The sequence below is a fragment of the Setaria viridis genome, chromosome 3 (assembly GCF_005286985.2).
Source record: "Setaria viridis chromosome 3, Setaria_viridis_v4.0, whole genome shotgun sequence".
Lineage (NCBI taxonomy): Eukaryota > Viridiplantae > Streptophyta > Magnoliopsida > Poales > Poaceae > Setaria > Setaria viridis.
In genome coordinates this window covers 21,558,999-21,615,493 of record NC_048265.2, presented here as the reverse complement: position 1 = coordinate 21,615,493, position 56,495 = coordinate 21,558,999, and the positions used below count along the sequence as shown (strand labels likewise).

General features: G+C 44.2%; 6 protein-coding genes and 1 non-coding gene across 7 annotated transcripts; 2 read left to right on the top strand and 5 right to left on the bottom strand.

The window, feature by feature from the left end:
* Positions 1-14,128: 14,128 nt before the first annotated feature.
* Positions 14,129-16,019, bottom strand: LOC117851026 (annexin D4). Its single transcript, XM_034732924.2, has 4 exons — positions 15,761-16,019; positions 15,254-15,657; positions 14,836-15,135; positions 14,129-14,708 (listed from the first exon to the last, which is right to left on the bottom strand). The coding sequence occupies exons 1-4, from the start codon at positions 15,798-15,800 to the stop codon at positions 14,493-14,495; spliced, it is 960 nt and encodes a 319-aa protein (XP_034588815.2). The 5' UTR covers positions 15,801-16,019; the 3' UTR covers positions 14,129-14,492.
* A 2,459-nt stretch (positions 16,020-18,478) lies between these two features.
* On the top strand, positions 18,479-18,551 carry TRNAR-CCU (transfer RNA arginine (anticodon CCU)). The gene has a single exon. It is a non-coding gene; the product is annotated as a tRNA-Arg (tRNA).
* A 500-nt stretch (positions 18,552-19,051) lies between these two features.
* On the top strand, positions 19,052-20,785 carry LOC117848415 (annexin D3). Its single transcript, XM_034729820.2, has 5 exons — positions 19,052-19,142; positions 19,387-19,532; positions 19,656-19,883; positions 19,991-20,296; positions 20,379-20,785. The coding sequence occupies exons 1-5, from the start codon at positions 19,067-19,069 to the stop codon at positions 20,577-20,579; spliced, it is 957 nt and encodes a 318-aa protein (XP_034585711.2). The 5' UTR covers positions 19,052-19,066; the 3' UTR covers positions 20,580-20,785.
* LOC117848416 (mitochondrial fission 1 protein A) lies at positions 20,711-23,844 on the bottom strand. The gene is made up of 5 exons (XM_034729821.2): positions 23,559-23,844; positions 22,311-22,440; positions 22,054-22,175; positions 21,194-21,257; positions 20,711-21,016 (listed from the first exon to the last, which is right to left on the bottom strand). The coding sequence occupies exons 1-5, from the start codon at positions 23,649-23,651 to the stop codon at positions 20,931-20,933; spliced, it is 495 nt and encodes a 164-aa protein (XP_034585712.1). The 5' UTR covers positions 23,652-23,844; the 3' UTR covers positions 20,711-20,930.
* A 140-nt stretch (positions 23,845-23,984) lies between these two features.
* LOC117848414 (AP-3 complex subunit mu) lies at positions 23,985-28,706 on the bottom strand. Its single transcript, XM_034729819.2, has 8 exons — positions 28,523-28,706; positions 28,282-28,387; positions 27,724-27,834; positions 26,869-26,958; positions 26,104-26,351; positions 25,228-25,437; positions 24,953-25,160; positions 23,985-24,753 (listed from the first exon to the last, which is right to left on the bottom strand). The coding sequence occupies exons 1-8, from the start codon at positions 28,555-28,557 to the stop codon at positions 24,508-24,510; spliced, it is 1,254 nt and encodes a 417-aa protein (XP_034585710.1). The 5' UTR covers positions 28,558-28,706; the 3' UTR covers positions 23,985-24,507.
* A 4,363-nt stretch (positions 28,707-33,069) lies between these two features.
* LOC140222374 (uncharacterized) lies at positions 33,070-34,383 on the bottom strand. Its single transcript, XM_072292796.1, has one exon. It carries the CDS (start codon positions 33,948-33,950, stop codon positions 33,342-33,344), a length of 609 nt encoding a protein of 202 aa, XP_072148897.1. The 5' UTR covers positions 33,951-34,383; the 3' UTR covers positions 33,070-33,341.
* A 3,877-nt stretch (positions 34,384-38,260) lies between these two features.
* Positions 38,261-40,943, bottom strand: LOC117847579 (ABC transporter G family member 23). The gene has a single exon (XM_034728802.2). It carries the CDS (start codon positions 40,687-40,689, stop codon positions 38,518-38,520), a length of 2,172 nt encoding a protein of 723 aa, XP_034584693.1. The 5' UTR covers positions 40,690-40,943; the 3' UTR covers positions 38,261-38,517.
* Positions 40,944-56,495: the final 15,552 nt, after the last annotated feature.

The following is a 56,495-nucleotide window of genomic DNA, read 5'->3' as shown; positions in this document are numbered from 1 at the left end:
GTGTGTGAGAGATGGAGTTTTCATTGAGACACCACCCATAGCACCCAAGAAACTCATTTGGGTGGAAAAGCCAAACCACCTCAAGAACAAACTTGACACACTTCCAAAAATTGCTCCTAAGAAACCTCCACCAAAACCCCAAGACAAGCCACAACCTAGAGTGAATCCTCAGCTAAAACAGCCTGCTAGATTCCACTATGAGTATTGCAAGAGATGGGGTCACCTTGAGGAGTTTTGCTTTCGCAAGAAGAAGGCTTTGAGGCGTGAGCGTGAGTTGGGCAATAGGGACATGTACCACCCTTCTCATGGTGTACATGCGCCTAGAGCAGCTCCTCCACCTCGTCGTGTGGATAGTGTGCGTTTTGCTCCTTCGCGTATTTTTGCCAGGCATGCTCCTCGCCATGATCAATATTGCCTAGGACAACATGGCCATGGCTTTGAGTCTCGGAGCTACAACGGACCACGTTTTCCCCCTAGCGTTGGTCGTAGACCTCCCATGAGACGAGAGATGGTTGATTTTGCTAACCCTACTCTTGAGCAAATGGTTCGACACTGGTATTCTACTTTTTTTTTCTAACCCCAGTGTTGAGTCATTTGCTCATCCTTGGTCTCCCTTTGTTTGAGCAGGTCGGAGGCCTGGAGAACACCTGGCTTATTGATTCCGGTTGCTCTCGACACATGACCGGTGATCACAGATGGTTCTCCAGCCTCACCCCGGTGATGACCAAGGAGTACATCACTTTCGGGGATAATAGCAAAGGTAAGGTGTTGTCTGAAGGTGTTATCAAGGTGAGTGAGAATTTCATGCTCAAGCGAGTTGCTCTTGTTGATTCTCTTGGTTTCAATTTGCTCTCTGTGTCGCAACTGCTTGATGATGGCTTTGAGGTCCATTTTAAGCAAGGGACCTCAAGGATTTTAGACTCTCGAGGCGATCTTGTTTGTATGATCGTCCCCGAGGGTCAAGTGTTTCGAGTTGATTTTTCCAAGTCATTTGGTCTTTCTCGATGTTTAGTGGCTGGCTCATCTTCTGAGCTTTGGAAGTGGCATAGGAGATTGGGTCATTTGAGCTTTGATTTGCTTTCCCGCTTGAGTACTTTGGATCTTATTCGTGGTTTGCCCAAATTAAAGTTTGAGAAAGATCTTGTTTGTGCTCCCTGTCGACATGGGAAAATGGTTGCCACTTCTCATCCACCTGTGAATCAGGTGATGACTGAGCATCCATGCGAGCTAATACATATGGACACTGTTGGTCCGGCTCGTGTTTGCTCAGTTGGTGGGAAGTGGTATGTGCTTGTGATCGTTGATGATTTTTCGAGGTATTCATGGGTTTTCTTCTTGGAATCTAAGGATGAGGCATTTCCTTTTGTTCGAGATTTGATCTTGAGGTTGAGAAACGGGCGACCAAAAGATGATATGAGAGCTATCCGCAGTGACAATGGCACAGAATTTAAGAATGCTCGTTTTAAAGCCTTTTGCAATGATCTTGGTCTTGAACACCAATTTTCATCGCCTTATGTCCCTCCTCAGAATGGTGTTGTTGAACGAAAGAATCGGACCCTTTGTGAAATGGCTAGGACGATGCTTGATGAGCATAGGACTCCTAGAAAATATTGGGACGAAGCTGTCAACACTGCTTGCTATGTTTCCAATCGAATCTTCTTGCGAGCTTTCCTAAAGAAAACTTCTTATGAGCTGATGCATCGATGTTCCCCCAAAGTGAGTCACCTGAGGGTGTTTGGCTGCAAGTGTTTCATTCTGAAGCAAGGGAATTTGGACAAATTTGAGTCTCGTTCTACGGATGGGATTTTTCTTGGTTATGCTTCTCATAGTCGTGCTTATCGTGTGCTTAACCTTGAAACTAACCGGATCGTGGAAACTTGTGAGATTACATTCGATGAAACTATGCCTTGCACAACTCTTATTTTTGAAGTTGCAGGTGAACATGAAATGGGGCAAAGCATATTTGAGGAAGATGAAGAGCGTGTAGATGGTAGTGAGGAAGAGGATGATGAGATTGACCGAGCTCCAGCTGTTGCACTTGTACCTTCTACTTCGACTACGAGAGTTGATGGCCCTACCTCTACTTCCACTACTTCGAGCCATCAACCAGTACCACTACAGGATGAAGAAGAAGAAGATCAGAGTGATCCAGCTGCTGTTGAGGGGGAGGCGACTTCAGAGCGAGAGGCTCCAAGGCACATTCAGCGTCGTCATCCTCTACAACATATTATCGGTAACTTACATGAACACACCACTAGGCACAGTTCTAGGCAAATTTCACACTTTGCACATTCTGCATTTGTTGCCTCTTTCGAACCCCAAGATATTGGACATGCTTTATCTGATTCAAATTGGGTTTATGACATGCATGAGGAGTTGGAGAACTTTGAGCGAAACAGGGTTTGGGTTTTAGTTGAACCACCTCCAAATTACCATCCTATAGGAACAAAATGGGTTTTCAAAAACAAACAAGGTGAGGATGGGCTGGTTGTGAGAAACAAAGCGAGGTTGGTTGCCCAAGGTTTTAGCCAAAAAGAGGGAATTGATTATGAGGAAACCTTTGCCCCTGTTGCCCGTTTGGAAGCGATTAGAATTCTTCTAGCCTTCTCTGTGGCTAAAGGTTTTAAGCTCTTCCAAATGGATGTGAAAAGTGCCTTCCTAAATGGTTTCATAGAGGAGGAAGTGTGTGTGAAACAACTCCCTGATTTTGAGAGTCCTAAATATCCTGATCGTGTTTTTTCAAACTTCAGAAAGCTCTCTATGGTCTAAAACAAGCACCCCGAGGGTGGTATGCTAGATTGAAATCCTTTTTGCTTGGGAATGGGTTTGAAATGGGATCAGTTGATAAAACACTCTTTCTCCTCAGGCAAGGCAATGACTTATTGATTATTCAGATATACGTGGATGATATTACCTTTGGTGGTTCTTCTCATGCTTTGGTTGCCAAGTTTGCAGATGACATGAGCAGGGAGTTCGAGATGTCGATGATGGGTGAGTTGACCTTCTTCCTCGGGCTACAGATCAAGCAAAGCAAGGAAGGAACCTTCGTGCACCAAGGGAAGTACACGAAGGACGTGTTGAGGAAATTTAACATGGATGATGCTAAGCCACTCTCCACACTCATGGGGACGACGATGGCACTAGATGTGGATGAAGATGGCGAACCGGTGGACCAGAAGGAGTACAGAAGCATGATCGGCTAATTTCAATTGCGCTTATATTCATCACTGTAGGACTCCTCTTGTACCTAACGGCGACGACACCGGACATACACTTTGCCGTGTGTCTGTGCACTCATTTTTAGGCTTCACCGAGAACATCTCACCGTCAGGCAGTGAAGAGGATCATGAGGTATCTCCGCTTTACCCCTGAGTTTGGTTTGTGGTATTCTGCCTCCTTGACACTCACGCTCCGGGGATACTCCGATGCGGACTTTGCTGGGTGTCGCTTGGATCGCAAGTCTACCTCGGGTACTTGCCAGTTTCTCGGTTCGTCTTTGGTCTCTTGGTCTTCTCGCAAACAATCTAGTGTTGCTCAGTCTACCACCGAAGCTGAGTATGTTGCTGCTGCTAGCTGTTGTTCTTAGCTGCTTTGGATGATTTCCACTTTGAGAGACTTTGGTTTGGATTTTACTCGTGTACCCCTTCTTTGTGACAGCACGAGTGCAATTAGTGTAGCCAAGAACCCCGTTCTCCACTCAAAAACCAAACACATTGATGTGAGATATCATTTTCTGAGAGATCATGTTGAGAGAGGGGACATTGACCTTGGCTATGTTGCTACCCAAAACCAACTCGCGGACATTTTCACCAAACCCCTGGATCAAGCCACTTTTGCTCATTTGCGGGGGGAGTTGGGTGTTTGCTTTCCTTTCTGAGTTGGGTTTTTGGAGCTTCTCTTGTATTATACTTGTATCATTTTTGTACAAAACATAGTAGGATAGTCACTTCTTCATGATAGCTTTGAGTTCTTCATGTATATCTTATCATGCTATCTTTTGTGATATATTGTGGTGGATGATACATATGAACATCATGTCATGCTTTACCTTAGTTCACATTTGGGTATGGCATGTTGTTCATCTGTATCATTTTAGCTTAGTTTCCATGCATTTTGTATCATATTGCATTTTGTATCATGTTGCACTAGATGAGTTTCTCCTATATATCTTCTGTACTCCCTTATGCTACTTGTGAGCTAGTGCTGTGGTTGGTGATTTTGATGCAATGTGCAGTTATGCTCTTGATGATATTGTATACTTATTGAGATAACTGTTTTTCAAATTCAATGCTAAATTCTACTCTATTAACTTGCTTATCACCCATGAGTAGATGCTTGGTTATGGTTTGCCCTTGGTTGAATACTGGTTCCATATCTAGCTTATGTTTGGAATCCATGTTCTTTTCAATTGGGTCAAAGATCTAGGTATCATTGCAAATGTTTAGCCCATGATGCACCCCTTGGGGAAGCATGGCTTCTTTGTGCCGCAAAGGCACTTCAAGTATTTTGTTTTGTGTGAATATTGAAAAGAAACATGCTGAAAACTTCATAAATTTACCAAGTTTTTGTGCTTAATGTGATATTATTGCTTGCTTAGTTGTTACAAGATGTCTACCAAAAGAAGTAGACACTTGGTTTCAACAAGCTTTAAACATGACTTGTGATGCATATGTGGGTGTTTGCAATGATCTCTTGTTGAGAATGGATTTTCCTAGTATGAGCTCTTGATGAACTAGTCTATTCTTGCTTGGGTGATTCTTAACTAGGTGAATGCTCATGTGGTGATCTTTTTATACATTGCTAAAACTTGATACTTGCTTCACCTCCACTGTTGTAACTTGATATCATCTTGTTGGCGATGCTATTGTTTCTTATGATCTATCAAGCTTTATCTCCTTAGTAGCCTTTGAGAGTGCATTGTGATATATTTGAGAACTTTGTTAGGTTCTGCATTTCCATGGCATGCACTTTGTGCTTTCATGCTTTTCTTGATGGTTGCATTGTCATCAAGGGGGAGAGAAATCTACACAAACTCTTTCATCTATCAAGTGGGAGACCTTGCATGTATGCATGATTTCAGGGGGAGTGCATATGTTCAATGGGAGTATTTATGAGTTGTTGTTATACTCTTGGATGATGAGTGATTGACAACGTTGTGTTGAATTGATGTTGCTCTTGGCTTGTGATGTGCAGGTGTAGGATGCGACGTGACGGTCGACGGCGTGCGGTGAAGGTCAAGCGAAAGGTTCATACCGATGGACCAAGGGCGGTGAAGGATGAACGCGAGTAGGCTTGGACCGATGGACCCAAGGAGTCCGGGCGGAGTCACGGGCGGTCCACATGGTGCACGGCACGGCGGGAGAACATGACGAGATGGAGACGGCGTCGGTCAAGTTGAGTGGGAGGCTTGGCAGAAGCCGGACACGCGTCGACATCGTGGAGGTCGCATGGCGGCCAAGCAAAGATGGACGGTTTAGGTGGTTTGGGCCTCAAAACCACCGCGCAAGCAGGTTTCCCGATTTGGGCCTCAAAACCGGGGGCGAGCCCGGTGCGGCCGGAGCTTTGAGAAGGAGGGCACGTGGCGTCATCGCGAAGCTTGCGTCGAGGCGAAGCAAAGTTGTGAAGGCGGTGTGTCCGTCCGATGCACAGATAAAAACTTGGACCAAAATACCCCTGCGTGGGTAGTTATCTTAGTTGTAGCTGTAGGGGTAGTATAGTCTTTCATCCTGGACTATATATAGGGATGGGGGGCTGGTTATTTCAGTACCTCTTAGCTTAGAAACTCATTATCTTTTGGCTTAGAGGCTAGTCATGTGCTTAAGGTGAGAGGAGAGAGGGAGATTAGAGAGTGATTACTCTTTTCTCTTGATTTCTTCATCTTTAGTGGGTGGATGAAGGGAGGAGGCTAGTCCTCATCTTGTAAAGATGTTGTCCTCATAATTTAGTTGTGTTTTGATGTCTCAATTTGTGCTAAATCTTTGTCTCCCGAGCGTTTTTCTATTTCGCTATTTTCAGAGCTATTTTTGGGGATTTATTGTTCTTCGTGTTTGAGCTCGAATCTTGTGAGATTGGTTGAAGGGAAATGTTTCTAGGACCTTAGGAAGCTCCTTTGATATGATCCCCCTTCAAATCCCTCACGAATCCGGCTTGAATTTTGAATTTTCCTGAATCATGTTCTTGAGCTAGGGTTTCAGTTTTTCTCCAAATCTGTGATGAATACTTGAGCGTTTTGAGATCTTTTTCATGGATCTATTAGCCCTTCGGGTTGCGCATCTATGGCTCAAGTTTCATCTCGATTCGTGAAGTATTAAGAGAGGATTTTAGGGTTGATGTTTCGCTTTTGTTCTTTCGGTTCTTCCTATTCTTGTGTTCGTCTCTCTGTTCGTGTGCGCAGGTAACTGAGTAGTGCTACGCGAGCAACAGAAGCAGTCAGCGCGAGCGGCCCAAGCAACAGCCCAGCAAAAGAACTAGGCGGCCCACAAGTGCAAGCAGGAGCCAGCGGCCCAGGCCAACGTGCTGGGGCTAGCAGCCCAGTTCGCTGCCAAAGCAGCTCGCGGCCCAAGGCATGAGAGACAAGAGGCTGGCAGGCCATCTCTCCTTCCTGGCCCATCAAGCAGCACAGCACAGCCACCAGGTAGTTTAGGCCCAGGTCAATAGCACAGGACACAAGCAGGTCCAGCACTGTGAGCGTTTCTTTTTCTCTGTGTTCAATTAATCAATGCAATTGCTAGCTAATCTCTGTTAGATTGTTTAGTATTTTAATCTCTAGTGTCTCTTGCTAATCAGTGTTACTTGCGTTAGCTTTTTATCACTCTATGCTAAGTCATGCCTTGCACTTAAATTAATCTTTTTCTCTTGCATGCTTAGTTGAGTGATTAGCTAGTAGTGATCTTGATTAATCGTGTTTTGAGCAAACTTGTTAAAGTCATTTTATGTCTTGCTTCCGTTATGTCTTGAGCGTGTCAAATCGTTCCTAGGGTGAGCTTGTCACGAGTTGACTTGCGTCATCTTGACGATACAACGCGCAGTGTGCTTTGGGGTTGCGTTTGGGATATAGGCCTAGTTCTCGTTGAGAATTTTTATAGGCTCCCATTCACCCCCCCACTGGTCGCCCTTTCGGTCCTTCATAAACCGACTTTAGTGCACTAACCATCCTCTTAATGGTTAATCCAGTCAATACGCACTTAGAACGGTGTAATCTAGCAGTCTGTCGGGTCAAGCCCGATGCAACCACTGAATATCTCGATCGAAATAATACACCACAAGTATCACATGAAGGTGAGCGCAGATAGTACAAATATGGCAGAGTTTACACAAAATTAAGGATACAACACAAAGGGTGATGCGGAAGTTTACAAAAAAGAGTTCAAATACATAAATAATATGTAGATTTTAAAGGTACAACGGAAGTAAAGTTTGAAAAATAAAAGCTGATTGCCTACTTACACAAGCGCAAGCGACGCCGAGAAAAGACATCACATCGAGCCCACTGATATGACATCACGGAGAAGCGACACCTCCTGAAAAAGGGGTCACAACAACAACCCTTAGTATACTAATACTCCGCAAGACTTACCCGACTATAGTATATACTTAGCCAACTTCTAGTATGCAAGGCTTTTGGCTGAGGGGTTTATTTTGCCAAAAAGCAACTAAGAGTGGATCCTTAGTTTCAAGTTTTAGCATCCAATTTAAAGTTGAACTTAACCATTCTAAGTGAGCAAGATATTCAGAACTATTCAGAGTAGAAAAACAATGGATTAGATCACAACAACATCAACCTTCACATTTACTTTCCTTCCACTTCTTACTACGATGTAACTCAGGGATCAAGGTTCTCTTAACCGAGAGCGGCGGCGAATCGATTCGATTTTATAACCTTGCAAGGTGGACCTATACACATGACATATGCATGCCCCGTCGAGCCGCATATGGCAAACAGTTCCCTTATAAAGCGATAGCATTTGAGAAGTCCTGCGACCCTCGATGGCAAATCCCTACCGGTACCTCCCCGGACTAGACATAAGTTACTGACTAGCACACAAATAGGAAACAGGACCAACTCAATCTACTATCGCACAATATGGTACTAGGTTTTACCAGTTTCAATACCCCTACTTCTAGTATGTGGATAGTACAGTTCAAACTCGATCAACAGGACCAACAAAGGACGGACCTTATCGACACAGGCAGAGGCTTACTTTCCATCCATTTCATATCCTTAAACAAACTCATCTCCGCCTGATCTACGTTTCTCTTTCCTCAGCGATTCATGCTCAAGTAACTTTGCCATAAGTATCAAAGGTCCTATATCTCGCAAGTGACAGGAAATCACTCGACTTCTACCGAATCCTAATTAAGCATGGCAGTACTAATGACCTACACATACTAGTAGATTAACTGAGGGAACCTAGGGATCATGCATCTAAGGTTTCAATCAACGCCTAGAAACTTCATTTATAAATACACAAATAAGGACATTGTCTAGTTTTAAAAGTAAGGGTTATGCTCCAAGGCTTGCCTCCCAAGCAGTAGAGTTAGTGTCAAGTAGGCCTTGGGCCCTTCCGACCTTAGGCCAGGTCTTCGGGCTGCTGCTATTGATCCTTTCTCCTTGTTCACCCACGATCTGGTACACCACATCCTCAACTATGGAATCTACATGTATGCCATGATGCAATGCAAAAGTGAATTAGTAAACATGACAACGCAACTTCAAGTTTATGCAGCAACTCAATCGTACAACATTTAAAGATCAAAAGAAGAGCATAAAAGTATAACCTTATCTACACAAAGAAACATGGTTGGTGTTAAAAGAACTAACTAGAGTTTTCATGTGACACATACAGTTATCAAACTAAGCCAGTAATATTTCAGTAACTTTGGTTGCAGCATGGCATAAATTGAATACCAGTCCTAAACAAGTGATTAGCATGCCATGATGGCAGCAAGTTCTAGGTAAAACATGCTTATGAGTGAAACTATAGCAATAACATACTAGAGGACAAATAAATGATATATACAAGCAACCATCGAGATTCTGCTAACAAACTTTTCAGGATGAACATGTACTGATAAAGAGCGTAAAAATAATTTATTAGCTCCCAATTTCAACAGCAAGTATTTTCAATAGATTAAGCTAGTTTATAGCAAGACTAATTGTTCTAGCAGCATCCTCTATTATCTGGTCATGAACTATTTACTGGAGTTTATTTTACTTATATGCAAATAACTGTAAAAGTTTTATGATTATTGGACTACCATAGAATTTAATAAAAATCCAACATTGTAAAATTGCGGATATGAAGAATGAATTATATCTAAAGTTATATAAGCAATTTGGTTCTTAAAACTTCCCAGAATACTTTCAATATAGGAATATATTATTGTGTATTTATCAGAATTTTATGAGCACTAGAACTATTTATTCTAATTAAAGGAGATTAAACAACATGCATTTTAATCAGCAACAAAAATATATATTTCACAAGAACAAGTATTTTTCCTAGATAGAAATGAGCATAAGAAAATCAACAAAATTTAGTTTGCATTTTTAACATTAGCTAAATCTAAAACCCCGCTCAATCTATTTCCATCGAGATTCATTCTAACCTTCATCCTAACAGAGAGATGGGTGGGGCCCGAGGTCAACCTGACCTAGGCCAAGTCATGGCCGGTCTTGCCGGCCTTGACTGTTTATTTCTCGCCGGCAGCGACGGGGCCAACGAGGGGAGCGGCGCCAGCACAACCAGCACGCTGGGGCGCACCTATACCCCCACTTGACCTTGCTAGACACCAGCCAGAGCATGGCCAGCGGTGAGTGGCAGCATGGACGGATGGGCGGCATGCTGTACCAGTGGAGACAGGCGCGGGTGAGGCTCGGAAGCGACGGCTAAAAAACTAGGAGCTCACCGTGTTTTAGTTTTTGCAGTTGGTTGGACTGGACAAGGCCGGGAAGGTGGAGCTCAGCGGAGGGATGGAGCTTGGGCGGGTGGCGGCAATGGCGGGAGTGGGATTCTCAACCCCCGACGCTATGGTTCATGGTGGCAGGCAGGGAGTGGTCGAGGAGAGAGCTATGAAGGTGAGGCAGGTTCGGGCAGTGGTGATTTGGAAATGGTGGAGTAGGGGCGGTGGACTTGGCCGGCGGGTGAGAGCTCTGCTTACTCGGTTCGCTTCTATCTTTGGTCTGGGCGGAGGAGGAAGAAGAAAGGAGAATGGGAGGGAGAGGGAGATGAAGCTGGACAACCAGGGGAGGATAGGGCCGAGGCGAGCGGGTGGCTGTGCTTTGACGAGCAGTGGCAAGGACGCGCGAGGACGAGCTCGACTAGTGGTGAGGGGACGGTGGAGGACGAGCTCGAGCAATGGTGAGCACGGGTGAGGTAGCGCTGGTGTGATCATCAGCGGCATGGTGCGGTACGGAGAGGGATGTCTGCGGCATGGGCATGGTACGACGAGTCATCCCACGGGTTGACTGCGAGGGGGCCGTGTAGGTGCGGTGGTCGTCGTGTGGCAGCATCGCGGGCAGCCAAGCAGGTCATGGCAGCAAGCACGCTAAGGCTCAGTTGTGCATCAAAAATTCAGCCCCAAACTTGCTAGGTTTTGCCAAAATTCAAACTACAGCCGATCGTGAACCCTTAGAGCCCGTTCGGTTTCCTCGGAATGGCCCGGAATGAGGCCCGTTCTGGGCGGATTGGAGCGGCCCGTTTTCAAGCTAGGTCTGCATCGGAATCACTGTTCGGTTAGGCTTGGCCCGGAATGAAAACAGGCCCGGCTTGGCTTTCCCCCACCCTTCACGGCCCGGTTTGAAGCCCCATCTCCTCCCCTCTGGATCAGTTCCTAACGATGACGCAAGGAGATGGTGGCGCACGAGGTGAGTCATGGATCTACACGGGACGAGCTCCATCAGCCAAGCGAGCATGGTGCGAGCTCCGCGCGGGACGGGCGAGCTCCACCGGCCGAGGGAGCATGGCACCAATGCGACTAGCGCGCTGGGCGTACCTGTAAACCCACTTACCCCTGCTGAATGCCAGCTGGAACATGGCCGGTGGTGAGTGGTGGCTTGGGCGGACGGGCAGCGCGCCACATGGCAGCCACGGCGGTGGAGAGAGGGAGGTGACAAGCGTTGTAGCACTAGGGGCTCACCACGGCTCGATTTTTTCAGTTGGTTGTCGATGATGATGTCCGGAGAGTGGTTGTCGGCGTGCGGGTGGAGCTTGGAGCGGCAGCGGGAATGGAGGCTGTGAGATTTGAAATTCCTGGCGGAGAAGTGGCCGAAACTCGGCAAGGAGTGGTGGAGGGTGGTGTCTAGGAGGTGGTGGAGTTTCGGATGGAGGCGATTTGGTTCTGGTGGGGTGGAGCGGATGAATTTGGCCATCGCAGCTGCACAGCTTGGCACGATTTGTGCACATCTAAAGCAAAAAGAAGAAAGGAAGAGAGAGAGAGAGAGGGAGAAAGCGAGACTAGCGGACTGGGATTATAGGAGAGGATAAGGCCGAGGTGTTGGCATTCATGCAAGGCTGAGCAGTGGTCGAGGACAGCATGAGCAGTGTTGAGGACGGGCGAGCAGTGGCGATGTGATGCTAGCGGCATGGGCAGAGTGTGGGCACGGTACGACGAGACATCCTAGTGGGTTGACTGCAAGGAGGCCGTGTGGCGCGGTTGTCGGCGCAGCGATGCTCGCCGGCGGTGGATGGGCAACGCGCGACGTGCATCATGGGTGGATTGATTCCATCTGTGCCTGTTCGGTTTGAGTGGATTGGCAAGATTAAATCCTGGCCGGATTGAGTGACACAGGTGGAATCACTCGAACTGGACCTTGAAGTAATCCGGGCCGGAATCCAATCCGGCTGAAACGAACAAGGCCTTACTAAAGATTAGAGCTAGTACATCAGACTACAGGTTTCATAAATGTTGTGAGCTCAAAGGATATTTCATCTGAAAGATAAATATCTCTGAATTTTGGCAAACTTGATATATACAGTGCTAGTTTTCAGACAAAAATTGCAGCTTAAGTGCTAAAGCACTAGTAATAATCTTAACTTAAAGTTAAATTGCTTCTTATTCAAATTCTGAACTTGGCTCTATCCTAAGTTTTAAAGCACGACCAACACTATAACTTTTTATATTAAAACAAATTCATTTCAAAAACTATTTCCACGAGCTTAAAGAACCACATTTTATTATCACATGAAGAAGAATGCATTATAATCTACCATGATAAATGTGACTATGCCATGATCGAGGGTTAATGTACGGAATTAACACCTGGGGTGTTATAGGAGACCACATCATCAGCATACAGGGAAGCACGATATTTGATGGTATCGCGACCAAGATGCTGTAAGAGACCCCTATTGTCAGCCGTGTTGATCAAAGCGTGGAAACACTCCATGACCAGAACAAAGAGCATCGGTGAAAGTGGGTCCCCTTGCCTCAGACCACGACCATGGCAGATTCTTCTCCCCAGGACCCATTCAGGAGGATTTTCGTACTTGCCGTGGCAAGGACAGTCGAGATCCAGTTGGTCCATGTGTGTGGACACCCGACTGCAGATTAAGATGCCCAGGAGGAAGATCCAATTAACTGAGTCAAAAGCTTTAGCAAGGTCGATCTTAACCATTATCCTTGGAAGCTTTCTCCTGGCTAGAGCTTTCGCCATCCCAAGAACATATAAGAAGTTATCGTGAATTTGGCGACCTTTGATGAAAGCACTCTGGTTAGGTAAGATGAGCTCATGAAGACGTGTTGCAAAGCAGTTAGCTAGAGCTTTGAAGAAGATTTTCCCGAAGTTATGGATTAGGCTGATGGCTCGGTAGTCCCCCAGAGTGGAGGGGTCAATCTTGTTTGGGATCAGGGTTAGGAGCGCATCGTTTAGGTGGTGGAAGCTCCGGTAATCCATCGAGGATAGGGCATCGAAGGCCCTAATCACATCCCCTCTAATGATGGACCAACATGACCTGTAGAAACGACATGTGAACCTATCAGGGTCGGGCGCCCTATCAAGGGGTAGGTCTTTAATCACCTCCCAGATCTCAGTCTCAGTGAAGGGCCGACCCAGGTCCGAGAGGTCCAGCTGTGGGAGGCCTAGGGCCTGGAAGTCAAGGACGAATCCTCTGTTGTGGTCAGTCCCCAAAATCACGTCGAAATAGTCAAATGCCACCGCAGCCTTGTCCTCTTCCTAGACTAGAACAATCCCATCAACCTCTAACGATGTGATGTGGTTCTTGAGACGCCGATGGTTAGTGTGGAGGTGGAAGAATCTAGTGTTAGCATCGCCTTCATGAAGCCATCTCATAATAGATTTCTATCGAGCAATGGTACACTCAAGGGAGGTGAGGTCAAGAAATCTGATCTTGAGAAAGCATCTAAGAGATTGTTCTACTTGTGATACCGACCTCAAGTCTTGCGCAGCCTCCAACCGGAATATCACTTCCTTTGCAACCTGAATCTGTGTGCGGATGCTACCAACAGCTTTAGCACTCCACCTTTTAAGCCCCTTGGCAGTTTCGTGGAGTAGATGGTCAATGGTTTGTAGCAGATCCACGCCTGGGCGTGGGCCATTCCAAGCGGACTCGACTGTCTCCAAGAACCCATCAAACTTTGACCAGAAGGCCTCGAAGCGGAAGTAACGCTTTGGGTGGAAGCCATCCTCAAACTGAAGGAGAAGCGGGGCATGATCGGAGCACCGCATTGAGAGCGCGTGCAGGGAGCTTCTAGGGAAAAGGAGCTCCCAGTAAGATGATACAGACATCCTATCAATGCGCTCAGAGTGGGGTGTGTTCGTTCGTTACTCCAAGTGAAGAGGCGACCATGTAAGTGGAGCTCTAGTAGCTCAAGATCATTGAGAAATCTTCTGAAGCGACCCATCATACGTCTAGATAGGCGACCATTGTTTTTATCAGCCGTAAGTACTCAAGGGCCTGTTAGTGTTCCGCGAAGGGCGCGTAGCTCTTGAAGAAAGGCGACCTTGTCAATGTCCTCCTGCAGGCCATACACGGTGGTGAGCCACCATTGCTGCGTGGGTTGATTACAGGCAGCGACCTTAACAGTGAGGGAATTGCTCCCCAAGGCCGGACATGAGACATCCCAAACATTGGTACCACCACAAGTATGAACAGCCGGGAGCGCAACATAATCAAAATCCAGAGCTAACATAACCAGAATCAAAGTCTTGGTTGCATCTGAGCAACAGCACAGAAATGGGTTCTCGAGGGTGAGATACAACTACATCGTGATGAAGAAAATAAACGATTGCGAATCTTATTTGACCTCTTCACCATCCACACACACACAAACTCAGCAGAAAAATGTTAACAGTCCCGCTCGATCGGCAGCAGACCCCAACGTTGGCACGTACACGACACACACACAGAAACCACGACGACAGACGGACGAACACGGGCAGAGACGATCGAAGAGAAGAAAGAAACCAGCCACTCGATCGATCGATCGAGCTCGTCACCATCACCAGAAGCCAGCACTCACACGGACGTCGTTCACTGCTGGTGGTGCGCTCCCACCAGCGAGAGCAGCGCGTCCCTGTAGTGGCCGTGCGCCTTGGCCGCGATGGCGTCCTCCAGCTTGGCCCCGAACTGCTCCTGGTAGGCGGCCCTGATCTCGTCCATGTCGTGGTCCGACCTCGTCACCGCCACCCTCGTCAGCGCCTCCTTCCCGTGGTGGTCGGCCCCGTCCCTCAGCGCCCCCTCCATCACCTGCTCATATGCACGCAACGCACACATCGATTATTACTCCATGCCCAAGCTCTGATCTTCCTGCCGATCTCCGACGACCACGCGTCATCAGCTTAAGCTTTTGGGTTGTTAGTTGTGACATATATACCTGGCTGAAGTACTTGGCCGGCGCGGCGAGGCACAGCACGGTCTCCAGCAGGGTCTCCTCGTTGCCGTGGGCGAGATCCTCCTCGATGCGTCTGCCGTGCATCTCCTTGTAGTACTTGAACGTCTCCACGAGGTGGGGCTTGCTTCTGGTGGTCAGGATCCTCACCACCTCGTCGTTCTCCGCCAGCTTCCCGCCGGCGCTCTTCACTGCCGCGCCCAGCGCCTTGGCCTCCGCGCGCGCCACCTCCTCGTTCACCCGCGGCCCCTCGTACCTGTACGCGCTCACCAGCCCCACCAGCAACTGCACAAAGATTTGCGATCCATTCACATCAGTCATCAAGAACTCTGTCGCCGCCGGAGCAGAGCACGGCGGCACGGTCACTATTCACTACACGAATGGAGCGGAGACGCTCACGCACGTTGCAGTAGGGCTTGTCCCTGGCGCGGTAGGCGACGTCCTCCTCGAGGGAGTGGTGGAAGAGGGCCTGGTACGCGCGGCGGGCGCCGAGGAGCTCGTCGGCGGAGCGGGTGCAGGCGACCTCCACGACGATGGCGGACGGGTGGTGCTGGTGGAGGACGTGGTGCGCCAGCCGGGCGTCGCGCTCCCACGGGTGCATCGCCCACAGCACCATCAGGTTCTTGAACCGCGCGAACTCGGCGGCCAGGTGCAGCATGTACTCCTCCTCGCACCGGTCGATTTCGCCGTGGCTCTTGAAGAAACCCGGGAAGCCCTTCCGGAAACCCGACCGCTTCTCCGGCTGCCTGCGCCACCGCGCCAGCGCCGATACCATCGTCGGCTCGTCCACGCCGAGACCGCCAAGACCTTCATTAGTTGGCATTCATCATCAAACAGAATCCTAATTAAGCAACGACGGCGGCGGCGACACAAAGATAACTCTGCAGGATGATCGATCACAAATGCTTACCTGAGAAGGCCCTGGTGAGTTGCTGAACTTCGTCTTCCATTGCTTCGTTCGTTGTCCGACGCAAACCAAACCAGCCAAGATCAGAGGAAAGAGGAGACGATGAGTGAGGAACAGAGGATCGCTGTCTGCTCTGGCTCTTGCTTCGGGAGTTCTTGCGGATGATCTTTATACTGCAAAGTGTGTGTTTTCGAATACAATTATTAAACAAGGGCAATGCTGGCAATTCAGTATTTTCGTTTAGATATAATCTCTGCAGCTAACTATGAAAAGGTTCGCCAATAGTTTACACATGTGTACGTATGTGCGTAACCATTAATCTAGATGTGTCCCCGTTGAAACGGAAAGGGGCGATGACAGCTCAGGGAGTGATCGAAGGGCATCGTGCAACACGGGGAGACGTTAGGAAGGTGTCCGTGTGACTGGACTGCAATAATGCAGCGCCAGTATAGCTCATGTTCTTGTTTATCAGGCATTCAGGCTGCAATCGCCACCATGCTGAATTCTTTGGGTTTAGCAAGATTTTAGCCCAGAGCTGACTTCATTTTACATTGTATTGATCCCGCTTGCTACTCCACAGCTGTCTAGCAACAAGGATGATTCCGAGATTGTAAGATGTGCTACTCAATACGGATTCAGGTGCGCTGCCTCTATAAAAGTTCTTTTTAAACCAGCAAGATGTAAGAAAAATAGTTCACCTAACATTTTCAGCTAAATAATGCTAAGATGAAACTTTGATACATGATGAAGCTACATATAATGTCCAGATAAGTAATAGCAAGACCACGTGCATTAAATGGAAATTCTGTAGCAGATCTGAAGCACATGAAGGCCCCATCTTACCATGGATGAGCTGCCCAAGTATGTCTCCAAATAATGCGAAACTGTACAAACCATTGGTAAGAAAGCTGCGCCACTAGGTGCTCAATGCCATCGACATTATACGCAACTCGTTGTGTGTGTGCAATTGTTTTGCTCTTTTGTCATCATTCAATTCTAACGTTAAAAATATCTGATGCACTGAATGGCTCAACTTCCTGTCTCGTTGAAAGCAAATGGACCAGAGGGCTCTCGACCATGATTTCTTATATTAAGAAAAATAAAACTATTTTCAAAGGAATGATATATCCAAGTTGCTGATTTTACAACTACAGGCGACTTCATTTAAAGTGGACCGAGAACCCTAATATTGAGAACATATATGATTATCCCAGCATTAATGATTTTCATCAATGAATGAGGAAAAACTAATCACCAATTGGTGAAGCATCCAGTACAGACAACACATCCAGCTTGCCATCCTTATCGTCGCCACCAGCACCATCATTCATTTTCATCAAATCATGGTTGGTTCGTGTCGCGTTCACGTAGTTAAGTTATATGCTCCTGCAAATATGATCACAGGACAGGGTTGTTTTCAAGAAAGTCGAGAAGAGCTAAGGAATAGCTTCTGTTTCAAGTGACCCGGGCCTCCACTCATTTGTGCCTTCCTGCCTCTGGCACCAATTCTATGTAGTCTTAATCGTTCACATTATTGATGCGATTGAAAACAGAGACATGAAAAAGGGACACTCTTGCAAGAAACTTCTAGCATGCTCATCACAACCACAAAGGTCATTCTTCAGCCCAACGTGAGAAACATGCAGTACTGTCATGGATAAGCAGGCACCTATCATCACGTTCTTGGGGTACAACTGCCAACTGGTGCTCATGTCTTCTCCAAATTGTGGGCCAAATGAATTCATTAGTCTGCGAGGTTGGGTGGGTCACCTCCTTCAATCATGGAGGGAGGGAACAGGCGAACAGCCGCATTGGGAAGGATTATATGATCGGTGACACGCCAGCAAACAGATCTCAGCTGTTGATTTCTTTGCACAATTAAACACTGCCCATTCGCCACATAGCTGCCTTGTTCGTTTGGCTAATGGTGTGGCCATGTGTTGGCGACCAAATTATGCATCTCTGTCTGCATGCACCTTTTGAGTTGAAAACCATTAGCCAGATGCTTGTGATCCGCAAGAACATTTTTTTTTGGGATACGATGAGAAGGAAGTTCTATTGTCAACTCCAACATCGCCAACTGTACCATCTATTTATTTTGGGTTGAAGATCGTTTCTCAAACAGTTGTCTGAAAACTATTGGGGCAAACAAAAAAATTAAAGATGGACCAAGCTAATTGCTTTGCCGCTAAGGTTCTTGATTGGTGGCAGCACTCCTTGTTGCAAAAGAACTTTGAAAGTAAGAGGGAAAGAAAACTAAACAAGTGTGTGCATTTCACATGCAGAGCAAAAACTATGAAGTGCTGACAGAACAGTGGTATGGATCATGGAACGTGCAAGCCAGGCCGGACAGACGTTAGAAAGGTTCTTAAACCTTAATATTGTTTGTTTTGAAGCCCATAATATTCCTTGATATATTCCATGAGCTAAAAGAAATCAAATATCTTTTGCACCGTGACCTTTTCTCAACTTTTGTTGAAATCCCTTTTATCTTTTTGCAGAGAAATAGTCTCTTTTTTTTTATTTGATGAAGAAACCTTATAGGCTAAGTAACAATAAAGCTTTCAAACTTTTCCCCATCCCCACCGTTGTTGCTGCACATCATTTTCTGCATTTCCTATCTTGCAAACTAAGAAGGCAATATTTTGTTATTGTCATATTGTATGATTGAAGATAAAAAAAAGTATTAGATCAGTTTATATCAGAGTTTAAACAAACAAGGCGCTTGTAGCTCAGTGGATAGAGCGTCTGTTTCCTAAGCAGAAGGCCGTAGGTTCGACCCCTACCTGGCGCGTAAAATTTTTTAACTTTACTATTATTTTTTTTTGCTTGCAGATAAAAATTATGCAGAAATTTAACAGCTGGTAGTTGGTGTAGATTATTACTTATCAATTATCATATGCTTCAATAGGATTATACAAGTATGAATAACATGTCCATCACACAGCAAGCTCTATTAAAAGCTACTAAACCAAATGATTAACCAGCTGCAAATCCCAAAATGCCCCCTACAACACGCTGTGCGCGCACCACCAGCCAAGGCCGTCGAATTACAGCTTGAATCACATAAAAATCTCCTAACAATAACCTAAAATATGGATCAGAGACATGTCAGGGGGATACGCCATGAAGCTTTTGCAGAGCTCATCCCAGGTGGAGCTCTGGGGTCTCTAGGCGTGTGCCATGTGTTGCTGGTGCTCCTGCCTGGAGTGCATCCATAACATCCCTCCCCTCAACCTCCTCTTCCTCCACTTCTCCGACCCAGCTCTCCCAGGCGGAGGAGGAGGTGCAGCTTCTGGACCCGTGTCCATGGCCTCCATCTCGGTTCCCAACCCGGTCCCTTCCGCGACCGAAGACGCCGAGAACATTCGGAAAGCCGTGCAAGGTATCTTGAGCTGCAATCACTGGAATTGTACAATGTTGTGTCATCTCTTTTGTTCCTATAAACACACCATTCCTCGTCCATTGGTTGATGTTTCAAAGATATTGTTCGAGGAATTAGAATGTTCTTGCTTTGAGGCAGTGTTCAATGTCCTCTTTCCTTTGAAAATTGGGATGTCTCTGTTGATTCCCTGATCAAGAACAGAGCAGTTAATAATCTTGTGATGGTGGACTGAATCTGGGGGCAGGATGGGGCACGGACGAGAAGGCGCTGATCGAGATACTGGGCCACCGGACGGCGGCGCAGCGCGCGGAGATCGCCGTGGCGTACGAGGGCCTCTACAACGAGACGCTCCTCGACCGGCTCCACTCCGAGCTCTCCGGCGACTTCCGGGTAACAAATCTCCCACCACGTTCCAGAATTTCTTGCAACGATTCCATGGTTGGATTCCCAAACTGACGATGTGGCGTGGCGGTCCCCTCCTATCTCTTCGTCGCCGGCGGTGTCCCCTGCCAGAGCGCGATGATGTTGTGGACCATGGACCCGGCGGCGCGCGACGCCAAGCTCGCCCACAAGGCCCTGAAGAAGAAGGGCGACCGGCACGTGTGGGTGCTCATCGAGGTCGCCTGCGCCTCGTCGCCGGACCACCTCGTCGCCGTCAGGAAGGCGTACTGCGCCGCCTACTCCGCCTCCCTCGAGGAGGACGTCGCCGCCTGCCCGCTCTACAAGGACCCCCTCAAGCAGGCAAGCCCGCCGCCTGCGTCCATCTCCATCAGCATGTGCAGATCCTGACAATTTTTTTTCTCGCCATCTTGGCCGGTCGCTCACTTCGGTGTCTGTCTGTGGCGCAGTTCTTGGTGCGGCTGGTGACATCGTACCGGTACTCCGGCGAGCTCATCGACGACGAGCTGGCGAGGGCGGAGGCCGCGGCGCTGCACGACGCGGTGGTAGCCGGGAAGGAGCCGCTGCGCGGCGACGTCGTGCGCATCGTCGGCTCGAGGAGCAAGCCGCAGCTGAAGGCGACGTTCGAGCGGTTCAGGCAGGAGCACGGCAAGGCCATCGACGACGTCCTCGAGGAACGCCGCAGCGACCAGCTCGCGGCGGTGCTCAAGACCGCGGTGTGGTGCCTGGCGTCCCCCGAGAAGCATTTCGCAGAGGTAAAATCCACACGTTCATTGGCAATCTGTTGAAGAGATGTTACTCGTAGAACAGAAATTCACACCACTTCCAAAATTCCAGGTGATCCGAAGCTCCATTGTTGGGCTCGGCACAGACGAGGAGTCGCTGACGAGGGCGATCGTCTCGCGTGCCGAGGTCGACATGAGGAAGGTGAAGGAGGAATACAAGGCGAGGTACCGCAAGACGGTCACCAGTGACGTCAACGGCGACACGTCCGGCTACTACAATGGCATCTTGATCACCCTAGTGGGTCCTGAGTAAAATGGCCATGGATGGATTCATATAGGTTTGAGATATTTGTCTGTGACTTGTAGCTTTTCTTGTTTTGTATGATTGAACAAACATGAAACTGTGGTGCCCTGTGTTGTCGTGATGTGTACAGACAGAACTGCTGAGTGAAATGGTGTTATTGTGCTGATTCATTTGGTGAGAATAAAACGCCTGCGATGGGCAAGTCACGGAACAAAGGCTACAATGCCTCAATAGTATTATCATCTACTCACTTAGTCACTTTGTACAAATAAAATCTATTGCAATTCGACTCAAGTATCACCAGTTTAACACCAGAACAGTAGAAAACGTCTCCTTGTTCATTAGTGAACAGACACCATCTCACTTCTTCCTGGCAACAGCAGCTGCAATTCCACCAACCAGAAGTCCCACAGCAGTTGTCGCTATTCCTATCCCAATAAGACCATCTGCACCATAACAAGAATACGTTACCTACAAACAGGCTCATATAATTGGTCCATCATCAATACACTGCATTATCACTTCAGCTGATGTACTAATATATATGTATTGTCCCAAGGAAAACATGGAAAGGATAAAAGCATTTGGTTTGTGAAAGATGATTGCTGATGAAATTATCTCACCTTTGGCAATTTTATCTTCTATTGCCTTCTTCAGAGAAATGGCCTGCCTCCAATCAGGTTGAATCTACAGGGCAGTAACATATATGTATTGAGAACACCAAGGCAAAACTATCCTTTAACAGTTGGGCATTTTAATAAAATCTTGAATATTCAGCTGGCATGCAAAATAAACACAGATTTAAAGACAAAACAAAATGACTTGACAATCATCCTATAAAATTTTGTCCATTCTTAAATTAAAGCTTCTGGATACACAACTAATGTACAGGTAGGTCAGGAAAGTAAACCATAGTCATGACCTTCCATAATCTTGGCGTTGCTAGAATAAGATGAAAACAGGTATAAGTATGGAATTAATACAAAACATTAGGAAACCTATTAAACACAACTGTTACCATAACTGTACATAAGAAAACACAGTTTTTTTTACATATACAGCCAACTAGCCAAGTATTATCAATTGGATGGCATCTATCAGTAAACAAGAATTTGCTTGTTTAAGAATTGCAAACTGAGAAAAGATAGTTCAGATGAAAAAAAGTAGCTAAAAAGGATTATAGGAACCTATAGTGAACTTAGTTATCACTATGTTGTATGGCATAGAAATGATTCTAGTTACAGTAGTTATAACGGTTTGCCAATGCCCCCATGTGCTCAGTACTAACATACTTGTTGGATCAGCTAGTTTAGCAGTATGTAATATTTGGTTGAAAGTTACAGCCTAGAAAATGTATGTTAAAAAAATATAACCTATACAATATTCTGGACTAAATTACATTTTCGTAGCAGAGTTTGCAAGGTATCAAGGAATCATAAATTATATTTGTTATTCTAGATGCTAAATAATCTGGCATGTGTACCTCCAAACAGCGTTCCACAAGTTGCCGGCTTTTTGAGTAGTCACCATTCCTGTAGTGCCCAACAGCCAACAAGTACAGCTTTTCCCTAGTCTGCAGAGGACTGCCGGAGTTATCCAAAGAAGCTGTAGAACCAAATGGATCGATCAAAACATGGCGAGAAGAATTTATGAGTTATGACAAAATGAAATTCAATCAATAAAAGCTAATCATTTGGTTGCAAGTAAGTGCCAGTTGTGCACAAAAAACAAGATATGAACCTTCAAGCATGCTAATTCCACGGTTCACATCGTCCGTCTGCCTGGAGTGCACAAGGGCCCAAGATAGCCTCATAAGGCTATCATTCCTCTGCCCTTCAGTTGAAGCATCAGCAAGCTCTCTTTCACATCCCTGAGGATACAAAGCCACAAATCATGAGTTGAATTCCAAGTTTCCATCTAATAACGGAACATCACAAACACAATGCAGGAACAATAACATGAACCGTGACGGAGAAACACATTCAGCGGCAGCAACTAGCAACAAGGTCGAGTTTACAGTTCACATTAACAGACAACACACAAATACAAGGCTAAATTTTTTTGACCCAATTCTACGCAGCAAAGAAAATTACGCAATATTCTCCAAAACTACAGAAGTAGCTGGGCACCAACTTGGTTAATCCATTATACAGCCACTGAGTCACATGACTTAGCGGCAACAAGCCACTACTACCAAAATGATGTAAAAAACAGCCCTATGCTTGATATAATCTCAGTTCAACAACTATAGGCGAAGAATCACTTATTTTTCCTCCCCTCCAAAACCATCCCTTGTCCCCCCTCCCCCCCCCCCCCCCCCCCCCCCCCCCCCCCCCCTGTGCATACCTAACCTCTGTGTTAGCAAACAATACACAAAATACAAGGGTGAAGAGTAGTGGTAGCAACAGGATTGACTTTGAAACTTCGTGTTAGCAAACAATAAACGAAAAAACACAAGGCTAACAAAGTTCTTGACCCAACAATAGATATTGCAAAGGTCATGCATCCTATGGCTCTATACTCTCCAATACTACAGAAGTAAATGGTCATTCAACTTGGTTAATCCACGCCACATCCACAGAGTCACATGATATAGCTACAACAAACCCCTCAACATACCAACGTGATTTTACAGACAGACATGGTGCTGGATGGGTAGGCTGTGATGCTACCTAAGATAAACACAATCCTATTCCTACCAGGGCATCAGCAAGGGCACACATTGCAGGAATAATCTTTGCTCTCATGAAGGGACTACGGGGCTCACGCAGAACTGCAGAAGGCGTCCCTACGCAGCTACGCTCCATACATACAATCCCAGTTCCTCCCCTCCCCACGCATACCCAACCTCTCTAGTGTGCTTCGGCGCTAGTGCAGGGTAGGATTGAACCCCAATCCTCCACCAATCCGCCGCGGGATTCAAGCAGACATCAAAACCGTAAGGATTCGGATGGAGACAGAGAGAAATGGGATTTCCGGAGTTCTCACCGCGATGATGTCGCGGTCGCACCAGGGGATGTTGTCGCCGCCGGTGAAGAAGTTGCCCACGGACTCGAAGAAGCGCCCCATCTTCGCCTCCATCGATCCGGTTGGTCTGCGGAGTCAGTTGGGATCCGGAGGAGAAGGCGCCGGAGAGGAAGGCTCTTCTAGGCTTGTAGCCTTCGCGAGCAAGGATGGGTCGGATTGGACTTGGAGGAGCGCTAGATCGATGCGCACGGCACGCGGGGGGATCCGCGCGTGTCTTCGGCGCTAAGAAAGAAGGGAAGAGAACGACGGCTGGCCGACGACTCAATCCGTCTGACTGACGCGTGGGTCCCACTCAGGTTCGAGCCGGTTCCCACCGCCGCTTAGCGAGAATCTCGTGTCTTGCGGCAAGCACACTTGTAGTCCTATGAACACCTTTGAAGAGGTATCTTTGATTCAATCAATTTGATTGGCAAATTAGCTTATGAAACATTGCAGCCAAACCTAATCCTTGCGATTGTTTTTCCCTGATTATTACTTTACCACACACAAAAAGAAAAGATTTACAGTATAAACATCACCTCATTCCTTCTAGACAGTCAGGAACGGCGAATCCATACATAATTGCATATTGAACTGGACATGACAATACGCCACAATTCAAAACCTTGATCTCAGTCTCAGCCACTAGGCACTATTTGCATCATTTTTTGTTAGACAAGCCCTGGCAAATATTCAGTTGCTTTCCCAGCAGCCAGGAGAATCTGATTCAGGCACAGGGCATCTATTCATCTGAAGAATGGCAGGTCCCTTCAACTGCAGTGTGCCAAGAAGGCCAGAACAGGATAAGGTGACGCAAATCAAGCTGGCTCTGGATCATCAAATGATAATCATGATGCGTTGACAGCCCATGCACCAGGTCCGTATTCGTTTGCTTTAAGAGCAAAAATTAACAGATGTCCTCTGAAAGCACCTACGATCTGACCTCATACTTTCCAGCTTGACTCTGGGCTCTAAAACCTTTGTATGGAGCGCTTGGTGTGTTTTTCACGTCCAGCTTATCAATTTGAAGACCAGATAGAGCAACTCCCATAATCTTGAATTTCACCTGAAATGTTGGCAGCGTATGCAACTGAGCAAGTCCTTCCTCTAGACGTAAATTTCCAGAGAGCATTGGTGCTCTATCTTTTGGTATCTGCCCAATTGTCCAGAGACAAGTCTGCACAAAGTAAACTAGTGTTTAGACAAGCGTTTCAAGGTACAAGTAGAGCCCTCCAGGGAAAAGATGCCATATCAATGCAATGAACATTTCCGTTCCTGGCTCTTAGCCATTTCAGAAACTAGGTAACAGAGTACTACGAGGAAAAAATAGACATGGATGGAGTTACTATGGAATTCATGGTAGCCAGTACACTGACCTTGTTGGCAAGGATGTCAACTGTGCCATAGTTTGCAGTCAAATCCGCAGAAACAATAAGAGGGGGCAACTGAAACTGCACTGTTATAGAATCAATGGGTTTCCCAGGATCATTTCGGATCCCCACCATCACACTAACACGGCAATTCCCAGAATCAGACGTCAGCTGTGGTTTCACATAAATTGGTGTCTTCTTCAATTTCTTAACCCTGCTCATGTCATCAAACAATGAGCACACGGAAGGCACAGGAAAAAACATAGCTTGTAAATATGTACCTGTAACTCATGAGCTTGAATTGCCCATCGGGAGGAACAAATGATAGGACTTGATTTGACTCCCAGGGCTTGAATCGGACACAGGGGTGGAACGTAACATCATTGATAATTGCAGGGTTTGCAAATGACATAGTCAATTCTGGTACACCTGCGAGGCTGCAATTTACTTGAACATCACCATATGCTTCACATTTTACTAGAGCCCCCTCTCTGCACACCAATCGATGAATAAGGATGTCAAACAACAAAAGAGTCTCAGTCACATAAGGAAAGAAATTAAATAAAACAAAAGTCAGATATTGTGATCTGCTCTTGTGCTAGACCACTACTTAGGACTTAAAGAGGACGAATTGTCACTCTTATGATGCTCTTTTTTATATAATTTAGTACTCCATCCATTTCTTTTTATAGGACATGTTAGGATTTGAGGAAGTCTATCAAAATATACTTTGCCCATTAATTTCTCTTATAATATATTATCAATCTCCATGAAACCAATATTGAAATGTGTGTGAATGAATCTACAATGTACCTTTTATATACTAATCATGCACATAATTTCAATAATTGTTGGTGAAAATTTATGAAGTTTGACTTGCTCGAATCCTAATACACGATATGTCTTGAAACAGAGGGAGTAGCATTTGCTAAAGTGCAGTGCACACATAAAAAGGAGGTATCAAAGGATGGCTCAATTTGGGAATACTGTACCACCAATGGATTGGAAGGCAATATCAAGAGTTACTATGGATATGCTAAAAGTTCAGTAGCTTCCAGTAGATGTTTGACCAAGTACTGTGACCTTGTCCTAAAAGCCAGATCGACATAATTGATGAATCCACTTAGAACATTGAAAAGGGGAAAAAACTAAAATACCTGTTTACACATGCATCAAGTTCCTCAACTATGTTAACATAGACTTCATTGCTTGCGTCCTTGACTACTGCTGATCGCCAAGGTACATAAGAAGCAGCTGCGTCTGGAAGTTTGCTGCCAAGAGTAGAACTTTTACCAGTCACAACATTCAACATTTTGTTCACAATATTAGGTGGGGCAATCATCTCTTTCAAGATGTTTGGCTCAGTCGTGAGTGGAAAACCATTGTCCATCATCTCATCTAAAATCTGCACTTGTCAAGCAATATAGGTTTAGAGAAACTTCAAAAGGAGTGCACCAGCTACTATGATTCAAGCAACTAAAGTACTAAACCTGCTCTGAAATTGGAGCATGCAAACTAGGAAATGTTTAACAGAATCGTTGAATTCGACAACACGCCAATGACCTGCCTTGATCTTCTAAATGTGCCTCAAAATCTAACATATCTATTAAAAGAGAGAAATTGGATGTTTCTGTAAATTTTGAAATTTTATGAGCTTCATAGGAAACAATGTCTTAATTTCCAAAACTTAATGTAACATGCATGGTTGAGTTGAATGTTGCTAAATAAATTAGAAAATTCAGTTCCTTAGTGTCATATTTGTAAAAACAGATCATCCTGCAAAGAAGAAAAGTGACACTATTATGTCATCATAATGTTTGCACTACTCATTCATGATAATATAACAGCCACATGGCAAAATAAAAGAATAGGCGACAGCTGCAGATTTATATAGTGGCGTAGGAGAGACTAAGAAAATACACCTGATATACAATTACAAAGTTGTCCTTGATTATGTCTTCATTCAGATCTCCAAGATAATCTGTCAAGACATCACCCACACGAGAAAGGAACTGGAAAATGCAAAACATATGAGCACATCCATAAAATGACTAAAAGTTACCATTTACAGTGATTTGCACACTCTGTTATTTCAGATAAATAAAATTGGAAGGGTATCGCGAGATGTACATTCCAGGATAGGACAGAACTATGGATAGCAACTTTTCAGGAAGAATTTGCAAGATTTTACTGAAAGCTTTCCTAAAACCATACAGTACTTCAAAATATGTATTGTTCACTGTAAGATTCATGAAACTTTTCATACGCAAGTGTCCAGTAACACTATGAAATACCAAAAGAGATTTACAGTCTAATGAGGTTACACAATTCTTCACGTTTTATGGATTCAATACATGGTTCAGCATTTTCACTAATATTGTTCAGCAGAAGAACTAACTTGATGGTTCCATCGTTTCATTTTCTGTCCCAACAGACACCATAATTGACAATCTATCTGGCTCTACAGTTTTGAGCAAGTCGCCATATTGAGTCTCGAATGTCACTACTATATTCCTATAGCAAGTTGCAGAAATATGAATTCCTTTTATGCATCAGTGTGGTTGCCATTGCGGATTTCAAACTTCTGTGTGAATTACACCGTTATACCAGAGCACCCACCATGCTCTGTACCAAAGAACAAGCAATCTTTACCTCCAACAAATTAGTTGCCCTTGGTGAACAAATTTGTTGTAGCTACAGACTTACTGGACTTCCAAGCAAACAAGTAGCAACTAAGTGAGAAAGAAAAAAAATTCACAAGGAGATGAAGTTCACACCTCGATAGCCATCAGTGGAGGCATCTCTACTTGGGTGCATGCCAAGAACGTTACACCATTGCGATAGATATGAAACAAGTAATGCGTTGGTGACACCACAACCTGCAAGACCTTCCAAAGCCCAAGAAGTCAGATAAGTCAATATTCAGCCAAATCAAACGGATGGCTAATAGAATGAATCCAGTCCATAATTAGGGATGCAAGATAGTTGGTCAGTTCGACCCATTGACTCATCCTTGTCAATTTGATTAGCATTAAATATATACACAAAATGAGTACATCAATCAAGTAAAAAGCTGAGTGGATTTTTAGTCGATCCACTTGCATTGCATCCACAAAATTTGGGATGGAGGGAGTAGCTCGAATTTGACAGGCAGTAGCTAAACTTCTCTACAATAGCATCAGCAACAAAATAGATTAGCCCTAGAATTCCCTAAATTAAGCCAACCACACACAACAAGAGCTTGAGGACCACGAAGTAGGGTTCTCCCGAGAAGTAATAAGCAACGGTGGGGAAAACTCTGAAATTTGAAACGGGGCAAGGAGCAAAATTGTTACTTTGGACGGGTCGCCGGCGGCGTGGGCGAGGACGTAGTCCCAGAACCAGCTGCAGATGGCGCGGTCCACGCGGTGCCCCGCCATCTGCTTCTCCACCATCACCTCCCTGCCAAACCCATCCCGGATCACATCAAGTTCAGCGCCAGTCCCCCGAAAAGGTTTGGGCGGATCCAAAGAGGTGACCGAGGAACCAGCCGATGCTAGCAGGTAAAGGAATTCGGGGACTGAGGGCGAAGATTACCCGGAATCGGAGAGGAGGAAGATGCACTGGAGCATTTTTGCCGCTCTTCGCCGTTCGCCGCGGTGGGACTTGGGAGCCGACGATGGGCAAATCGGGGCGGGAGAAGTGGAACAGCGGGGGAGATGGGTCGCAGCTTGCAGAAGTCAGAAGCTGCAGAATGGGGAAGTCGGGGTTGAACCGTGGGTCAGGGTTTGAAATTCCAACCAAAATATGAATGAATAAAGTATGGGATCACATTTGTTTGGTTCCTTATTGTAAAAAAAATTATTGGTTCGACGTTCTTTGTCATCAATTCATTGCAAGCATCGTATAATCTAACCATGAATGTAAATCATTAGTTCAGATCAATATTGCAAAAGTTAGGTGACCTAAATTTTAATGTTTTGAGGGGATATGTACATAGCATAGTTACAGATTTGAAAGAGAGTCTAAGATACTAATACATGGAGATGTTATAAAAACTAAGTATATATCTTTAATTTTGATGGTGGACACATAAATATGCTAATAAGAATAGTTAGTCACGATTCCCATATAAGTTAGATACATTTACTACGTAAATTGTTTTAGCTTTTCTAGATACATAGATTTTGCTATGTATCTAGACATAAAATATATCTAAGTGCATAGCGAAAATCATGTATCTAGAAAAGTCAAGATGAACTAAAATTAGAACGGAATGAGTATGTAACTAATTACTTTTATATACTTGCTACAATATTATGAACAACTATTTCATACTATTATCTTTCTTGCATAACCATTCTCAACAACAAAGAGTGCAAAAATTTTGGATAAATTGTCATAAAATACTTTGAGAACATTACACATCTACAAACTCCTTAAACATCAATAAAATTAAATGGCAACATATTTTTTCATTTTATTTGCAAATTATTGTGAGTTAGATTAGCATAGAAGTCGTTTTTATGTTGGCAATGTCGCATGCATATAACACTGAAATTGATTTTCATATATATCACACTTTTTCAAATGTAGTTTCTACTCCCTCCATCCCAAATTACTATTCGTTATAGTTTTTCAAGATACATAGTTTTCGATACGTATCTAGACCTACATACATCTAATCTAGAAAAGCCAAAACGAATAGTAATTTGGGACGGAGGAAATACAACATAATAATTATACTTAATAATTAAAAGAGTTGAGAATGTAAATACTTGAATTCTTTTGGCACAAAAATAAATGCATTCCCTGTCAAATTTAAAGTACTATATATTCACAATACTTCCATTTGTCATGGACACGCGCTAGTTCTACTAGAAAATTGCAATGGTTACAAGAGACCATGACAGTGGCATTCGGTGTTATTAATTAGGTGATACGATGGACGTCCAGGTGGATATGGTTTGATTGACCGGTAGATTAAGGCCTGTTTGTTTCCTCCGAAATTATATAAGCTGATTATGGTTAAGGGGTAGGAGGGTAAAAGATCGTCATGGGACCATTAGGGGACCACAAATAATCTAAAATAAGTTAGTTTTGGGTAGCTTATTTCAGATTATATGCGGTCCTAAAGTGATATTTTACCATAGTACCTATATCTATAATCTAACTCAGCTTATTTCAGATTATACATGACTCTAAAGTGATATTTTATTATAGTACCCATGATTCATAATCCAACTTAGGTGGACCTAAGATAGTTAGATTTTAGATGCACGAGATGCAGAAATTTTTTTATTCTAATGTTAGCATACATTATCCTACAAGTTGGTGCCTGTACTTACTTTCAAAAAAGAGGTACCCGTGCATAGTCCGATCTTGAGCATTAGTCTTTAGTGGGTGTGTTTGCTTTCCATCCACAATTTGCCAGGCGGCACCGCACAACAAGGTTGCTACTTGTTCTTTATTAGTCTGTGGCTCGCCACACATTTCCAGGTAGTACGAGCTAGTTTATTTTTGTGGCAGACTTGTGGTACCTTGGACTTGTGGCACCGATTTGTGCCGTCTAACCTTGGATGCCACCACACTTGTGTGGTAAGTGGCTGGCTACCTCTCCACCACTAGTTATCAACCAAGCCGGAAGTAATCAATTCCCCATAAATTAGTCTTGGTTCCTTTGACGTTTTCCTTTTGCTGTCGTGCCGTGCACATTTTAGGAAATCTTATGCTTCGGCCTTCCACAATGTTGCAAACTGCTTTGATGTTGGACAACCCAACAACGGTCAAGTAGAGTAGGACTGTAGGAGGCCCAATTACTCGAGCTAGCACGTGGAAGAAAGGCCCGTGTTAGTTTATTTTTCTCATTTTTCTTCTCTTTTGATCCTTGTGATTTGTGATTAATATGAATCACATTCTTCTGAGAAACAAGAAACCTCTAAGAATAATATTTTAAGGAAAATTTCCAAATTACTCCCATCAAGTATCTTGATGACCAAAGTTCACATAGACCTCTAAGACATGCTATAATGCCTGGTATCATTCTGCAAGGTTTTAACTTAAAAATTCTAATTGTGCATGGAGAATTTTTTTTTTCTTAAGGCCTAGACCTATTGACATAATTGTGGGAGTAAATTCAATGTAAAATAGTTTAGGGGGTTATCACAACTTTACTCATACTTAAAGTCAGTAATTTGGAGTTTTTTAAAGCAAAGAAAAAAAATATCTTAGTAAGGGCAAAAATGAACACCAAGAAAACTATCCAGGGCAAACAAAAAAGTTATTTCAACAAAACTAGAAATTGTTATAATCACCAAGAAGTTGTTATACAAAAATAAAAATAATGTTTTGAGCAATAAAAACATTCAATTGAATAGTTATTCTAAGCACCAAAGTTTTTTTTGGCAAAGATAAAAATGTTCTACCAAGATAAAAGGTTCTGTTCGGAAGTAAAATTGTTCTAACCACTGAGTAAACTTTTTGATAAAAGAAAAAAGGTTCTGATAAAAGAAAATATATTGTAAAAAAATGTGCCCAACAAGCAAAAATGTTCTGAGACAAATAGAAATTGTTTTAAGCACAAATAAAAATATTTCAAGCAAGGAAAATGTTTCATAAAAAATATAAATTGTTTTAAGCACCAAGAAAAACATTCTAAGCAAAGAAAATAATATTATAAGTAAGGAAAATTGTTTTACTTTATATAGGGAGTACTATGGAAACAAAACATTCATAATGTTGGATTCTAAAAGAAAATAAGAAAATAAACTTCGGTTGGATATCATTTATTCGCATCAATTCTAAATTATAACCCTTCCGTTTGAAATTAGTTGGCGTATCAAGACTATAAAAATTCAAATGTCATAATTTTTTACAACAATTACTCAAAGTATATGCATACTTAAAGTGTGGAAAAGTTAAATGAATATATTTGAAAAGTGTATTACTGTTCAAACTATTTTAAAAATGGAACCAGGAGTTTGAGAATACCGCATGTGAAGTTTGGGAATTAAACCCAGCTTCTAAATCCTCCGTCTCTAGCCAACCTGTGCCATCACTACGCCAAGCAGCTGTGGCCATGTGGGTACGGGATGAAAGAGACAGAACACGAGGACGTTGAACAAAGACGATCATAGGCCAGGTCAGGCGATGCCTCGGCTCAACTACTCAAGAGCCGCTTGATTCGAGTAAACAACTCTGAACAGAGGCGACATCGCCTATGACGGCGACTGTCCCATTTCATTAGGATTGAGTGAGGTGGATTTAAGCTGTGAGCCTGTGACGCGATCGATGAAGACGCGGCCAACACCGGGCACCTTGCATGCGGCTACCGGTGCCGCGAGCAGCTACGCATAATACTTGCTTATTAGCTAAGACACAGGATGCCAATTGCCATCAGAATCATCAGGCCTTTTTGACCATTAAACTTGGACCAGATCATGCCCAAGATTTTGGTGTAGCTTCTTCCACGAGAAAGCTCAGCTCATCCCCTGATTGAACGGCCACGGGACTGTGTGCTCAAATCTCCACTGGCATGTTTACTTGTTTTTACAGCAGCATGCTGCATTGCTGATGTGGACGGGTGCCATCCAAATCCATCCAGGTGGCAACGCCTCGTCTTCTTTCCCTCGTCTTCTATCGTTTTTCTCGTGACGGGGAAAAAACGAAATGGCCTTTCGTTCTTGCCGTCCTCGTCGACGGGACATGGACTGGCCGTGAGCAACAAAGCCATCGCCGTGATGAATGCAGCCGGTGGTCCTCTGCCATTAGTGTTTTCATGAACATGCGGTGTTTCTTCTTTTCTGATGTTTTGCTTGCAGCTCGCACCATCGACCTCTCCGGAGAAATAGTTGCATTCGTCCTTTGATCCTATGGAGTTGAGTTCCAATAAAATTACAGGCAGTAAAGAATGCAACATCGTCCCTTGGCTAAAGCAATTGACTTTACACTTCTTCATTCAAGCAATTATCGACGCGTACGAAACCTTCACTTGATTGCAGAGGCCGTGAGCTCTGACCTGTGAGCCCGCCCTCCATTGCCACTTGGCAGTTGGCACCGCACCTTACAGCTTCCTGCGCCGTGGATGGCAGAAGCAATCATGCGGTCAAATCAAATGCAGCGAAACACGGTCTGGAGACAGATGATGCAGCAAATGGCTACGAGACAAGGCGGCGTGACATGCCGGGCTGCCCATCACTCAGTTCCCCATTACTCAAAATCACGGCGGCAAGTACATGTACAGATCGATCATAGCAACGAACAAGCCAAGAAAGGAATTTCAGGACTCAATGGCCCGATCGAACCCCACCGCTGGAGAGTGAAAAAATTGCTCTTTTTTGTCGGTAAAATTGTGTGCGCCGCAATGTGGGGCGATGGTGGATGTACTGCAGGCTAACCGATGCGGGCGCCGGGCCTGCTACGACGAGGAAGCGGCGGCGGCGGCGGAGGTGGGGAAGTCGGCGTGCGGGTTGCAGTCCGCGGAGAAGAAGTCGTTGCGCTCCAGGAGGGACCGGACGCCGGGGTCCTCCTTGCCGTTGGCGCTCGGGTTGGGCTCCAGCGAGAAGTCCTCCCCCAGGCACAAGCAGCACAACGGCGCCGCCGGTGGCGGCGGACCTGTTGTGGCCGGGCCCGGGCCAGAACCGTCGTCGGCGTCGCCATCGGACGCGGCCGCCCTCTCCCGCCGGCTCGACCTGCTCCCCGCCCTCCTGCCGCCGGACTCCTGAACCACCGATACGCCGCCGCCGCCCCAGCAGGAGACCGCGGCGGTCGGCAGCCCGCCCCGGATCGCCCTGGCCACCGCCTCGCGCCTCCCCTGCTTCTTGCGCCTGCCCTGCTTCCCGCCTTCCCGATGCTCCTCCCCTTCCTCCTCTCCTCGTCCGGACGAAGAAGACGACGCGCCCGCCGCCGCCGCCGCCGCCGCGCCGCGGGAGGAGGAAGACAGGCCGGCCTGCCTCCGCCGCCGGAGCGCGTCTCCCCCAACACCGTCGCCCGCACCATTGGGCCGGCTCTCCCCGCCCGCATACATGCAACCGCCAAGAACCGTCGGTGCGGTCGCCACCGCAGCCGGCTCCCCGGCCTCGCCGCGATCGATCGATCAATCAATCAACCGATCGATTAGCAATCCGCGGATGCCCAATCCGCGGCCGGCGATGGAGCCGCTGGTTGCTGCGATTAACGGCGCGGGTGGTTTTGGTGGGGATTGGGGAGGGTGGGGAGGAAGGAGGCGGGGGGCGAGGGCGAGAGGAGCAACGCAACGCGCCCAAATCGATTGCGCCGTGCTATTATTGGGCGGAACAACTTGCAGTTGCGGCAGCGCTTGCACACGGCGTCTCGTCCCCCTCGCCAGCCTTTGGCTTGGCAGCTTCCCTTTCGCTTTCGGGCCCGCTAAGTGCAGGTCGCGGGGAGGAGAAAGAAACCGCTGGATTTGCCTCGTCAAGAATGGAGCGGGCGTGAAAGGAACCGCCGATCAGCTTGTAATGGAGGAAGGTATATGCGATAAGGGGAAAAAGGTGAATATTTAACAGCTGCTGGCGATCTAGCAAAGGTTCCGGTTGGATTACGCGTTCTTGGATGCCATCGAAATGGGCGAGAGGAGATGGATGGGTTTACATTGGAATGTGATGTTGTCAGGCTTAGCTCTCGTGTTTCCCGGACGTCCATTTTTCATATTTCTTTTAAAGATTCCGGACGTCGCATTACCGGTGTTTCTAAATGACTGTCTCCTCTTCGTTTTTTTAATGGTGTGGTTGGGATTTCCAACCAACCAACGGTTAAACAAAACAAGATGCTCCGTTTCTATGCTTGCGTTGCGTGTCCTGGCAGCATTGACTATGCGTTATCTGTTTCAGGTGGAGTAACATTTATTAGCCCATCGTTTTACCAACCAGATTGATGTTATTTTATTTTTCCACACTCGATATTCTTAGGAATAAATTTCACGAGTACATCAATAATTTGAGCTTAAATAACAAACCTACTACAGTTTACTCACATTACCCATCATTACTTTTTCTACTACTTCCTCCGTCCTTATTTTAGCTTTTTTATGCATAACTTTTGTTATGCTATCTAATTCTAGAACATAATAATATTTATAAACATAGAAAAGTCAAAACAACCTATAATTTGGAACGGGAAAGTATATCCTCATAGAAGCATAACATTGTAATCATTTGGGTCTGTTCGCTTCAGCTTATAAGCCGGCTGAAAAGCTGAAACGGCTGATTTGTTGTGAGAGAAAAACACTGTTTGGTGACTGATAAGCCGGCTGAATAAGCTGAAGCGAACAAGTCCATTCTTCTTTTATCGTCGGACCCATACTTAACCAACATGTTCATGTCCAGCAGGATCCACATGTTAAATTGATGAACTGTGGCTAACATGCGGGCCCGATTGACCATTAAAGGAGAATAGTCATAAAGTTGTAGTTTTGTGGAAAGACAACCCACTATTCTGTAGGTTTATGTAATATAGGCAAAACCTGCTAGGTTAATTTAATCTTTTATGCTTCTCGTCGCTCACTCAATTCGTTGTGTTGGCATTGGCAAGGACAGTGACAAGAAGTCCGCAGTTTTTCTTTTTTGGCGGGTAGAAGCCCGCTGAGGTTATAGAAAAGTTTGGCAATTAGTGATCCTAACATAATATGTCTAAGAAATTTATATTCAATGCTAGGCACCCAAGATATTCTCAATAGATATATGTACATCTTGTTTCTCATGTAAAAGATATGGCTCTCTTACTTTTACTAGTTCGATACTTCTTTTGAATTCTTCAATATAGTTCTCACGTATGAGCTAGAAAAAGCGTTATAACTCCTAAAACTCCCACAAAAAAACAGAACATATCACCATCGATTTCGTAGAATGGAGCATAGTTGCCAAGAATGCCCAATTGGATCTCATTTTGTACTACAGCCACCTATCGTTTCTGTTCTTGGAAAATAACCTAAAATATGCATAAATCTATATCCAAATTAAATTACCAACCTCTACCATTATGTAAAATATTTAAAACAACTAATATCAACTAAATTACCTACCTCTCCAGTTATTGAAAAATAATTCTATTAAAAAACACCCTAGGTATGCATCTAAATTGGCCATCGTCGACATTATGAAAAAAAAAATTAAAGGGCCCTTGTTTATATTCTTCTAAATTGCACACTATATACATTATTAATATTTGGGGGAAAAGATTAACTCAAAGCATACATGCATGATATATGTCCATACATGCACTGGCGTAGGCAGGGGTATGCACCTGTATTCATGTGAGTACCATAGATTTTTTTTAAACAAACTGATTGTACATAGTATATACATGTATTAACCGAACTCAGGTCTGCTTCCAGCAATCTAGTTGAGTTCAACTCGGCAACTCTCATGTTCTAAGTGTCAAATTGAGCCGAACTCCTAGATAGAGTTCACACCTTCCATATTGCATTGAACTTTCATTTTTTACAATGAATGCCAAGGTGCAAATTCCTGGCTACACTGGTGCATACATGCCATGTATACATGCATGTAGGGAGTGTGGGAGCGATGAGCATATCGATTTCTAGCTATGTATTTAGCAATCATGAAACATGTTTCCTTCCAAGTCACATGACAATGACAAACCATGTCCAATTTTATTAATACTCCATGACTGAGATATAAGTTACTACTTTAGATAAATTTATTATATTCTTACTAAAAGTGCAGTGTGACCAGAGTTTCAACTTTAACACACAAACAAAAAATCTTACAAATTGCAGTATTTAAGATCAAAATTGAGAAACCAATACCTAGATTGTTCATGAATTTAAGATAGATGGGTTGAAACAAGAGCTGGCATAGCTCAAGCTAATGTTGCAACTAAACAGAAATTGGACACACACGGAGGGCGATGCAAATTAATAAATGAAGCTGGATGATAAAAACATATAAAGTAATTAGTAACCGAAGTCCATCACAAATAATGCATAGCAATTACATAGTGTCTATATAGGTATTGTGAGTAAAAACTCGATTAAATGTGAATTCTAAATTCATGAACTTTCATTCGTATGTGTCTCCTAAAATACTTGTGTATGTTAAAAAATTTTACCCCGGAATGGAAGCTATGATATCATGAAAAAAAATGGTCTTTACGGTGAACCTATTCATATCAAGTTTGAGTTTGAATTGTGACTATGGGGACATGCCACCATGTGATGAGCTGGGTAAGAAATATGTCCTAGATTTTTCTCCTAAACAATGGTTTGATGGGAAAGCATCACCGTCTGTAAAGATTGCAAGTACACATAAAAGTTATTAAGGGGGTGTTTGGATACGAGGTGCTAAACTTTAACAGTGTTCGGATGTTCGGATGCTAATTAGGAGAACTAAACATGAGCTAATTATAAAAACTAATTGCAGAACCCTGTGTTAATTCGCGAGACGAATCTATTAAGCCTAATTAATCCATCATTAGCAAATGGTTACTGTAGCACCACATTATCAAAACATGGACTAATTAGGTTTAATAGATTCGTCTCGCGAATTACACTCCATCTGTGCAATTAGTTTTGTAATTAGCCTATATTTAATACTCCTAATTAGCATCCAAACATCCGATGTGACGGGTGTTAAATTTTAACACCAATTGCCAAACAACCCCTTATAGCATTGTAGCTAGCTACTTTTTCACCTAATAACTACTCCCAGCCCACCAAGAGCGCATTTTGAGTTTTGTCCTAAGTCAAACTATCTTAAGTCTAAGTGTGTAACCAAAAGTTTATAAAGAAAGTATCAACATATATTACACCAAACATGTATACTATGAAAATATATTTCATTATAAATCTAATGGTAATTTTTGGTATCATAAATATTGAAATTTTATCTTTTTATAAACTTAGTCAACCTTAAGATAGAGTATGGTTAATTAATGCTTCAACCGATTGTATTAATGTAGAGAAATTGTTATATATATGTAGCGGTTAGTTTATTAGAAAGAAAGAAGTTGCAATCGTCTGAAAAACTGTTGAAAGAATTGATACAATGATGCATGACAAAACAAAAATGTCACCTTAATAGGTGGTTATCCCGTCTGCAGGACTCCCATTACTTTGTTCACTGGGCCAGCGTCCAGCACAATGTGTTATCTTACTAGTTTGTCTCATCAACTCTGTCAAGCTTCTTTAGGGGCTTGGGCACGGTATCCAATTTCATTTCGGGTCACTAGTAGCTGGTGTACTTTGTTGTTGAGTTGGTTCACCAAGCGCTTCTCCACGCCGAAATACTCCGTCCAATTTGCGGTCAAACAAACGAGCTAGCTCATGCCTGTCGCGCTTAACGAGCCGAGCTTGAGCAATTTGTCACTAAATGAACTGGTTTATTACCGAAGATACATTAATATTCCAAGTAGCCCAGATTAACATCACATTTGACATTTCTTAGTTAACACCAACCCAAAAAATAGCCCAAAAAATCATAAAAGAGGATCGGAATACAATAATCGATATTACATGAACCAATTTTAATCAGCAAGCTCTCCATCACCTCCAAACAGAAGACAATGCATGCTGAAACAGAGCGCTCTTCCCCTGAACCATTCAAACGCTGAAGAGATCACAGGGTGGTCTTGGATGCCCTCCTGACGAGCACGGCCCAGCACATGACCCTGTACAGCAGGAAGAACCCCAGAATGACCCCGACGTTGACCCACTTCATCCCCTCGTCGATGCCCCTGTCCCTGAGCACGTCGGCTCCGGTCCTCAAGCACGCCCCGCCGGCCATGGCGCCACCGTGATCTCCTCCTACCCAGGCGACGCACTTGCCCGCCGCGCTGCCCCCGTACTCGTTGATGAGCAGCAGGTCCAGCGGGTACCTGTACATGGACACGTAGTACATGAACGCCCAGTACCTCGGGATGCTGTCCTTGGGGATGAAGTAGCCGGAGAAGAGGAAGAAGACGCCCAGGAACACGCAGATGAGGGCGTTCCCCATCACGAAGTCCGGCGACACGGCGCTGAGGAAGAGCACGAGCGAGCTTGCCATGAGCACGATGAGCCAGACGGCGAGGACGAAGAAGACGAAGGTCGTGGCGGGCTCGGCGCGGAGCCCCGCCAGCCAGTAGAGCGGCGCCGAGAAGAGGAGCGACACGGCGAGGAGGCACGGCGCGAAGACCAGCGCGTTGGCAGCCACGTAGGAGGAGAGGCGGTAGGCCCGGCGGGAGGCCTCCCGCATCAGCACACGGCGCTCGTGGAGGAGGACGGGCAGGGCCTCCACGGTGGAGGAGAGGAGGAAGGACAGGGTGAAGGCGAAGAGGCCCAGCCGGAGCGCCACGCCGTCGGGGTTGTCCGGGCTCAGGCGGAAGTAGACGCTGCCGAGGCCCAGCCCGCCCACCACGGCCTGCGCCGCCCGCGCCGCGAAGAGCTCCCGCGTGCGGTGCATGGTGCGCCAGCACCGCACCGTCAGCGCCGAGACCTCCGTGAAGCGGCTGCAGTAGCCCTGGTCGGGGACGTCGAGGCCGCGGCCGGCGTGGTTGACAAGGCCCATCTCGTCTTCCTCGTCGTCGTCGTTGCGTGCGGTGAGCGCGGGGAACCTGGCGCGGTCCTCCTGGAGCTCGTTGGTGACCTCCATGGCGAGCTCGAGCGGGTTAAGCTGCGCGGGGATCTTGTGTCCCAGCCGCGCCAGCGCGTCCTCCAGCGACCCGAGCGTGCCGGAGTGCGCCACGGCGCCGCGGGAGAGGAGGAGCAGCGAGGAAATGTAGCCGAGCATACGGTAGCTGGGCTGGTGGATGCTGAGCACCACCACCTGCCGCCGCGCGCGGGACACCTCGTGCAGCAGCGCGAGGACGTCCATGGCGGACCGGCTGTCGAGCCCCGACGTGGGCTCGTCCAGCAGCAGCACGGGCGGGTCGTGCACGATGTCCACCGCGATGGACACCCGCTTCCGCTCGCCGCCGGACACGCCGCGGGCGGCCGGCGCGCCGCAGCCGCCCCCGCCACCGCCGCCGACGTAGCTGTCGGCCACCTCGGACAAGCCCAGCTCCTGCATCAGCGCCTCCACGTGGTCGAGGCGCTCCTGGGCCGTGGCGGCAGCGCGGAGCCTGAACTGCGCGGCGAAGAGGATGGTCTCCCGGACGGTGAGCAGCGGGAGGAGGTTGTCGTCCTGCGTGACGAATCCGCACAGCCGCCGCAGCTGCGCGCGGGAGGTGACGGCGTGGCCGTTGAGCGACACCGCGCCGGGCTTGGCGATCTCGGTGCCCGTGCCGCGGCCGGACAGGATGCGGAGCAGCGTCGACTTGCCCGCGCCGCTGGGGCCCACGATGGCGAGGATGTTGGAGCTGGTGGCGGTGAAGGACACGGACTTGAGCAGCCCCTCGCCGGCACCGGTGTCGGGGTTCGCCGGGTTGGCGGAGAAGCAGGAGGGCAGGATGGAGGCGCGGCGGCGAGGGGCGGGGCAGGAGAGGTCGTTGACGGCGAGGGTGTAGTGGGGCGGGGACGGGTGGGAGAATGAGAAGGATGGCGAGGCGGAGTCCGGCGGCGAGGAGGAGGACGTGGACGCAGACATGAGCAGCGCCGGGTCCAGCTCCGACGACAGGTCCTTGTGAGGATCCATGGTTCTCTCCACGCCTCGCAGCTGAGCAGGCGACGACGAGGACGGCGCGAAGCGGCTCAGCAAATATAGCTCGCCGCTGCCGTCGTCTTCCATTTGCAAATTAATCCCAGCTCGATTGCTTGAACGTGTTACGCATCCATGCGCTTGCACCCACGAAATGTCGCGGCACACCACCATTACCTTGTTGCCGGTGCCGAGCTTCTAGACCTGCTCCGCTACATGGATCACGCAAATCAGAGCGAGGGGAGCTGGCAGCTTCTTGTTAGGGTGGTTTGGGTGAGCAAATGGGAGCAGAAAACCAAAGAGAAGCAGAGACCGAAGACGATGAGTGAGGGCAACGGTTTCGTTTCGTCTCGTTTGAGCCTGGGGCCGTTGCGACGCGCTAGCTACTGTGACCTAACGGTCTAACGGCCATGGCCCAGCGTTCTTGGCGGTTGGACCTAAGCACGCCTAACCAAAAACCGGCGAGCGTGCTGGCTGAACTGGTCCACGGCCACGGGGCTCGCGTTTCGTGGCGTGTGGTTGGGGTCTGGTCGCGCCGCGTATCTACTACCTGCTTGCATACCAGGCACCCGAGCCGAGCGGATACAACGGTTGGTGAAAGCTTCGACCTTCGAGTTACCCGAGTGCCACTCTTCCTTCTGTTCGACGGACTGCATTTCACCAGCAGGTTCAGTTTAATTGTCAGGTGACTTGGCGTGGTACTCCCTCATTTCAAATTGTAGGTCGTTTTAGCTTTTCTAAGTTTATAGATATTGTTATATATTTAGACTAGACTATATCTAGGTCTAGAAATACCAAAACGACAAAAATCAAAACGACCTACAATTTAGGACGGAGGAAGTAAAATAAATTTAGCATCCGAAGTTGTTCCGGCATCGGTGCCAAATTCCGCTCAGACGAATTATTTCCGAATCCATGTGAATATCCGTGGTTGCCACTTGCCGGTGCATGTAAGGAGACCATGAGCAGCATCACAGGAACAGCCCTCCAAGAGAGACCAGAAGTCCAAAACGATCTGTGCGAGTTGCCGAGTCAACGTCGCTCGTGCAGCCAGGAACAAAAGCCAAGTGGAATAAGAACATCAAATCCTGCAGGACAACTTTGCACCTCGACCTACAATGACCGCCAAATCTTTTGCGCGATATAATGACCACTTTGAATCTTGGACCTTGCAAGGGACACTAGGAGGAACATATCCTAAGAATGGTGTCCTTGCTCGATAGATCAACCAGCTGCCACTAAGCATTTACAATACATATACTTTGCACGCATGAAAAGGAAAGATGAGAGGGTCCTCTTTCAGGAAAGTGCAAGCTCCCCATTTAGGGTCTCGTTTGGAAACAGGATAATACCCTCCCCAATCAACACACATTAGGAGGAATGAAGAGAAATTAGCTCATTTTTTACTCTAAACCATATGTATTGGGATGGAGTGATTTTATCCAAACAAATTTTTATAGGGTGCATTTGCTAGTTTCCTAAACAACTTGCCTCTCCTGTTTCGAGCATAACTTAAAATATAGCCACGTCATTGACCAACCATGCCAATTCAGTTCCTTTTGTCAATTAAGGGAATTAAGGGGGTGTTTGGTTCCATGAACTAAAGTTTAGTTCCTGTTACATCAAATATTTAGATACTAATTAGGAGTATTAAATACGGACTAATTACAAAATCAATTGCACAGATGGAGTTAATTCGCGAGACGAATCTATTAAGCCTAATTAATTCATGATTAGCACATATTTACTGTAGCATCACATTGTCAAATCATGGACTAATTAGTCTTAATAGATTTGTCTCGCGAATTAGCCTCCATCCGTGCAATTGGTTTTATAATTAGCTTATATTTAGTCCTCTTAATTAGTATCTAAACATTCGATTCGATGTGACAGGGAATAAACTTTAGTCCGTGAAACCAAACACCCCTAAGTGTATAGATACTAGCTGAATACCCTTCACATTGTTGTCGGAATTTCAAAGACGTCTTTTCACATATGGGTCTTGCAAACTATATAAATATGGAAGCTTATTGTTTTGATCGTTATCAGATATAAATTATCCCTTGGATATGTAAATTGTCGTCAAAGCAGCAAAGACGTTAAGTGAAACCAAAATAAGAGGATAATAGATAGCACAGAGCAGAATACGCAGCAGGCTGCTAAACAAAATAGAGCTCCAACCTAATGCTACTGTCTGATACAAATTAAGAAATAGACAATCATCGATAGTCAATCCGCAGAATAACTTCAGAGATGCCAACCTGGTATGAATTATGTCAAGGTCGTATATCACATTGTTTTATGATCAGAAAATGGCGACCAATTGCGCATTTTGAATCGTTAGAGATTGTATCTTCTCTAAGTGTAACTAAGGGCCTGTTCTCTCTTAGCAGCTTCTACCTTCTAGGCTGAATTCATGAGAAGCTCTGCCACATAGTTTCAAAAAAAAAGTGATTCTATGCTGAAATGAACTAAGAGGCTGGAAGTTGAAAAAACTCATTTCTTAAAAAAAATCCTTTCTCCGTAAAGTTAATCATAGTGAATCATATATTCACTTTTAACCACAGAATCACTTCTATCAAAATCAGCTTCCACTGATACTCGGGAGCAAGTGGAGCTCTACCAAACCTGTCCTAAAATTTCTACAACATAGGCCAAAGAAGAGACATTGTGTAAATAAAAGCCTTGAATTTGATCAGTGAACAAAATTGTCCAAACCATGCTTCCTTATTATCGGCAACCATGGAAACAAAATACAGGAAGGACCCAATATTAGTTTGAGATTACAATGACATGAACCTCTAAGATATGATAACCATGCATGATTAGCTCGAACCAAAACCTGTTACCACATTGGCAAAACCATGCTTCCTTATTATCGGCAACCATGGAAACAAAATACAGGGAAGACCCAATATTAGTTTGAGATTAAAATGACAAGAACCTCTAAGAGATGATAACCATGCATGATTTGCTCGAACCAAAACCTGTTAATATACACTATTGGAAATCTGAGCATTGGTCCTATCCCTTAGTACCGGTTGTTTTTTGACTCACATTAGTACCGGGTCTAATGGCTAGTTCCCCAGGAGCCCCCCGTGACTCCTTTTAGTACCGGTACTAAAGGTCACCCATTAGTACCCTCCTATAAATCAGGCATCTTCTTCCTCCTGCCCGAGTTATTTCCTCTAGCTCGGGCTTCATCCATTCATTTTGAAATAGGAGAGGTGCTGCTGGATTTTTGACCATTTCGTGGGGATTTCACTCATTCAAGTGTTCTAAAGGTTAGAAACTTCATCCTCCCTTGATACATGGTTAGTATACTAAATTTTATACTTTAGAGCTAGAGTAATTTGTGATTTTTAGAATAAGGTACAATGAAGAAAATTTTCATTTATATGCATGTATTATTTAGAGCTCATATTTGTGATTTTTAGAATAAGCTACATTTTTTTGGATGCTATATTTCGTATTAGTCAAAGGATATGAGGTTAGAGGAATAATTTTATAGTTTAGTCCTTTACAAATATAAGCTAAATAAATTATGGGAAAAAATATAATTTGTTCATATTTTAGTGATTTGCAAATATGAGTGAAATAAATTATGGTACATAGAAATAATAAGATGAAATAAAGGTATGTAATTAGTCATTTTAAAAATAAGCTACAATGGAGAAACTTTTCATTTATATGTTATGTTTGAGCTAAATAAATTGTGGAAAAAATATAATTTGTTCATAGTTTAGTCATAATGATGGATCACATCTGCATCACCGTCAGGACTCGAATTCAGAATAGTTGATCCAAATGTTGAACTTTAAGTGTTGATGCAATGTAATATTATTCATAAATGTGAATGCAGAAGACGTCTATATATATAATATTATATCAAATATAATATTATAGATAAATATAACTTTATATATATTAGTGCATTAGAACTAGTATACGTAAAGGAAATAAATACGAAATACTAATATAGAATAAAGAAATAGAAAAGAAAATGAGAAAAGAAATAGAAAAAAAGACATTTAGTACCGGTTATTTGACCCGGTACTAAAGGCCCCCCTAGTACCGAAGTAGCAATACCGGTTGCACAACCACTACTAAGGGGGGTTAGGAACCGCTACTGAAGGCGTTTTTCTAACGGTGTACATTGGCAAAGGCAGGAATACTGTATATACCTAGATCTCACTGCAGCCATGGAGCCACCTAGAAATGAAGCCAAGACTTGATTCAGTGCCAGAAGACTATTGCTGGCCGTAAGGTGGGCACGTTGTGAACTACGGATGCACACAACTAAGAGAGAACAGAAGTATTGACAAACATTGGATAAAGAATGGAAGGAGATGCATATTGATGGAAAAGCATACCAGTTAATTTGCTCAATGTGGATCGATGGAAGGAAACGTAGCAAATTTATGGAAGCATACAAAAGTTAGTGACCCAAGAAATTGCTCTTAATTTACCAAATATGGCAAATAAAAAACCTACAGGTGGATTGGGATCACCTACTTGGTTACTAGGCTTGACTGCTTTTATCTCAGGAGAAAGAGAAATGGAGAGGATCGGCCCTAGTTACCAGGTAGCACCGTAACACATCACAACTCATGGTGGATCACAACAATGTGAAGCTAACAGCAGAATGTTAGAAATATGACTCAAGGTAGGCCAAAGTCTGTCCCTTCCTTCATTTTTTTGCGAGTTTCCTTCATATGCCCACACTCTTCATTGAATTGAATGCTTGCAGCCGAACTGGATTGGTGCCAATGGATTTTGGGAATGGGCGACCAAAGTGGCTGCAGATCAGATTGGAAGACACGAGCCATAATTATAAATGAACGAACGAGACTGAACTTAGGCTTAAAATCCCATGGACATGATTTTGTGGATTCTTTTTAGAAAATGGAAAAGGTTCCAACACATGGTTTTGTGGATGACGTGGCTCGACGTGGAAGCAGAGAAATAACAATGAATTGCAATATATATTAACATTTGATTTATCGACCACAATGACCTTATATGAGCATACACCTTGTCTGATTCTCTTGCCACCATTTTCCTGATAGCTTCTCCGTTCTCGTTGAAATAATGCTTTCAGTTGCACATAAGAGAAATAGTAGTTAATAAAGGAATAAAATTACTGTGGCCACAGCATCTCGGGAAAATACATGAAGCCACCGTTCGTTATTACAATGTGACAACCAAAAGACTATAAGAGATATGGAAATTAGCACAAAAACATTTCAAATCAACTAGAAAGATGAACCGGGCTAGACCTAAGCTTGAGACAATGATTTTAGGCCTGGCAGGGGAACGCCTGTATAACTCCATAGTAGCCTGGAATAAACAGAGCTTTTAGGTCGAACCAAGACTCCAAATGCAACATTAGCATACGATGTTGTCAAAGGTCAATGGTAGTGTACTTCAATGGTTGGCTGAGTCTGAACTCCATTCATATGCTGGTGCTAAGAAGGTCATTATTCTTGGAGAGCTTCTCCATCACATGGGTGGCCGAACGGAGAAGTAGTGCAAGGGTTAAGGCTGGGTTGGAAGAGGAGCTAGCCATAGATGAGATTGTAGAGGAGTGTCATTGTTGCCCAACCTAACGTATGTGGATCTCAACTCCAATAACATAGAGGGAAGTATTGTAGAAGATTTATTCCATTCGTCAAGCCTCCAATATTTGAATAACTCTGGTAATCCATTTGGTGGGATGCATTCAGACAACGCCTGGCAGGCACTAGAGCATAATATGTTTGATTCAATGCAACCACCTCAAGCATAAAAAAAAGAGAAACACATTCACATAGAAAAGGGTAAGAGGAAAAGTAATGAGATGAAGAAAACAAGTTTTTAACTAAAGCATAATATGTGATATGAAAATCTACAATTTAACCAGCAGTAGAGGGACAACCAAATTAAAATGCACGCTTCAAAATTCAGTAAGTGGTTCCCCATCTCATATACTCTTTAGATACTGTGTGCTCAAGTGTGTTCATTTCTCGATGCTAAAAAGATTGAAATCCTACAAAAAGAAGCGACATTCTGAAAATCCATATTTAGCATCATATAAAGCAACACACTTGCATACGGAAAAAGGAGTAGGGAGAAAAAAGGAAAGACATATTAGGTTAACACATTGAGAATTCTTTTGGAATGAAGTAAAATGCGTTGTTTTATATTATGCAATTGGAACAAGCATGGAGATAAAAAATGAATGCTTCAAAAATTAGCAAGTTCCCTAGCTCATTTTCTCTTTCATTCTCTCTCTTTTCCTACCTATGAGTGATTTTATCTGTCTCTTAATGCTTAAGGCACGGATAGTACAAAAGGATGCACAACACTTGGAAGCATTTGATTAAAAAAAACAGCCACCTCAAGCATAAAAAAATAGTCAAGGGATCGAGGGAGAGATGATGACGTGATAATATTTTTTAGCTGAAGGATGGTAACTAAAGTGCATGCCCTGGAACTCAATAAGTGCTTTCTAATTTCCTTATTTACTCTTTATATAGATGAACCCTCCCCTCCCCTCTTCCCCTCCCCCGTTTTTCTGTGTGCAAGTGTGTTCGTCTCTTGACGCTAAAGGTAAGAATACTACAAAAGGAAGCAACAACACTTGAGAAGTGTTTCATTTAGAGCATCCATCTTTAGCATCAAACAGAGGAACACACTTGCACAAGGAAAAGAGAGTAAGGGAAAATGAGTGAAAGACATGAGTTCAAAAATATTTTGCAATGAAGTAAATATATATTCCAAATAACATGATTCATTCAAAAGTCAGCAAATAGTTTCCTACCTCATTTTGTTTTTCACTCTTTGCTGGTAACTTTACCTGTCTATGTGTTATTGTCTATTTCTCTTAACACTTAGAGTAGGAATACCCCCTCCGTTCCAAACTGTAAGTCGTTTTGACTTTTCTAGTTACATAGTTTTTGCTTTGCACATAGATATATATGTTATGTCTAGATACATTGTAAAAGCTGTATATCTAGAAAAGTCAAAACGAGTTAAATTTTAAACGGAGGGAGTATGTAATATGAAAATTTGCAATTTAACCACCTATAAAGGGATAGCCAAAATGCATGCTTCAAAGCTTAGTAAGTGGTTCCCTACCTTATTTGATCTTTAGACACCCTTCTTCATTGTCATTGCGCGAGTGTGTTCATTTGTTGAAGCTAAAGATCGAGATACTACAAAAAGAACTAACAACAGTTACAAGTGTTTCTTTAAGAGCCTCCACCTTTAGTGTCAAGTAGAGGAACACACTTGCATATGAAGAATGAGTAGGTGAGAGAAAGTGAAATACATGGGTCAAAATAATATTTTGGAGTGAAGTAAAATATGATTCCTTATATATTCCACAGTTTGAAGGAGCATGGAGATCCAAAATGCATGGTTCAAAAGCCGGCAAGAGGTTCTCTATCTGATTTCCTCTTTCATTCTTTCTATTCCCCTATCTATGAGTGATTGTGTCTATCTCTTAACGCTTAAGGCAGAAATACTACAAAAGTATGGTGCATTCCATTCAAAGAAGCCACCTCATGCATAAAAATATAAGAACATATTTGCACATAGGAAAGGATAATGGAGAAACAGAGGATGATGTGAATAATTTCTTGGTTGAAGAAAACTATATGTGTTGTTAATTTGGAAACTGAATTGAGCGAAGGGTTGACTAAAATGCATACCGCTAAACTTAGTAAGAACTTATAGACCTTATTATCTCTTTATGTAGACCCCTAAAAAACCCGTCCCTTCCCCTACACCCCATCCCTTTCTACGCGGAAGTGTGTTCGTCTCTTGACGCTAAAGGTAAGAATACTACTTAAGGAAACAACAACACTTGGAAGTGTTTCATTTAGAGCATGAACCTTTAGCGCCAAACAGAGGAACACACTTGCACATGGAAAAGACTAGGAGGCAGTGAGCGAAAAGGATGAGTTAAAAGCTGAGATCCTTTTGGAATAAAGTAAATATGCGTCCCAAAATGCTTGCCTCAAAAGACATGCACCTACATAGAAAAGAGTACAAATGAGAGAGGAAAACTTAGCATTATTTGAAATAAAAATGTATTGTGCATTCATTCTTGCAACAAGTGAAGGGAGATAACAAAATTCATTCTTCAACTACAAGTACAAACTGGACATTATTTATGTACCTACACAAACTCTTGGGAATGAGCCATTGTGGCCTCCATTAGACTTGCCACCGATGATGTACAAAAATGCTTGTAGTTGCTTGAAAGCATGAGCTACCAAAGGTGTTCTTTCTAGTGCCCCTACATTGAGCATTGTTAAAACTTAGAAGAACTATGCCAAGACTGAAACCCGCACGTACAAAGTGCACCCTGCAAGCTCCAACAAGTTGTATGTGATCGATGATATAAATGATGTGCTAATGCCGCATCCAATCCTCCTTCCCACCACTACCTTTGCAACTGGTGCCAATGTGCCACAAGGTACGACTATGTGCCCCCATAGGCCGGGAAGCCATGGGTTGTGTGCTCGTGTAGGCTAAGCGCCATGATAACAATGTTGCTGGAGATTTCCAAGCTCATCCTCATCTTGGGAGACCCTCCATGTTACCACCACTCTGAATAGATCCTTTTGGACATATCACTGAAGAGCATCACATCGTTCCATATTGCCTACTAGCAACTCATGGTCTAGGAGCTCCATGTGTGGCAGAGGGAGCATGACTTTCGGCGACGACATTGGAGGTCACCTACATAGAACAGACAGTCTTGGACAGTGTCACTTGGACATGTCAATAATCCTACAGTTTGCAGCAGCAACGCACACATGAAGTAGGGGACAGGCAGGATTTGGGAGTTAGAGGGAGAGAAGAAAGGCAAATAGGCAAGTAGAAGTTTGTTTTTCCTATTTTTGATTGTATTGATCTATTACATATATAGGATGTGCTAGCACCAGTCAATTCTCCTAATAAGTTTGACTCATAACTCTCCAAAATCATCTAAGAGCATCTCCAGCGGTTCTCCTATAAATCTTTCTCAATAACTAGCTAATGGGGATGTCCCAATATTTGTTTCTATTGGGAGAGTTGCTTTTGCAGTTCCGCAATAGTCTCATCCTAATCCAACTACCGTATTGGGAGAGTCACAACTCCTCCTTTATTTAGGGTGAGTTGGGGTGGATTAATTGTCTGTTCTTATAATTATCAGAAAAAGGGAAACAGTAAAGGGGATCCGCTGGAGCACAATTTTTTTCACCAACTCTCCTAATACGGTAGTTGGATTGGGGAATGGGGAATCTGCTAGAGATGCTTGAAGTCCAGCCAGACTCTACTAACTAAACACATAGATAACTCAAGTCAAAATCCTAACCCCCAAAATCCTAACCCCCTAGATTGTAGTCATCTAGGCTGTAGTCCTCCAAACTATGCTGATGCAGGTTTCTTAACAGTGGATCTTCGAACTATATTATATCATATTTAGATGGTCATGATAGAACTTAGTGCTCCCTCCGTTCCAAATTGTAGGTCATTTTGGCTAATCTAGGTGCATACATATTATTATGCATATAGTCTATATGCATAATAATATGTATGCACCTAGATTAGCCAAAATGACCTACAATTTGGAACGGAGGAAGTACTCAATAACTGTTTTGTGGCTATGGCTTCAACAAAGATTATTTGAAGGAGCTATAATATCAAACGTGAGTAACTGCAATGAAACCAAGAACAACGAACTTGAATGAATATCATGGTAAAGTTATGGACCAAGAACAATAAATATTATCAACTTAGAAGCAGTAAGCATAAGGAACTTTATTTTCGGTGTTCTTACCCCACTTGAAGTACAATTGTGTTTTTACTCTTATTTTTTTTAACTTTGTGGTTTTGCCCATTACTATTCGCAGAATCGTATTAACTTATGAATAGTAAAAGGGAAAATCACAAAGTTAAAAAATTTGGGCAAAATCACAATTATACTTCAAAAATGAGGCTAGTAAAATAAGGGCATCATGTTATCGTGTTCGATACTAGTAAAATTTTAAAAAGAAGGATCTTGACTCACGGTACGTTTTCCAATAAATTATTCTGGACAAATGGCACAATACTATGCTTCTCCACTTTGCATGAGAACCATATCAATATAGATAGATCCTAAGCAAGAAAAAGAATGGCGCCCATGGCATTCGTGTATAAAAATGAGAGAATACATAAGGCTTCGCAAATATGTGATGGAAAAAATGCAAATAAATCTCCCATCTGAATTCTTATTGCTTCTTATTACAGCAGGCATGCGGGTCCCATAGGCGAGAACTGACGAAATAGGGAAAACAAACGGCATTTGATTTAGTCATGGAACCATGAATACATAGATTCATCTGTTCATCACTAGGGCGATGCCTTCTTTGGATTTAGTAGGGTATGATATTTTAGTTTGTTTGTTTAAATTTCAGACAAAAGCCTACTTTCGAAATTTCCAAATATAGGAATTTAGGTTGCACAGCCCACGCAAAACAAAACAGAAAAACAGGATCCTGGCAGAATATATATGCAACTCAGCAACTGGGTGTGGGTGTGTATACTGCACATATGTTCTTGACAGGTTCAGCCATTAGAAGCAAGGGAAAAAGTATTCAATCGACAACCCCATAACAAGAGACCAAAGGCCAACATATCACCGTTAACTGTATCCCTGCTTGTGAGAGAGCGAGCGCTAGAGCAGAATTCAGAGCCAGAGACAAAAAGAAAACACATTCCCGAGAGAATCCATCGATTCCCCAAATCCACAATCACGGGAGAGAACAAAACACGAGAATATAGGCCTCGCCAGGAAGAATTCCCCGACGGGCGGGAATCGAAGGAGGGGCGGGGATCGGGGACGCAGACCTGCTCGACGTCGCGCTCCGCAGGCAAGGCAAGGCCGAGATCCGGTGAAACGCGTGGCATCTCCGTCGCCGCGCCAGCAGCCTCCCTCGGCGCCGCTCGGTCCCCACCAACAGCTCGGGCCCCGCCACCGCCGCATGGCTTGCCGGACGACGCTTGGGTTGGAGCCGGCGGCAGCGGCACGCGCAGAGGCTAGGGTTTCGGCGTGGATCGGGACTGCGGGATCCTAGCGCGGGGGGAAAGGGGGTTTGGAGACGGAGAGGTGAGCGAGGCGGAGAGAGGAACACGAGGAGCAGCAATAGGGGGGCAGGAGCCGCGCGAGACCGCAAGCGCGGGAGGCTCGTGGCCTTTTGGCCTGTTGTGGCCGTTTGATTTTGCGTGCGTCCGCCGTGTGAGTCATCGTCTGCTGCGCTGGAGGTAGAGATGATGCCAAAGTACGTTGGGTAAACACTAGAAGCATGCCTAACGAAATGTCTTTTCCACCTGGCATCTGATTTGGAATGTGCTCGCTTCTAATCCTCTTCTCCAACCAAAGCACCTTTAATTTTAGAGAAACAACGTAACAAAACCAAACAAAAACAGGCCATAGGAAAACAAAGAAAGGATGACTACGATTGTTTTGTGGGCGAACAATATCTTTCCACCTCACATCACCTTTGGAACGCATTCACTTTTAGGCCCTGTTTAGATGTAGAGTTTTTTCCCCAGAATTTGGGAAAAATATCATAATTTTGCAAAATATTTTTGTTTCGAAATACTTAGAGATGTTTGGATAGCAAGTTCTGTAGTTTTAAAGAATATGGAATTACTAAAACTATTAAAACTATAGTCCTTTAAGTTTTATAAACTATAGTGAGACCCACTTTTTTTTCTAAATTACAGTCATGCATATTTCTAATCCCTAAAACTATGTACCTGATGTTCCTTTCAAGTACTGCAACACTCATCTTTTATTTGATAGTACAAATAAGTGCACTACTCAACCTAGCCTAGTCCTAAGTCATCCATCTTAAGTCGTTTGACCAAACTTATAAAAAATAGCATCAAACATGCATTATGACACTGAATAAATTTATGACACTGAATAAGTATACTATGAAAATATATTTCATCATGAATATAGTGATACTTATCATTTTGGTATTAGAGGTACAGGCACTTTTATATATAAAATTTTATTGAACTTAAGATTATTTGACTTAATAAAATGAAAAGAGCACTCACTCTTTTTAGGAAAAGAGTAGGGTGGAAGGTCTACTTGGATTGATCAATTCCACCATTTATCATGATTTACGAAGAGAAAAATCAACATGCATCAACTGCCACGAGGCAAACCCATGCAGGCGTATCATTATGCGCTTTGCAATCGGCACTAGGCAAGTGCTATGCCTTCAGTTGCGAATCCAGAAACAAGGGGGCTAAATTATAAAACGCTAGAAATCTCACCAGCGTTAAACTAAACGTATTAATATTACATGCTCAGACTGTTGTGCTTGAGATCCTACGTGTGTTTTTGCTTCAACACATTGGGCTGAATCTTTCACATTGACCATATATGGGTTGTACATGGGCTGATATATACTTGAGTTGAGTTGAGGGGTAGTTAGTGTTACATGGGCCAGACCCGGGCTGCAGCCCCTAGCCTGGATCGTGGATCTGCCCATGTATCTATATACTATAAAGAGCAGCAAGATTGAGGTCAATTCACACCCAAAATTATACCCACGTACCCCTCACAAAGGACCCACCTCACAAAGGACCCACCTATCAGGGCAAAACGAGGTAAAATGAATGAAGGGGAGGTGGGAGACCAAATATTCCCAGCATCCTTTGCATATTGCCGCTCTACTGCGTCTAATACTTATGAATTTTTGTCACTGCGTGTTTTTTTACCCGCCGGCCCCACAACATCGGCATGGTAAATCACGATCAATCCATTTGGGTCAGGACCTTCCAATTCGAGTCAAATGGTTAATCATGGTCAATCCAAGATAATCAAATCAATAATCATGCTAAGTCCCTTCCAATTACGTCAAAACCCTTCCAATTATGAGCCCACGGTTTTCACCAATCAAATCAATTGATTGATTGATAATCAATCACAGTTAATAGGAACAATCAGATCACCAATCACATCAAGTCCCTTCCTATCACATCGAAACATGTTCAATTACGAGCCTATTGTCACACCAATTAATCAAAATGATTGATTGATGATCGATCACAGTCAGTCCGCAACAATCAGATCATCAATCATGTCGAGTTCCTTCCAATTATATTAAAACCCTTCTAATTATCATTCCAATAACCATATCAATCAAACTGATTGATTGAACCATGGATAATTTCCTTTCTGGTCTCTGTCTTGTATGTATAAGGTGCTTGTCGACCGCCCCCAAGCCAAGTTCATCCCACAACCCACTACTTGAAAGAGCACAGACGTCTGCGTTCATTTATTGCTATGCTACATGCTGCTTTCGTGTCTCTTAAGGTTGCTATGGCACAACCTCATGGATCTGAGGTTGACATAGCGTATAGCGGCAGAGGTAGGTTTTGTTGGTTCAACATACCACAATATACTTCATCCATATGGAACAAGGGAATTTTATTTGTGATGCTAGGTTAGTTATTTTCAGTTCACTAACTACAGAAGTGGTTCTTTTCTATTCTAGTGTTCCTCTTCCTCCTCCTATTATAATAACCTCCTACTTGACGATTGACAATTTAAATATTATTTTCTTGCAACATCTTTGCTATATAAATAATAATACCTCTACGTATCATGTGTGTTTGGTATCATAAATTATAAATAATAATAGGTTACAATCAAATTTATTTTTTCTAAACCCGTGCCCACTAGTGCCTTGAAATGGACGAGACGTGTACATTTCTGATTAACCCATAGAAATAAATGCATATCTTCTGAAACAGTTGAGTCAAGAGGACAACTCATCTGAGGAAAAAAAGGTATATCTTCTCTTGTCTTATTTTAAGAAACAACGCAGGGGCATTTTATAGTGATTAAATCAAGTGAACAAAGCATCCGAGAAGCGTCTGATCTTTACTCTTTGCTCTTCCTGCAAGAAATCCATAGGATCTTTACCCTTCAGCTTTTCATCCCCCACCTGCTTGTAGTCCAAGCATCCACACATCTAAAAGCAATTATGTAATAAATCCACGACTTATGCTTGGATTATTTTTACCGGTTATCTTTTCTTAAGCAGTAGTCATGTGTCCTTGTGTCTTGTTATTTCCATATACATATATGATTTATATATTCCAGTCCACTGGGCTAGTACTATGGTAAATTCAGTTTAAAATTTATCTAGTTTTGAAAAAAAAACTAGTTCCAGTGTTTAAGCTCATCAGGATGTTCATCATGTGTTAGCGGTTGAGCGTACCTAATTTTGTTGTTCTAATTGCATTTTTTTTTTCAAGACTCAGTTGTACGGTGCTTTTAAATGCAGAGAACGTTGGGAATTTGGGATAGTGGGAAGCATTAGAGATCGGACTTGTGGGGCTATCTGTGTACCACGCAATCATATCTTTGGCCTTGTAAACTTCTATAATTAGATTGAATTGTGTCATGTTAATGTATATTTGGCTTCATTTGGTTCTTCTTATGCCAAACAAACAGAAATAAAATTACTAAGGGAAAAGTCCAATTTACTACCTCCAAGTATAGCCTAGGTCAAATAACCCCAAAGTAACAAAAGGTTTACTTAACCCCTGTTTTTGCTAAACCGGTTCAAAACACACCTTTCACTGTTTTTGCTAAACCGGTTCAAAACACACCTTTCACATACAAGTAGCTGACGTGGAGAGCTGAGAGGCCTGTTTTGCTAATTAAGAATGATACGTCAGCAGTCCTACGTGGCAGTTTTGTTTAGGTTCTGACCATCCCCTCTCCTCCCATGAGTCGGGCCCTTCGCTATCCGTTTTTTGTCGCCATTTCCTGGTTCAGCGTCGGCGGCCGGATCATACACGAACAAGGAGCAAGACAGGGTAATGATATCTCTCCAGGAGCTCGAGGGAGAGTTGACCTTCTGTTTTAGATACAGTAGCAGATTGCTTCATTAATAACAGCTGCAGTGTCTTTGGTGATGATCCCAGGGCCAATCTTTCTAAGAGCAGCAATAGTTTCTTGGATTCTTGGATCAATTTGTTGGCTCCCCAGCTGCAGAATGACAGGCCAATTCAATCTCAAGTTGTATCCATTTTTTTTATCTGACCCATCTATTTACTAAAGAAAATTTTCTTCCAACACCTAGCAAGCACGGGTACGGTAGAGAAATCAAGCACCAGCAGCGACAGGGCACTGGGAGCACGGGTGCCTCGCGGCCAGCGGCGGCGAAGCCAGACACGAGCAACAAACCAGAAAGAGACGGGGAGGGAGACATGTGAAATGCTGGATCTACATTTTGGCATGGAAGAAGGTTTTCTGGACCTAAATGTATTCGCCACATAGGTTGCCGACATGTCAGTAAGCAAAACCAGCTTCAAAAACCAGCCAAATTAGCAAATCCAGTTTCAAGTACGTGTTAAAGGTGTGTTTTAGCCTGGTTTAGCAAAAACAAGGGGTTAAGTAGACCTTTAGGGGGTTATTTGGACTTAGCCTATACTTAAGGGTAGTAATTTGGACTTTTTCCTTACTAATGATGTTTAATTAGCAGTATGAAATCATATTCTTATTAGTACTAAGAATATATGGACAGTAGTGAACAAAAAGCATGTGAGAATGGTAGTCCAGGTGGCTTCTTGTTCCTGCTATCTTCCTGTTTATTCACTGCTGGTGAATCCGCCTTTACTACCGGTCCCAAACCCCCTTTAATACCAGTTGTGCAACCGGTACTACTATATCGGTACTAAAGAGAATCCTTTAATACCAGATCAAATAGTCGGTACTCAGGGGCGGAGCCAGGGTGGCCAGCGGGGGCCACGGGCCCCTTTAATGTTGCAAAAATTCTCTAATCCTCGTACTCTACTGCAGCTACTTTTGATAGTTCTAGACAAAATTAACGTGCTAATATAGGCTATTGAGCTTTGGTAAATTAGCTGTCAGTAGAAAACTTGGTTTATAAAGAAGCAAGTAAAGACTATATAGTAAATCTTCATTT

Bases quoted from the DNA above. Each gene is read 5' to 3' on its own strand.
- LOC117848416 (XM_034729821.2), bottom strand. From the start codon at position 23,651: ATGGAGGCGAAGATGGGGCGCTTCTTCGAGTCCGTGGGCAACTTCTTC. The intron at 22,176-22,310 runs GTTCATATCTTG...TTGGTTCTACAG, and splicing joins TGGAATTAGCATGCTTGAAG to CTTCTTTGGATAACTCCGGC. The intron at 21,258-22,053 runs GTACACATGCCA...ACTGCCCTGTAG, and splicing joins TTGTGGAACGCTGTTTGGAG to ATTCAACCTGATTGGAGGCA.
- LOC117848415 (XM_034729820.2), top strand. From the start codon at position 19,067: ATGGCCTCCATCTCGGTTCCCAACCCGGTCCCTTCCGCGACCGAAGAC. The intron at 19,884-19,990 runs GCAAGCCCGCCG...TCTGTGGCGCAG, and splicing joins ACAAGGACCCCCTCAAGCAG to TTCTTGGTGCGGCTGGTGAC. The intron at 20,297-20,378 runs GTAAAATCCACA...CCAAAATTCCAG, and splicing joins CCGAGAAGCATTTCGCAGAG to GTGATCCGAAGCTCCATTGT.
- LOC140222374 (XM_072292796.1), bottom strand. From the start codon at position 33,950: ATGTATGCGGGCGGGGAGAGCCGGCCCAATGGTGCGGGCGACGGTGTT.
- LOC117847579 (XM_034728802.2), bottom strand. From the start codon at position 40,689: ATGGTGGTGTGCCGCGACATTTCGTGGGTGCAAGCGCATGGATGCGTA.
- LOC117851026 (XM_034732924.2), bottom strand. From the start codon at position 15,800: ATGGAAGACGAAGTTCAGCAACTCACCAGGGCCTTCTCAG. The intron at 15,136-15,253 runs GTGCGTGAGCGT...ATCTTTGTGCAG, and splicing joins GGGACAAGCCCTACTGCAAC to TTGCTGGTGGGGCTGGTGAG. The intron at 14,709-14,835 runs GTATATATGTCA...GCATATGAGCAG, and splicing joins CGGCCAAGTACTTCAGCCAG to GTGATGGAGGGGGCGCTGAG.
- LOC117848414 (XM_034729819.2), bottom strand. From the start codon at position 28,557: ATGCTCCAGTGCATCTTCCTCCTCTCCGATTCCGG. The intron at 26,959-27,723 runs GTGTGAACTTCA...TGCATTTTCCAG, and splicing joins CTCCACTGATGGCTATCGAG to TTCCTTTCTCGTGTGGGTGA. The intron at 26,352-26,868 runs GTGTATTTTCTT...TGACAAGTGCAG, and splicing joins ACTTTGTAATTGTATATCAG to ATTTTAGATGAGATGATGGA.